Genomic DNA, 72,089 nt, shown 5'->3' with positions numbered 1-72,089 from the left:
TCAATTAATATTTATATTTATATTCTGTTCAGACTGCATTACTTCACTACTTCTTTGTTTCATTTAGACTCTTACTTTGAGGCTGTTTCTTCTCATTATATCACTGTAAATTAATTTCAAAAATGATATTCAAAATATTAATTTTTCCATTTACGATGAACATCTTCATGATTTATAATAGACATCTGAAATAGTTCTGGCAAGGAGTCTAAATGTCATATATGAACAAAAAGACCCATAGAAGAGTAAAGTAATCAAGACTGTATAACTCCAGATCAGTGAAAACCCATTTTAATAGATCTAAGTGACTCACAAAAATCACATTGCCATGACCATCTAGATGAATTATTTTCTCTCCAGCCTAGTTAGGACAGTTTTTACACTGTAATTCTTATAGGTTTCTTGTCCTTCCACTCTTACTTATGTTCCCCTACCTCAACTTTTTCCGTCACAACTCTAAATTTTCAGTGTACCCCTGAGAATATCTACAGTGAAGAATTTATGATGTGAAATTTTGGAGGAAATATAGTGAGTTGAGTGCAGCAGATCTTATTACTCTTAGTCTGCCTGGGCATTTGATACAGCTATTACTGCACAGCTGCATAATCTCCCATCCCTTCTTTGCTCAGGTTGGCTATACCTCTGCACACCACAATATGAAGAGTGCAAAATTCCAAAATGTTAAGAAAAAGAGTTCTACAGAGAAACATAAGATCATCAGATTTCCAATGAAAATATGATTCAAGACAATCATTCATTCTTTGTTTATTTTCTTACTTAATTACAAACACAAATTGTTTTGTGTAAAGTTGTTTCAGAACTGAAGTTTCAGTAGAGTAACTCCTGTACCAAACCAAAAATTGTGGCCTTTCACATTTGTTTTGGAATACAGGGGGTAAAAGAGTCACGTGTACGTATTGCAGGGGTTATTACTCTGAATGCTAAATGTTTTGTGGTTACCTTTGTGCTAGGGATGGGATTGAGACCTCCAACTCATTTTACAATAGACTATTGAATAGCCATCAGTTGAAGCAAATTTCAGTCAGTAGCAACCTGAAATGCAATTGAACTCAATGACCTAGAGGTGAAAGGCTCTGTATCTCATTACCACTTCCCTAAACCTTCCAGTCCCAGAGTATTTTCTTCAGTCTTTTGAAAAGAAACATCTATTGTGCAGATATAACTGCTATTGAGTATCTTAGTGATTTAACTTTAGATTGTTGAGTTTCATTATTGTTTATTCCTTTGTCTCAAGCTGAATCATTTTCTATGAATCAGAAAAAGCACTATAATTATGATATCATTTATGAAGGATGCATAATTGTAGCTTTTCTCACTAAATCACTGAAACAGTGCATTTTTTTCTTGTTATATATTACTTTATTTTCAGACATAGCTATTACATTATTCTGTTTATTTCTAAAGGAAATAGTTTTAAGGTAGAGATCCTATGTATTTCTCTGTACGTATCTGAAATACTTGTTAGTTTTAACCATAAAATAAAACTTTTGAGGGACACTTTACAAAATTACCTTCGCTGTTCTTTCAAGACGTGTCTATTTTAAAAATTATAATGGGAGAGATTCCATTTTCATTTTCTTTAGTTTACTTGAAAGAAAACATAAGGTGTGCTATAAATGTTAGGTACCTTTTAGTCCATCTTATCTAATAAATCAGTAGCCATCTGTTAGAAATTATTTAGACACAAATGAACTAAAGCATCAAATATATAGGAAAATTGTTTCCTTCTGAATAATCAGTTTGTATCTTGGAAATGGAAAGACAATGATCCAAATCATTACCAGTTATGAATCAAAATATTAACTTTTTCTTCTTTATGTAATCAGTGAAGCCTTGATTCAGTAGATCTACAGGTGAAGCCATGGAAGAATTTTTAATGATATACCATCTGCAGAGAGTTTTGTGTTTTGAGAGACTTTTTTTAAACTGCAGAAATGCAATATAAAAATGCAATATAAAATTCTTCATGAAATATGTTTAACGCTGAACAACGGTCTTACTGAAAGAACTATACCTTTGTTTGTAATTCTAGCAGAGATGTCAAGAATTTAACGTGCCTTGGTAATTCACTGCTCTCTCATCCCTGAAAGTTAGCCCCTGTAGACAAAGTGGAGATCTGAGAATAAAATAGCATAGGGAAACTATGGAGATATTATCTGCATTGTAGCTACTTTGTTGATTATTTGAAAACTATAGTCTCAACCAGACCTGTTAATCTAGAGTGTTCCTCATGCATTAAATACAATTTCTTTTTTCTTAAACCACTCATATTAGGTTTATAAAAAGGCTCAACTGTTTTTGAAGTTGCAATAAAAATAGCAGGCACCACTAAATGGAAAATGAAAAAGGAAATATATCCCACCCAAAAGAAGAATTTCTTATAATGGGAGCTCAATGAAATAAACATTAGAGGAATTTCAACGCAAGCAGCTTTAATTTGCCATGAGTTTTAAAGATCAAGGCTTGTTAACAGGTATGGCTGTGGGAAAAGGAGGTCACCATCCATAACTTACTTGAAGGATAAAAGCAGTTTCACATCCATATGCATGGGAAGTTCTGTTTTCGTATTTTTCCCTTCATCATTGCCATTATTTATTTTTTTAATATTAAGTACCACGTTCATAAAAAAAATTGGGACAGCATGCACAATATCTGTTCTAGATCTCTCAGTTTGTGTAGGACTTGTTTTGTATATTATCTCTGTATTCTGGCTGTTCTCACTTTATTCCTTCCATGTCACCATCATTCCATATTGCCTTACCCTTTTTTCCAGGAAGGAAGACAGATAAGCCTTCCAATCCTTATCAGTTCTTTTCTTCCTCTTGATTTATACCAGACCACTTCTATGTCCCATGTTACAACTGCTGTCATAGAGGTCAAGGAGCACTTGAACGGATGCTTGCTGGAACTCAGAAAAATAGAAATGATTTGTCCAAAGCATCACTGTAAACTGTAGAGAAATGTATGAAAATCTTGAACAAATCCTCTGCTTGTGATGAAGAAGTGCTGCTTTTTTCAGAACTGATTATTCAGAGTGTGTTTAATTTTAATTTTGTTATATAAAAAAAAAAAAAAAAAAAAAAAAAAAAAAAAAAAAAAAGTTACCTGAATTCATAGAAAACACAGGAGCCTTCAGAGTATTTTAAAATGTAAAATAATTTTCACATAGGAACATTTGCAGAGAGTTGTGTGAGGTTAAGTCTGTGGCAAAGTTTAAGGTAGATGTAATAACAGAAACTGGATATAAGAATACAAAGTTAAAAGGGAAGATTTGGGTATTAGGGTAAGAAATAAAAGAGTACTAAGAAGACAGAAAGAGAAAGGATGGCACTTCCTACCTGTAACTACCTTTTCATTTTCATTGCTTTTAGAGAGATGAGAATGGAGATATCCCTGGTCTCACGTGGTGCAAGGATTGTGTTTGAATTTGGAGTGATTGAATGTAATGACTGAAGGTAATGACTGAAGGTAATTATTGAAAGCAATGTTGAAAATCACCTGACCCAAATGTTCCTGAAACACCACTCTCAGCTTCCTTCTAGTATTTCTTAAGAAATTCTTGTAAATTTTCTGTAAATTTTGTTACTTATGTGCAAGCACATGACTCTGGAATCAAACAAGAAGTATTTAAAGCATCCTCATTACAGAGACAGCCCTTCAAGCAAGACGCAAACTCATGTCATCTGAAGAGATAATATGTAATCTTATTTCTTTTATTTAATAGATACTTTTTTAAAAGGTAACCTTTGTGTTGATATGACTATACTAAAAAATGCTACCATGGTATTTTGTTTTTACAGTGCCAAGTATATATATTCTTTGCAGCATTTTGGTATGGCTTCCACTACTTTTTTCATACTTCTAACATGTACAGCTGAAGAAGATATTTACATGAAACAGTTGTATTTGTGATAATCATCATCACAATAATCAGCTAACATTTCAGAAGTCACTTATTTCTCTCTTTCAGGTGTAACATCAATTAACTAAGAGGTAGTTCTAACTGCAGTCTACCAATATTTCTCTAACATGGTGGGCTTCTGCTATCAACAAAGCAATCGTTTGAGGAGTAGAGCTATTAAAAACATTTGAATTCTCTTTCTTAAGATTTTACTTGATTTAATCTAAGGACCTGTAATGGGTTTAGATGGACAGCCTTTGGTCTCTGGAAGGCTGCAGGGAAGCATCTTCTAAAGAGAGACCAAGGTTGTACCATATTAGATATAGCCATTTCCAGCTGGTTCCAACAGCCCCACTGCAGGATGCTGCTGAGCATGGTACTTGCCATCAGTCACACAGAAACAAAATGTAATGTAATTTTGGAAGGAAGGTACAGCATCTCTCGCCATAGCACCATCATCTGCCTCTGATCTCATAGGTGTCAACAGTTAAAAAAAACATAACAGTGGGTCAACATAATAAAATAGGAGGTATTAATTAGTAGCCCTCTTATTTTTTAGTTATTAAGAAAGACATAACAATTTTAATAAATAGCATTTTGTTAACGATGCTTTGTTACTTATACACTTGCCATTTTAAATAAATCAGTTTTATAACTTCAGAAATCATTCCATATTTGTAGGAAGTGCTCATAGACATACAGCTTTCAGCCAGCCTTTATGTTAAAATCACCTAAGAATTTCTCTAATTAACTTTAAAGAGTTTCCTGCCTGGATTGTTAGTACTCTTTAGGATTTTTCAGTATGTTTGCTATACCATTGTCTTGTCTTTGCTCCTGAAAAGAACTATCAGCAGTTTGGTTATTAGATAAACAGACATTTCTTTTCATTTCAGACATTTTTTTCATTTCTTATTGATGATGAAAAGAACTGATGAGTTTCTACCTTTTTGAATAGGAAGTTGAAAGAACGTCATACATGTTGAAATTTCATATGACGCGCTAGTATTTTGTATGTTATTTAGTCAAAATTTCATTAGGTTTGAACTGTTTGTGATATAAATTATAAACCATATTTTCAATTTCTTCTTAATGAAGCCTTCTTAGTGATCTACAACTTCTAAAATACAAATTAATTTCCAGACTGAAAAAATGAAGACAATGTAATTCACTTCACTGATTTTTCCATTGACTTACATAAGTTGGCACTGTTCTACTTTAGCTGTGTGCACCTCATTCAGTCTAGCAGTTACTTTGGTGTTTTGGTTCTACAATGCACAATCAATAATTGTTTTCTTATTATTATTGTAAGAGTTATTATGCCATTTAAACATATAAAAAGGATGGTTCAAAAGGCTTTTTTTTTTTTTTTTTTTCAATAAAGAGTAAAAATATATCTCAAGGTTTTCATTATATTATTCACAAAATGTCCATAACATTCAGAAGACAACTCTATAACCTTTGAACTTGTTCTTTATTGTGATGATATACTGTATCATAATTTTCTTGGCATTATTTTATTGGATTTTAAAATATCATTATGCTTTGTCGTTGTCTGATCCATTACCTCAAATAGCATAAGCCACATTGCTTTCAGTGGATTTTTGCAGTTTAATTAGTATGCTGCTGTGCTGTTTTTAGTGGCATGCTGCTATGGTACCCTTAATTGAAATCTTTCTCTTATGACTGTAATAATTATATCACCCTGATGCCTTTAATCTGGCACCATTATATAGCATGTGGTAGTGCCGCATTAACTTCTTGATGTTAATCATTTGGATTAGCACCAAGGGATAACCCAGAAGTAAAAAACACTGTCTCCTCACTTGGAGTATTTTATCATTTCTAAGCTATCTGGAAGGCCCATAGTATCCTCAGAGATACCAGAGTAAGCATCCTTATGCCACAGACATGCTTTTAAAAATCCTGGGATACATGCATCTTTTCCCAAACTTTGTAAATCACATGAGAAGTGGTTCATTAATTTTAATAAACTTTTCTTTTTGTTTGTCTATTTGTCTATTTCTATTTCTAGAAATTTGGTGCAAATTGCACTGCATCAGGTCTTTTTGTTATTTCACAAAATAAATATTCTGCACAAAAGATAATGAACCTTTCACATGTTCATAAATACTCTTCTACTTGTTTTAAAGTTTTATTTTAAAGTTTGAGCTATCTGGAGTACTAAAACAAACAAACAGAAAAAACACTTTTTTTTTTTTCTTTTTTATTTATTTTTTGTTCAGTAGCTGGAGATAGGGATCAATGCCATTTGGCACAGTAAAAATACATGCATTATTACAGATTAATGTAGTATATGTGAGGCTTCAGAAAGTAATGCCTCCTATTTTGTTATGTTGGACTACAACATCAGAGGCAGATGGATGCTGGTAGTACGGCATTAGAACTTGAACCTTCGTCACAGTATTCCATTACATTCTGTTCCCATTTGACAGTTGACAGCAGGGGGGCAGAATGGTTTCTGACACAGAACAAAGTATGAAGTGAGGAGATGACACAGAATTCCTTTATGTGGAAAAAATGGAACCTGTTGACATTCACTGATTCTTGCTGAACATTTATGGAGACCAAACAGTGGATGTGAGAATAATGTAAGGTACTGGGTAGTGTCATTCAGCAATGGTAACAGTAACAGTGGGTCATCTTCACCGGTACAGATTTCACAATCATAACATGCACAATTTTGTTAATCACTGGCAAAAAATGTATAGCTAATGGTGTTGACTATGTTGAAAATAATGTTTTGTAACAGAGAATTTGCTCTATCAAATAGTGTGACTGTGTGTTGTAGTTTCCACTGAAATAAACTGGAGGTATTACTTGCAGTGGGAAGCATGTATTTGACAAAGTCATCCTACTTATGAACACTGATGCATTGCCTTGTAACTTCGTCTTTGATCTATTTAGTACTGACAATTGCAATGGATATTGTCTGTAAGATGTACAGGAATTAATTAAATCCTGTTGCTTAAATGTATATCTTGATGAAACTGATGGTGATATCATGATCTTGGAGGATGCAAGGGGAAGATACAGCATTACTCCTTGCATTGCATTCTGAATTTTTTGGTTTTGTGATAAAAAAGACTAATCTGCAAATGAACACAAGGAAGCATTAGTAGCTTGGGTGGGGGGCAAATAATACATTATCAGGCTACTTCAAGACCCATCACAGGATCCATCAGCCAACCAAAAGCCCATTTCCACAAGCACACGGGCACAGGGAAAATTGTAGCAACCAAGGCAGAGGAGAGCATCTGCCTGACCCTGCTCCTGAGAAAACCTCTGTGATATGGGCCAGAGGGATGTCCAGCTCCATCAGTCAGCTGGAAGGCTGTACTGACCTTAATATGAGACACTGAGGGAAATTACCAAGGGCAGAGAAAGTGGGAGACAATAGTTGTTTGCCAATGAAAAAGCAGGCAGTTAGAAGTCTCTCTATTCAGTGCGTGTGGACCACAGGCCACAGGGATCTGTGTCTGGATGTCAACAGCTGTAGATGGTGACATTTCATGCATCAGTATGTGATCCTTAGTGAATATCAAGCTGAAAGTGCTACTGAGAGAAAAAAGAACCCTGGGAACTGCATCAGGTTCTGAGGCTAAGGCATTTGAAGGGGTTAACTTCCACAGGGATCAGGGCAAATGCCAAAGCGACCAAAGTGTCAGGGGTGGAAATGAAAGCCTTCCTTTACGCATGTATTTCTGTGTTTCTGTGTGTGTGTGTGTGTGTGTGAGGAAACTAGAGTGCAAGAGATCCAGGGACAAGTGACTGTGTCATATTGGTCTATGGACAGTTATTGGTGGGATCCATTGTGTGCAAGAAGCTTTTGTACCAGTAGCTGGAGTGGGACTGCAGCCTCAGAACTTGCATATTCTGGTGCCAGACACTGGAGAGGGGGCCCAAGGTAGCTACTGGGTAGACTGTGTATCTAAGCACAGCTGCTGAGGGATTCAAGTAATACTTATGTATATATATTTCCCACCAACAGTCTTTCATCCTGATCAGACAGTAAAGGGAACAGGATAATTCCTGCTGGTACTGTTTGTTTTTGTGTGAGTGCTGAGTGTTTGTGCTGACCTATGTGGCTAGATGTTTGTGCTCTACATGTGTGTCTGTTTTGGGAATACACACTCAGACTTGCTGGAATTAGGGATGCAAATCTATAGCAACCTCAACTCTATCAGATTTAGCAACCCCTAACAGTCCCTGTTCTCTCTTTGCTCTTCCCATATACATGTGAACAATTCAATCTAATTTAGCAGTGACTCTTTTCCTCTTGAAGGAATTAGTCAGAATGATTCATTATCTTCCACCAGTGGGAGAGATATAATGGACAGAAACAACAGAGTTCAGGCTAAAATTTCTTCCATCCTTCCAGTTGAAGCCTGCTCTATCACAGCTGACCTTGGACATGATCTCTGGAGGTCATCTGATCAAATCTTATGTTCAAGCAGTTGGAAAACTTAGAAGAAAAACATGTTTTAGAATATGGTTTTGCTATGCCAGCTAAATGCGGTCAAGGTAAGAGATCTGTACCATTTTATAGAATATGTTTTAGTTTAACACATTCTCTCAACGGTCCTCATTGTCACAGAGTATTTGAAGTAGTTCAGTGTTCCTTGTGTTCTAAAGTATCTTGGAAACAAGGTTTCAGTTAAGACTTTCGGACTTCCTAGATCTGTTGTTAAAACAAGTAAATGATGTCAAAACTAAATTTGAGCAAATGTAAACAGGAAGCTTACACATCAAATTAAACTCTGTGAGGGTGTGTCATTTTTTTTGTGTTTTTGTTTTTGTTTTTGTTTTTCCTATTTTGTCATTTCCTTCATTCCTCTTTAGAATATTTCTCTACCTTGAGAAGCAACAGTATGTTTTTATAGGTCTTCTAATTATTTTTTTTTCTAATTATTTTTTGATTGACTTTGTATTCTTTAGCTAGGGATCTGCTATTACAACTGTCTGGTTCTTTTAGTGCTAAGGTAGTGTTATGAGCAGTGCAAACATTTCATCCTAACAATAGTCTACTTATAGGAAACTCAGATACATTGAAAAATCTATTACACTACACTTGGTTTTAATAAAAGACATGACATAATTTATTCTGAAGGAGAAAGAGCATGTTTCTACCGCCTCAGAAGATTTTCTGTTGCCACTTCCTTTTTTTTTTTTTTTTTTTTTTTATCCTTACACATGGAGGTGCTCCCTTTGTCCTTTAGTTTAAATGACAGCAGGACAGCAGGTGAGGGGCTGAGGAAATCTTCACCATCTTAAAGTTCATCACCAGCTTTTATTACAAGGAGGGATTACTTTCACTGTGTAACAACTACATATGTGTAACTACACACGTAGTGTGCTATTTCTATTTCAATTGATAAATATACAATTATATTCATATGTTTGCATGGATGTACTTCTGGCTATATGAAAAGATAAATTTATATAAACAAATTTTTTGTAATATGGGTTTACATATAAATGTTTTATATTTCACTGTGTATGTATTTCTACATGGATATGTACATGTGCTTTGTGTATTTTCTCAACAGACGATGGTAAAACAACATTTCATACACTTGACTAAGTGCTAAAAAGAGGAAATGATTTACAAGTGCACTCCAAGCTACTGCCAGAAAAACCTTTCTACATCACATATTTCAATCTGTTTTATGCATGTTCCTGCATACAGATCTCATATACACCATATTGCTATCTCAGAACCAAGACTTTCTGAAACTGATTCCTCCTTCAGAATATATTCCTGACTAAAATATTCATTTTTATATATTTTATCAGATGCATTCCAGAAAGCTGTGGAGTTACTACAAAAGCCTAGTGTGTGAATGCTACTTGTGTAGATTTCTTTAAATATAAACTATTGACCCATCAGAAAAATAAAATAAAATAGAATAGAATAAAATAAAATAAAATATAACTAAGATCAGGAAGAAATTCTGTAGTCTGCTAGTCATTTTAAAGATAAGAGTATATGCTTTAAAAACTGAGTATATTACTAGTTTGTATTTTTGTTGGTGATCAACACAGAATTTGGAATCTGCTACCGAAAATAAGTCATCACTAGTCCTGATTATGAGATTGTGTCCAATCCAAGTTTACAAGAGTTAAATTTCTACTTTGAGATCCTATTTAGCTTGAAAAGACTCTGTTTAATCTCTTTCAGAACAATTACAGTAGAAATCCAATTGTTCCTCCAAATGCCTGTTATAAAATTCCAGCTACCTAAGCTAAACAAACACAGCTGAGAGCTGTTAGATGTGTTTACCCAGAGCTTTTCAAAGATCAAAGAGGAGTGGAAAAAAAATATCTGTATATTGAATCAAACTTTTTATATTACTTGAAAATAAAATAAAAGAAGTCATTATTTCTTCCTCATGAAGTTTTCCCCAGAGAGCACTGCTTTTAAAGTGTGCATATTCAATCTAAGGCACTTAGCCTTAGGAGGGACCGTCTCCTGCTATAGATGAAGAGATTGACACTAGGTCTTGTGTTAAGTAGAGGCATGTACCTCCTCTTCCCTTAGGTCTTGTTTTTTGTCCTGTCAATGTACTTTGGAACCCGGGGTATTCATGCCTATGCACTTTTCTTAAAATGTTACCACCTGTAGGTTACATTATTTCTTTTAAAATTCTGAAAATATGGAGTTAGTTTTGTTCAGTTTAGCTTTACTGGAGATGTGGGGCTTAACAACTGAGGAAGAGAGTGTTATTTTTTTCCCCCCCTTGTGATGCTATTATGACCATGTGCATCTTGACTAATTTTAAAAGCTTCACTTCACTAGAGCAAAAAATGCCCCTACCAGAATAACACATTTTATGTTTATGGTGCCCTTAAGGGAGTATTCTGTTGTAGCATACATTTTCTTCTGAGCTCTGTAGGAGACTGCAGAGAGTCTCAAAGTTTTGCTCTGAGTACAGCTTTTATCTCTATGTTTAGTGCAGAGACAGAGATGGTTCAGATTCCTCAACTGTCCAATCTTCTACAGACTAGAAGCAGTTGAATAAAACTGAAATATCTCTTGTATTTAGTATACGTATCATAATCAAAGATTTTGGTGCCTAAGCAACTGATATTTACTTGACATTTGTTAACTCCTTTTTAACAACAAGGAGAGTAAGCAAGATTTCTAGGTATACAAAGATTAATATGTTCTCTAAATGAATTATTGTTATGTATTTTGATTGGTAAGCAAATGTCTGGGGATAATATCAGTATAAAAAAAAAAAAAAAAAAAAAAGGATCAACTTGTCTAGTCTTACTGAAGAAACATGATATTACTTTATTTTTTCAATATATACATATAGTAATTTGCATCATATTCCATACTACTTAAGTAGCTGAACATTTGCTTTCTCTGTAAAACTAGAATTTCTTCTTAGATATGGATATCTTTTGATCATAGGAGGAAACTTTGCTCACTTTTGTAGTCTATTAAAACATATCAGAGGAAGTCATAGTACAATAATGAATACCACAAACTTAAGCAAAGACAAATATAGGAATTCAGAAATCTTTACAGATATTAATCTGCTTTGCTCCTTCATTTTAAGTGGTCAATTTTGTATACACATTCTTTAAAACTCTGTTTATGACTCTATAATATGGTCATCATTTTTAGTCATGAAAAAAATGTAGTAAAAAAAAAAAAAAAAAAAAAAAAAAAAAAAAAGTAATTATATTTAATTCCTTCTCAGGTAAATCCAGAAAGAACTTGTCAAATAAATTTGGGTGGACTAAACTGTGAAATAGGCAAGCTGTTTAGAATGTATGATAGATGGGATTAAACCAATACAAAATTTACTCCTATTTGCAGTTGCTCTGCACTAAGTCCTTCAAAGCACATTGCCTACTTGGAATAAGATGGTACAGATGACCCTTCTACACCCCTAATTTCTTTCACAGCATTCAGAAACTTGCCATTAGGGCTGATTGCTGATTTGAATCCTCAAGCACTACCAGCATGTTTCTACAATGCTGTTTCCAACTGCAAACCAAGTTAAAGAACCAGAAAGTATTTTCTCCTAGGTTGCAACTACAGTTATGTTAAGAATTAAGGAGAATTTTAACTTTTCTGAAGAAATCTATTGCTTAAATTGTAATTACAATTGTATTAATTGTAATAACTTATAACTACGTGAAGAAGTGCTTTGAAAATACTTTCTTCAAGACATAAAAATGATGGGAAGAGCAATCTTTAAGTATAAATTTGAATGATAACATGAATAAAAAGATATCTGAGCCATTCTGACAGTGTCTCGAGGTAGCAAGATGCTAAATTTAGATGTTTAAGCTGAAATTATTTCTTCAAGGATATGTTAGTTTAAAGCAGCTATACAACTTCTGTACTTTATCTGATTTCCATTGAAATACCTAGAAATCACAGAAGAGAATGCTGGTAAATTCTACTTCCTTAAACAGAAATTGAAGTAGTATATAAATAAAAAGACATATCCAAGTACTATAAAACTAACTATGAACTCAGGAAAACAGTATAGCTTGCAGAAGTTCTTTCATGATTCCTCATAACCTGCAGCTTGAAAGGAGTAGAAAAATAGGTTGAAGAGAATTAGTCCGGTTTTCTGACATTTATTCTTTACATCCTCCACTGAATGTGATAAAAAAGATTAGCTCTGAGCTGAGAAGTGGTTATCTACTGTTTCAGTGAAAGTCAATAAATTTGCAAGTTATGTTTTGAAACACTCTTTATGTATATTTTTTACTTCAGAGACTTGCCGTCACCAAGTGTCATAAAGTTTATTAGTCCATCAGTTACATTTTTCCTTCTGTTCTTCCATTTACTTTGACATTATGTTACATTTAATTTACCAAATAATTGTGTTAATGATATTACACTGACTATATCATTTGTCCTTTACAGTTAGGACAATGTTTATACTTTCTATTATTTATTTATTTGTTTGAGCTATAAAATCTTTTACCATTACTACTTCTCTGGTAGATTTGTTGTTGACATTATAATTACATTGCTTGATAAAATTCCATTTAACCATTTCAGGCATGGAACAGGTATTTAGTGCTTGATTAAAAAGACACTATATCTTTCAATCTATTTCATTTTAAAATTCAGCTAAAATATTGGACGACAGGAGTTATTTTTGCAAGCTTTTTTTTTTTTTTTTTTTTTTTTTTTTCCTATAATTTATTTTTCATTTTCATGGTTTCTGGGGGAGGGGAGTGTTCTGTCTCTTATTCCCTTGTCAAATGTTCATACAACAAAAGAAACACCACCTGATTGCCCGTGTGAGAGAAATTGTGAAATACCATATGCCAAAAGCTGTTAGTAGCACAAAGTGAACAGACAGAGAGAAAGAAAAAAACAACAACACAATATCTATGCTCTGTAATCTTTGGGTATAATAACCTGATGTGTTACTTTTAACAACTGTGGAAACGTTTGTGATTTTTTCCTGATAAAGTGTGACTTATAAATTGAATCTGTCTGTCTTTAAGTGGAGAGAGAAAGCTCCTTCCTAAAAGTCATTGGACAACTTACAGATTTCATATATCTGTAGAAGTTTGATTCAGGAGCTTGATCCAGAAGTATTTTCTATAGATATCGGAGAATATCAAACAATATATGAATAACAAGTTACTTCCTTCAAGGATTAAAAGGTTTATCATTAATGGTCAAAAATTTACATGTTCTATTTTGATTACTTGCATTATAATAGTCAATGATTCTTTTATGCAATTAATTTTTATCTTGGAGAAGAGAACGCTCTGGGGAGACCTCATTGTGGCCTTCCAGTACTTGAAGGGAGCATATAAACAGAAGTGGGAATGACTGTGTACAAGGGTGGATAGTGATAGGACGTGGAGCAATGGTTTTAAACTACGACAAGTGAGGTTTAGATTGGATATCAGGAGGAAGTTTTTTTCACACAGAGGGTGGTGACGCACTGGAACAGGTTGGCCAAGGATGCCCCCATCCCTTGGTCAGGCTAGATGTGGCTCTGGGCAGTGGTCTGCTCTAGTGGTTGGTGATCCTGCCAGTGGCAGAGAGGTTGAAATTAGAAAGTCTTTGAGGTCCTTTTCAACTCAGGCCATTCTATGATGATTCTATGACTTATTTCAATTTCTCTTTCTATCTAGCATGCAAATTTTTTTGCTCTCAAAAAATGTTATGCTCAAAGACACCAAGGATATGCAAGAAAATATCCCAGCCCAAATATTTTCTTTATTTTAAGAGCTGATGATTCACAGGACTTTGATCATTTGAGTATGTTCAGGCCTGTTTCATTATCTCACTAAACAAGGTTGAACATTTCCCTCATTATTCCCTATATACAACCAGGAACTATACCCACTACAATCACTATGCTAAACCATAAAGGCAGCCCATGTTCAACAAGATACTTACCATTATTCTTATCTTTTAGCTTGTCATTGTATTCCAAACGTAACCCTCCAGTCCTATGAGTTTACTTCTTTTGTTGTTCCTAGATGTATGACTGTACATTTGTCTGCTATAAAATGTTTGCTGTTTGAATTACATCAATTACACAAGGAATCTATACCACTCAGTAAAACTAATGTGTCCACATCCTTAGAACTTTGGCAATTCTAGCATGGCCTGTAAGATCTGCCATTCAAAATGTAGTGTGTTGCCAGATTATTAATGAAAATGCTGAATAGCAGTCAATAAAATTGTCTCTCAGAACACAGGTTCCTGAGAAATTTAATGTTGAATATTTATTTTACTAGTTTTATAATAGCATGGCTTATTTTAGAATGAAGACCTAACTTGGGAAAAGTAAAATCCTAATTTCAAATATGCCGGTCATATAGTTTCTGTGTCCTCTACCTCAAACATAAATAAATGAAATTGAATTGTAATGGCTACTTCAAAATAGACATTCTTGTATGATGTAATTCTTTTATGTAAATAAACCCTGTCTTGACTGTCTATAAGTTGGAATTAGGTTCCTTAATCTTGTAGGTGACAAAAGATATTTGTTTAAAAACATGAAATTTGATGTATGAAGTAGTCTTAATCTCATGTGTGCATCTTAGTGGCTAAGTAAAATTGGTGTTGATGTGTGAGCTGGGGCAAGAGTTTACATGAATTCATGGTGAATTCTGTAATTGATGTCATAACTGTCTGCTTTAAATTCTTTGTGGTTCTCTTCATGTGTGTGTAGCTCAGCAAAAACACACTGGGAATTCTGACTAGGTGCAAGTCCACTGAGGGTAAAACAGTCCAAAGCTGTCATACTGTTTCTCTCTCTCTCTTTTTTTTTTTTTAATTTTTTATTATTTATTTATTTATTTATTTGTGTGTACAGTAGGTGGAATGCAAATGCAAGAAAGTGATATTTGAAACGTATACACTGAATAACACTTTCTATCTCACTAATTATATATATGCATATATAAAGCCAAATGCATAAAAATTACAATGAACCAAAAATTCTAATGTTTACCAGCCAGTAAAATATTTTGGAATTTTGGTATTTTTCAATTTGTCTTCAAAAGATTTTCAGTATATTTGCTACTCCCTACCCTCAGAGTTAAGTGAAATATGGAACAATGAGAATCAATTCAAGTCAGGAAATTGTGCTAAACTTACAAATGCAGAATGAACTCTGTTTCCCAGTCTGTACATGCTTCAATCATTTATATTTTAGACTTTTGTCACCCATTTATTTTCAGACCAAATCCAAACCATGCAAATACACAGTGGGAAGAGGTTCACTGTGTAGACCATGAAGCAGACTATGAACAGTCTGAATGAGCTAGGGTCCTCTTGAAAGTGAATTGTGATGCGACAGAGGCCATGGATTAAGACCACACTGTCTGGATTCTGCACCTACTTTTTCTTCACTTGAAACATTACTACCGAGCTCAATTCTGTCATTGTAAATATTCATTCAAGAATTTTACTGAAGTGTTCTGAGAATAAATTCATTATTTCTTATGAAGCACTCTCATATTACAGTGATGACACAGATAGATGACTATGAAGAAAAATAAAATGTTATTTGCTTTAGGGCTTAGATGCTCTGTAGTAAATAAAATGTGTAACACAAGAATGCTGAACACAAGAATAAAAAGAAATATCCAGGTGTTTCTTAGTACTTAGTGCCCCATATTAATTAGAGGCCCAGGGGAGGGGACCAGAGCAGAGTAAAAATTAGTCTGCTTTCCCTTTTTTAACAGGAGTTCTGATAGAAAACTTGAGGATGGTGCACACAGAGCACAGGAGTGAGTTGATGTTAGAGATATTATTAACCGATCTTTGGTCATATATACTATGAAATTAATTTGAACCAAATTAAATTGTTCTTTACACATAAACCTGTTGAATGGACCTCTTTAGGGTACAAGGGCTTATCTGGTGCACGGAGGTGTCAATTTATAATGCCTTAGCCCAGCAATAATTGATTTGTTCCTGTATATATCATATAAGCATAAATATGCTTGAAAATAGTTTTCAATTTATCATGAATATTCTTCATAAGTGAGTAAATATTTTCAAATATCACAGGTCCTTACAAAGACTTTAAGGGTTTGTGATGTTTTAAGCTATTTTCTCCCTTTTTGATAGTAGCTGAAATAAAGAAAATGGCTTACAGATTTAGCTGTGTATATAGTTTGAATGTAACAACTGAAAAATGATGTTCATAATCTGAATTGCAATGAAACCAATTATCTGTACCATGGTGTTTCACTTGGGAATACTCTGAAAGGTTTAGTATTTCTTAAAAGAAATTAAAAACAGCTGTAAAAATACCATAAAACAAAAATAGCAGCTGCAAAAGAGATTAACATTCCTAAATTTCATTTGAACCTGATATGTTATTTTTCCAACAGCAACATACATATATACTGATTTTTTAAATCTATTCTTTATGAAACTGAATCCTTTTAAGAAAAAGATGTTGGCTGATGTTTTTTTTTTTTTTTTCTTTTTTCTTTTTTTTTTCTTTTCTTTTCTTTCTTTTCTTTTCTTCTCTTTTCCTTTCCTCTTTTTCTTTTTCCTTCTCTTCCCTTCCCTTCTCTTTCTTCTTTCCTTTCTCCTTTCCTTTCCTTTCCTTTCCTTTCCTTTCCTTTCCTTTCCTTTCCTTTCCTTTCCTTTCCTTTCCTTTCCTTTCCTTTCCTTTCCTTTCCTTTCCTTTCCTTTCCTTTCCTTTCCTTTCCTTTCCTTTCCTTTCCTTTCCTTTCCTTTCCTTTCCTTTCCTTTCCTTTCTCTTCTCTTTCACCACTCTTTAATATTACCCATTAATTTCATGATCATTCTTACCCAGCCCAGTGAATTTCATGTTGTTTTCTTCTGTAATTATTGCAAAAGATAAACTACAATTGTTGAATATTTAAGAACATTTTAAATACTACTGTTTAAAAATTAAAGGTCTGCCTAATAAGAAATTTATAGCAATTCTTGCACTCTTTTTACTTACAGCTGTCAAATAGCTTTCAAACTGAGCCCCATTCACCCTGTGTCTGTTTTAAAATTTTATATGGCGTCTGTTTCCCAATTAAGTGGCCAGTCATAGATGAAACCTTTCCTAATCTTTCTCATATATATAATAAAACGGAATGCAATTTATAAAACAGAACTGGAGGTAGTGACAGTATAAAACAGTTTATTTTGCAGTCTTGGTCAAAACATATGGCAGCAACTTTTTTAGACTTCAGCCAGATGGCAACCCTTAATCGATTTTGTCTGTTGTGTTGTATGCTAATTCTCTGTGAAAAGTGTTTATTCAAACTCAATTAAAAAAATAATGACTTTCATTTTCTTTCCAAATAACTACTGCTAAAACTGACATAAAGATAGGTCTATATAAGTTTCTAATGTTTTTGAAAATCCCAAGATATTTACACAACAGGTAAAATTGATTCTAATGGCCTTGGAAGTTGTGATTGTTATTCTTCAGCATGTGTATCATTTCAGGCCAATTTGAATAACCTTACATTTATGATATTCTTTATCTCTCATTTCTATTCTTCTTGTGACGTTTTTAACTACTGAGAAGAGTGTTTCCTTTTGCAAGTTAGGGTAATGTTAAGGACCAAAAGCCCCAAGTAATATCTCAAATAATCCACACTAGACTCCTTACTCTAAATGCATTAACCTAGAAGATTAATGTATTTATCTATACATTTTAGTAAATATTACAATATAGTAACTAACTATTATAAAGCACGGATCAACACATTTCTATGTTTCCTACATCTTTCATACTAAAATACTATATATATATGTTTATGTCAATTCTATATTTAATAAACACTTTACTAAGATCTGTCTCTAAAGTTATTTTAATAGGCAATTTTTGTACTGATAAGCATGAAATTCTCTCTCTACCTAATAAATAAGGAGGTACAAATTTTTGATAAATGTTCTTCCTAGTGGATAAACATAGGGGACAAAAAAAAACCCATTACATTCTACAAAGACTCTTACAGTTATACTTTCTGTATGTTTAGGTGAATATGTTAATAATGTGGATGCTTTAATGGATGAATTTTTTAAGATCTGCAGGGTGATGGGAAATATAATATGTCTTTATACATTTTGGTCTACTTTTATTACTGTTGTTCCTTTGTTACACATATTATTTGTGACACAGGCTTAGATTTTGAACTAAAATAAGATGTGTGCATAACAGAAATCAAATGAAAGAAACCAGTCCCTAGAGAAATATGTAGTCCTTTTGTAGAACCTAGCTTTAATGTAGACCAGTACTTAACATATTCACAACTTATAAGGTATGAAATGGGTGTATATTGAAACAAAATATCAACCAGATCTATTCTCTTTAGCATGTTTATTTTATGACTACTGTATTTTGAAATAGAGCAGGAGTATGGTAATGTGTGCACAGATTAAATAGGTTGTGTTTTCTTGAGCAATAAACTCACACAAGTACAAGGCAGAATCATTGTGTTTTTCCAATATAATCCAGCAAGGGCAAATGACAGCCTTACCTGATTGCTGATATCTTTTATCGTACAGCTATGACATATTTTATGCATCACAAAGTATGATCAAACATGTCTCTAGAGCCTTTCTGTCATGGAATGTGGTCCCATACCCCATGTATGCCTTTACATTAAGGTACAATACAGCTAAACTACAATTAGGTATCTGTTTCTGAGTGGGGATTGTTTGGGAATCAAAATGGACTTAGGAATAGTGTAATAATTTGATTTTTCATGACTTTCAATAATTCATTTTATTTACTATATTTGATGATTGTGTGGAACATTATTTGAGACAAACAGTGGATGCTTAATGAATTCATTACTGTAGATAATTAAATAATTGAAAATTGAACATATGCTTGTATTTTACAAAAGATAATGGTGTATGGCTTACTAAAAAGATGTATGCAAGGGCATTTAAGAATACTCAATATTTTGAAGATTCCCACAGTATTATGTTGATATACTTACTTAAGACAGGGGAATTTTAGTTTAGAGATTGGGAGAAAGTTTTCCACACAGAGGGTGGTGGCACACTGGAACAGGTTGTCCAGGGAAGTTGTGGATGCTCCATCCCTGTAGGCATTCAAGGCTGCATATGGTGTGGGGGGGTTAAAACTAGATGATCGTTATGGTTAATTTCAACCTATGATTCTGTGATTCATTACTAAGCAATTAAATATAGGTATCTTGCTAATATGTAATTAAACTTTGCTTAGTTAAATTAGTAGTTAAATGTGCTCTGAGTTCTTCACAATGTTATATATATTTAAGACAAGACACAAAAACATTTAGCATTTGTTCCAGTATGTTGTCACAAGTAAGGACTGTGGTCTTTGCTGATCATCCAGATCTTTGCTCAGTTCCCCACACATAGGCTTCCAGTGTGATTTGAGAAATCTATAGTACCCAATATCAGGGACCGTAAAAATGAAATAAACTTTGCCTCTATGGATGGAGAATGAAAGGCCAAGAGGGCATGCACTATGGCAGCTTAAAGGGGACTGATATTTATATTTAGCAACTAATTCAAGCCCTCGATGCAGGGCAAATTATACACCACATGGGCTGTTTGATAAGGAAGTCTGCTATTCAGATTAACTTTTTTTTTGAAGTGAACTTGTCTGATATAACATGGATCCAATTATGCTTGAAAGTGAGCACACACACAGTAACCTTTAAAGTCTTTGTGCTCCAGTTATGAAGGAATATAGACTGTGATTTTCAGCTATAACACACAGTCAGGACCAAGCTAGGTGATAATCACAATCAGGACCACTTCTCCCTGAAGGTCTGGTACTAACTCATGTGCTGAAACAACTTTCATACTTTTATCCAACACAGAATAGTGGTGGCCTTTTTAAAGTAAAACAGCTTCTGTATCATGTTGCCTGAAGTTTTAACTCTTCTGATGGAGCCGATGTGTACTGTGCCTCCTTCAGTGGAGGAATGAAGGAATGAACTTGGTATCTTTTTTACCAGGAGGCAGATGCCGGACGGGCAATGTCAGTATGTGAGAAGGCAAGTGTTATTATCACAGTGACGTTCATCCTGGCAGAGCTTAGGAGAACCCCTCAGTTTTTTTTTGTTTTGTTTTTTTTCCCCCTAAATTAAATTTAAGCTGTTTTTGAGATATTCTGAGCTAGGACTCAAATTATTTTACACCTGGTTGATGTACTTTGGACACTACAAAAGTTCTGCTAAGAAGATGGAAAGAATGGAAATGAATTAGAATTGACATGGCACAAGACTACTTTGTGGATAAAAAAAGGAACAAAACACTTCTTCTGAGTGGAAAGTTATAATTAATTTTTGAGATCCCTTCTCCTTCCTTTCATAATAAATTGTACAAGAGTAGAGCAGCGAAAAATCATCTTCTGCTTTGCAGAAGGGCATGTAAAAAAAGTCCAAGAAGACAGACAGGAACTCAAGAAAAACAAACAAACAAACAAACAAAAAAAGATATGTTGTCAAAGATAGATCCAAACCTTTGAACCTTTGAGATGTCAACAGGAAGACTTTTATTGACTTCTGTGCATTTTCTTATTTCTTTGTGAAGTGTGAGGTAGGAGGAGAGAATCAAAGTAAAACAGAATGAAGAAGTCCATAGGCTTCAGGTCTCAGGAAGGAAGGACACTGAAACTCCTTTTTTCTGCACAGGCTGTAGCTTGCACCACTGAACTCCATTTAATTTTTATTTTTATTTTATTTTTTTTTTTTCTTTCTGAAATGAAAGGGGAAAGCTTACCTGACATTGTCTAAGGAAATGTTTAACATCGTGGACAACTTCTGAAAGATAAAATGAATATAAAAGGGAGAGTAAGGAGACTGGGATAGATCCACACCTCAGAATGCATTCAAGCACATAAATTCTTCTGGAAAATTAATTGACTCAACTCAACTATTCTCGGAGAGTGTTTAGTGTATTGGAGTGGAGGTTTCAGAGGCTACAGGTGACAAAGTTATATCCACTTTTCAAGTGACATTTATATCACGATGCATTTTTTTAAATCAGATTTTTTTTTATGTAGCTATTTTTATTTGAGAAAAGGCTTATAACAGATGTACTTATAGAATTCAATGAAAATGATCTAATCTTAGAAACAGTTTCATATACAGTGTGCTAGCTTGAGGAAGAAGACCTTATTGCTAGTCAGTGATGGTCTAAAAATAGAGTGCTGCTAATTTAGTTATCAAATATATCTGTAGATATATTATTTTATTTTATTTTACACAGAAAATATAAACTACTATGTCTACATTTTACTAGTGTTGAGTCCATATGTTTTCTGGGAAAAAAAAAAAAAAATCTCACAGAAACTGAGCAATCACATTTTCTGGATATGGTATAGTAAGTACTAGCCTGTGTGTATGAGGTCCTATTATAGAGATGTCAGTTTTAGTTTGAAACATAAACATATTTTTATTTATACATTAGTTCTTATGGTGATCAATGACCATGTGTGTAGTATATTAGAATTTGGTTTTGATCAGTAGAAAGCAATTATTCATAAAACTCAAAACAGAAGGCAAAGTTGTGAAAGAAAGGAAAAGAATTATGTCTTTCTTACAGGGAAGGTAATTTTAATATAGACGAGATTGGTCCAAGTCCTGCAGTTTGGATTGATAGATTATCTAGCAAAACTATCATTTCAATAATCTCAATGACAGTGCGGCATTGGATACTTGGTACAATATTATAAATTAAATTTACTGCAAATGTCATTGCAGAGAATATGGAAAGAGATCAGTCATTTGTGTTTGTAGAAGTTAAGATAGGGAAAAATTGAGGATTCTTTGACAAAAAAAAAAGTACAAAAATTATCTGCATTATGTAGCTATACTACAAGTTGTCTAAAAGCCTTTTTTTCATCATTATTTCTTCATTAGGATACTTGAATTATAACAATATATGTTTGACAAGAGAGGAATAATGGTCTTTTAAATAAAGATATAGTCTTCACAAAAATGCTTCCAGGATTTAGGCATATTTAATGTCCAGAAACATTTTGTTGTTTCTGTCTAATGTGAAACTGATTAAGCCAAACTGTGAATTAGTAAATTAGTTTTTACCTCCATATGCAATCATACTGATGTGAAGATAATGTTGGTAACATTGATACGAGGACAGAAATGTAAAAAACCAAAAACCAAAAAACAGGAATATAGGAGATTTATTTTATTTTATTTTATTTTATTTTATTTTATTTTATTTTATTTTATTTTATTTTATTTTATTTTTTGTAGCCCTATTTTATTACTTTCTTTGCTATCATAGTGTCATAACTTAAGTAAGAACTTTATGCAAAATTACAAAGGAGCGTAATTTTCAGGCACCTGGAAATCAATTGTAACTGACTGGACTTGAACTCTTTTCAAAGTTAGAATTTGTAAATTGAGATGAAATTTACTACTTAAGGGACTTCCTTAGAAATAAAAATAAATAAATAAAATAAAAGAAAATAAAAATAAAAATAAAAGAAAAGAAAAATAAATCAATGAAAAGAATGTTATTCACTGAAATAAACTAAATGCAAATATAAATGAACTATATTGCAATTTAACATTCAATATGCCATATATTTATATCTGAACATATATATTTGTTGCTCCAAAAGTAGTGCCTCCAATTTATTTCTGGACTTCTACAAAGCACCTGACACAGTCCTGCATGACATCCTGGTAGCAAAATTGGAGAACAATTGATTTGATGGCTTGATCACTCTCTACATAAGGAACTGGCTGGATGGCCATACTCAAGGACTTGCGGTCAATGGTTCAGTTTCCAAGTGGAGACCAGTTCCTCAGGGATCAGTGCTGGGACTGGTTTTATTTAATATCTTTCTAGGACACATGGACAGTGGGATCAAGTGCACCCTCAGGAACTTTGCAGCAACACCAAGTTGAGAGGTACAATTGACCTGCTAGAGGAAAGGGGTGCTATCCAGAGGGATCTGGACAGGCTTGAGATGTGAGCCTATGCCAACGTCATGGAGTTCATCAAGGACAAGTGCAAGGTCCTGCATCTAGGTTGGGGCAATCCCAAGCACATATGCAGGTTTGACAGAGAATGGCTTGAGAGCAGCCCTGAGGAGAAGGATTTGGGGTTGTCTGTTGATTAACGATTCAACATAAGCCAGAACTGTGTGCCTCTAGCCCAGAAGACCAATCGTATCCTGGGTTACATCAAGACAAGTATGACCAGCAGGTCAAGTGAGGTGATTCTGCCCCTCTACTCTGCTCTCATGAGACCTCACCTGGAGTACTGCCTTCAGTTCTGGAGTCACCAGCACAAGAAGGACATTGAGTTTTGTAGGAGGTCCACAGGAGGCCCGTGAAGATGATGACAGGACTGGAGCAACTTCCCTATGAGGACAGGCTGAGTGAGTTAGGGCTCTTCAGACTAAAGAAGAGAGAGCCCCAGGGGAACTTTATAGTGGCCTTCCAGTAATTGAAAAGAGCCTACAGGAAAGCTTAGATCCTTTTATAAAGGCATGCAACGACTGGGCATGGAGAAATGGCTTTAAACTGAAAGATGGTTGATTTAGACTAGATTTTAGAAAGAAATTACTTTCTGTGAGGATGGTGAGATACTGAAACAGGTTGCCCAGGGAGGCTGTGGATGCCTCCTGCCAGGAAGGATTCAAGGCCAGGCTGGATGGGGCTTTAAGCAACCCGGTCTAGTGGAAGGTGTCCCTATCTGTAGCAGATGATTTGGAACTAGATGATCTTAAATGTCCTAACCAAAACCATTCTATGATTCTAAGATTCTTTGATTTCTGTGGAAACTATAAGTTATGGAGAGCACAATAACACTATTTAATACAACAAATGCTCATTTACAAAGCATCTTTCAACATAGTCATCACCATTTGTTATGCATTTTTGCCAGCAATGAACAAGAGCCTGCATTTTGCAATCATAAAAATTTGCACCAGTGGAGGTGACCCACTGCTGCTATCACCATCCACTACCTTAATAGTGTTGACATCTACAGAAGTATTTTATTAAAATGTGAAATGATACTTAACATTCAGTTTAGTATGAGCTTTATTATAGTGACCTGCTTATTTTTTACATTACTCATACTGTCATCATAAGCACTTGCATAGCTTAAAAATGTCCTCCCATATTTCACAAGACCAGGAAGTGAAAGGAAAAGAAAAAGAAAAAGAAAAAGAAAAAGAAAAAGAAAAAGAAAAAGAAAAAGAAAAAGAAAAAGAAAAAGAAAAAGAAAAAGAAAAAGAAAAAGAAAAAGAAAAAGAAAAAGAAAAAGAAAAAGAAAAAGAAAAAGAAAAAGAAAAAGAAAAAGAAAAGGAAAAAGAAAAAGAAAAGGAAAAAAGAAAAAGAAAAAGAAAAAGAAAAAGAAAAAGAAAAAAAAGAGGGGAGGAGAGGAGAGGAGAGGAGAGGAGAGGAGAGGAGAGGAGAGGAGAGGAGAGGAGAGGAGAGGAGAGGAGAGGAGAGGAGAGGAGAGGAGAGGAGAGGAGAGGAGAGGAGAGGAGAGGAGAGGAGAGGAGAGGAGAGGAGAGGAGAGGAGAGGAGAGGAGAGGAGAGGAGAGGGATTCTCCATTCAATCATTGCAACAGTGACTTTTTTCCTGATCTGTTTCCTCAAAACAACCTTTTTTTTTTTTCATAGAATCATAGAATCACAAGGTTGGAAAGGACCTGTAAGATCATCTAGTCTAACTGCCCTCCCTTTACCATACCTACAGAAAACCCCTAAACCTTATCTCCTAGCTCCCTATCCAGATGCTTCTTGAACACTGCCAGTGACGGTGACTCCACCACTTCCATGGGCAGGCTATTCCAGTGCCTAACCACTCTCTGAGAAAGAAAAAATTCCTTCCTTTTTAACCTAAAAATTTTCTGCAAATTTGATTACACCAGTACAACAATGCTGCTTATTAATGGTATGATATTTTGTGCTGTTTGAACTTTTTCTATTATATATATGCCTTTTCGGTGGTCAAGAAATTGCTAAGACTTCCTTTGTCATTAAAGTGTATGTAGCCTAGTTTCATATATCCATAAGACTGAAATTAATGTGACAAGGTGGAGGAGAAAGTCTGTCAGGACCATAAGGGTGTGTAGGAAGAAAAGTCAAGACAACTTGAAATTGCTCCTATTTCAGGCAAAGGTTATCTTTACTACTATAAAAATACAGATAATTAACATTACACTAGATTTTGTTTCCTGCAATTTCTTGGAAGCGTTCCTTAATAAAAGTAGTTTTGGAAGTTCATTTATTAAATATTTTAATTTATAAAGATGCAAATATTTTTAGAATAGCAACATTAAATGTATGATAATCAGACTTAACAACCTTTTTTCTTTTTCTAATATACAGCCAAGTAAAATTTAAAAAAACAAACAACAACAACAAAAACCTAAATGAGGCTTCTTTGAAACAACTGTAATTTTAGAACTAATGATAGTGTACAACTGAACAGTTACGTCATGCTCTAATCTGCCTATGCAGCCAAAGCAAAATTCAAAGACATCAAAAAATGTAGCACCCCATCATACACAAAGTGAGGCTAAAGACTCTATTACCATAAAAGGAGCAGTTTAAAAACTCGTCTGTATATGACTTTGCTTCAGCACAGCTGTTTACATTTTTTTGTTCTTAGTTATTAGAGCAAAATATTGCTATGTCAATTGTAGCAAGAATTTGCTTTGAAAAACAAAATAAAATAAAATAATTAAAAAATAAAAATAAAAAATGAACACATTTCACTATGATGCATTATGAAATAGCCATGATTTATTGCAAAGAGTTATTTCCAGCTGTTACAGTGTTATTGGAACTCCAACTTGCTCAGCTGGAGGGAGGAACTTTCTTGCAGGATACTGTAGAGTAAGTACAGACTTTAAGTGTCCTACTTTTAGTTACAACTGCAGTAATATGCAGAACGTATGTGCATATTAAATCAAATCACAAATGGAGATATGGCTAATGAGTTAAATTTCCTGTGGTATCCAGACTCCATATGGCAGGTATTGTATTTATCACACCACATGATTGAAACCAAGAGAATGTACAAGAGTACATTCTGTAAACATGCTTGTGGCACCTTTCCATTGATTCAAGGAGTGGCATTCAGAAATTGTTTCAAGCTTCTGCCAAAATGGAATAGCTGGAAGGAAGTCACAAAAGTATTAACAGAAGTTTCCCCAGCAGGAATTTTTGTCCTAGGGAGGCCTCAGTATCAATATCTTAGTATCCAGACAGACTGTTAAATCTAAAATATTTATTTCACATTATTTCACTATGGTGTATATCCTATTTTTTTTTTTTTTTTCCTAAAAATTTTACTATCAGATTAATGCTTCACTATTTCATATGCTATCTTATGGCAGTTTTTATTTTCCTACTTCTGACACTGAAAATATTTCACTGATAGATAATGGATTTGAAGGGTTTTTGACAGCATGAAAGCAAACCATATTCCTCTAGTGCATCATGTGTTCTAAAATAATTCCTTCTTTGACCTGATGACAAGCTCTAGGAGTCACCCTAGGATCTACTATTGCTTTATTATATATAAGACAGGGCAGATATTAGTCCCTTATATTATTTATATTATCTTATATTATTGTTAATATACTACTTATTAAAATCTGATGTCATTTATTGTTGTAATTTTGATTTTGTTTTGTTTTTCTCTTTGGTATAGATTTTTTTTGTTGGGGTTTAAGAATTGATATCATTTACAAATATATATTTATATATTTTATTAAAGACTCTGTTGTATCTGTAGTCAGCCACATCTAAGAACATACAATTACTGTGGTGGAATAGAAAAATATCATCTAATCCAGTGTCATATCTCATGCCAGCTGTTGATGCTTGGGGAAGAATATAAAAATAATAATAAGAAAAATCATATTATTATAGTTTTTTAAGATAACCTCTGATTCTCCAGCTCTGCGACTGAATGAGCAAGAGTTGGTGTGATTTATTTATTTTGCTTTATGTTTTTGTGATTTTCACTATTTCTATATAGCTTTTGTCTATTTCTTTCTTTTTTACTCATTATTTTCCCTACAGCATGATGCAGAAGAAAGGTGCTAGTATTAAGATTCCAGTTATCAGTGGTCATCTAGTAAATACAGTCAGAAAGTGCTGAAAGCATAGTTTGGCTAATTCTAACATAGTTATCTACTGATCAGTTAGTTGTGCTGATGTTTATTAACATTTTGATTGACTAAATATCCATTTATCATACCAGAAGCTTTGATACCTGATCAAACTGGAGGCATTTAAGAGCACATATGATCTGAAACTGAAACTCACTTTTGATGGGGATTCAGTTGAAAAAGCACAAAATCCTACTGCCATTAACATCAAAGATTTTCAAGGCATCTTCATGGGGCTTTCCCATAAAACACGGTACCTGCTGAAGTCTGGTCCCGTGCAAGATGCTGCAGTTGGGTCAGGTCAGTTTCAGGTATGTATGAAGACAGTCTCGCCCCATGGAGAAGGACTTCAGGATAATGTCAGATGAAAAGCTTGTCATGAGCTAGCAGTGTGCACTTCCAACCAAGAAGACCAAATGTATCCTGGGCTGCATCAAAGAAGTGGTAGCCAACAAGGAGAGGGGAGTGATTATACCCCTTCTCTCTGTTTTTGGGAGAACCTATCTGGAGTACTATGTTCAGGTCTGGGTCCCCCAGCATGAGAAAGATGTAGAGCTGTTTGAATGGGTCCAGAGAAGGAGCGCTAAGGTGATCAGAGAGCTGGAGCACCTCTCCTGTGAAGAAATATTGAGGGAACTGGGTTTTTTCTGCCTGGAGAAGAGAAGGTTCAGAGGAGAACTCACCGTAGCCTTCTAGTACTAAAAGGGAGCTTATGAACAGGAGGAAGAATGACTTTTTAAGACAAGGACTTAAAGAGTGTAGATTTAAATTACAAATCAGGAGGAAGTTATTTACATAGAGGTACTGGAACAATCTAATTAGGGAAGTTGTGGATGTCCCATCCCTGGAGATATTCAAGGCCAGGTTGAGTAGTAACCCGGGCAGCATGAAAAGTAGGTGACAAATCTGCCCATGGCAGGGGATTTAGTGGAAGATGATTTTTGAGGTTCCTTCCAACCCAAGCCATCATATGACTGTTTACATAACAGTCACTCAGTTAGGTCTATGTTATGATTTAACCTGGTAGGCCAGTGTACATCACACATCCTTTTACTCATGTCCCCAGCAAGTGGGATGAGAGAGAGAACTAGGAACAAAATAGAACTCAGGTTGAGGAAATAAAAAACAAACAAACAAAAAACAGTTACTAAGAAAAAAAAAACAAAAACAAAAAACAAACAGTAAAATGGAAGCAAAATGCCATTCTATAAAATCTACATTTATAGATGCAATGCAATTACTGCCACCGGGTAACCAGTGCCCAGCTAACAATACAGCTGCAAGCCAACCAACAGCCCACTGGGAATGCAAGGTCTCACCACCCGCTCAGTGACACCCAGAAACTCTTTGCAGCTTTATAGCCTTTTCCTTGATGTTACATGGTATGGAATAACCTTTTGCATAATTTAAGTCAGTTGTTCTGACTCTGCCCCCTGCTTCCTGCTGCCATGCCATAAAGCAGTGTCAAGCAGCCTGGCTTTTCTTGCTTCAATAAGAAAACAGAACAACAACAAATAACACGAAGATAATGTTGAAATCAAACTGTCATTCAGTTTTATACTAGTCTACCTTTAAGTAAAATTTGGTGGTGGAATTATTTTAGTTATTGATTAATGATTTTTATTCCTAGATCAGAGTCAAAAACAAAATACAAAATGAGTTAATTTCATGGAAGAGAGTTAATTTCATGTCAGAAATAACTGATATTTACAAGGATTACAGTGAGGTGTGACTTTTGTTTATTATTTGTTGTTGAGTTGTTTTCCTTTGTGTTATCCAAAACTTATGTCACTAGGTATAAGCATAAGTTTGTGTCATGGTTTTGCAATTTTGTAATTTTGCTATCAGTATTCCACATCATAACATCATGTTAAGCATAGATAATTTTGACGAATCTGCTGCTCACAGAAGGAAGACTGAATGTCCCAGGGAACACCACAGTCAGTCATATGACCAGGACTATATAATCTCACTTCAGTGCTGGACTCGCTCTCTTGGATCCTGCCAGCCAGGGGGAGAGCCGTGTGGGAGCGTTCCAGCCGTTTCGCCTAGAGTTACAGTAGGCCTCTCGGTTTCGGGACTCACTCTCTCTTATTTTACTTGATTCGTTAGCTTTAATTCCAATTATATTGTATTATATTGTGTTATTCTGTATTCTGATATAGTATTTAGTAAATAAGTGTGCCTCCTTAGATCATTGCTGCTGTATTTATTTCCTTTTCCCTGTTTTTTTCCTTTTCCTTCTGGGCCAGCGGCCTGCGGGCCGACTGCCCCCTTTCATGGGTGCAGGTAGATTTTAGGGTAACCTGTGACAGTTTGATAAAAATTAGCAGTCATTTCTGAAAAAGATGTTCTGATCACTGACTAGGTATTACCAACACAGAAATTAAAGACCACATGGTCACAGACCTACAGAGCCTACAGCAAAGAGTCTCAGCTTGCTAGAGAGTAGGGTAATGTTAGAAAAGTATGTCAGAAACACCTGAAGGAATACCTTCTGTTTTACCAGTTTGAACTTCAAAGTTTTCTTTAACAAATTAGAAAAATATTTTTCACTTCTGGCCTTTGGAAAATTAGACATCTGTTTGGGTATTTTCACTAATCAGGCAGTGAGTAAGAGAGTCTTCACAGCGTATTCACCAGAAGCATAGAGTAAATCACCCTTGCAGTGTGCATATCTCATCCATTGGACATAGCAGGAAACTTCTTAGCTGGTGAAAGTGAGCTGATAGAAAGACTGCCTCTAGGAAAAGAACTATGAAGAACATTAAGAGTTTATCAGAAGGTAAATGTTATTCAAGCTGAAAAGGGAAAAATAAAACTGAGGGAATAAAGGCATGAGAAAGAGAACAGGAATTAGGTATCAAAAAAGAAAGAAGAAGGTATGAAATAGCATATGAAAAGAAGAAAAAGAGATACCAAACTGAAAAAAAAAAATAAATAAAAAATACACTCTAAATGGTGTTAAGTATCACAGAAAGTTAATCTAAAAGAAACAGGCCCTTAGAAAATCTTAAACTGTAAATCAAAGTGCAAGGAGTGGACTTTAGATAAGAAACAGACAAAGGTGTGGAGATAGATTTGGTTTTGTTTCATGTCTGTATTTAAAGTTAGCCTGATTTATTTTTTTTTTTTTAATCCACTGGGTTTGACACTGACTTCAAAAAGGGCACAAAACCAAGATTTTTCATTTTCTGCATTGTTGTAATAAAAACAAGCATGTATAATAAGTAGCTAAATTTTTTTTAAAACAAATTATGATATTGCTTAAACAGAAAAAAATAAAATAAAAAAAATGGAATGCTCCAACACTTCAGTATATCTTTTCAAACCATTTCACTGGCAGTAAAAGTAATGCAATGGGTTTATAGCAGTTGCCAACTTTTCTATTATGTGTGGCATTAACTAAGCATATGGAGTAAGTTAACAAAGTGGAAAATTTCATTGCTTTTGTTGGTTTAAACCAGACCTTTAACTTCGCTGCTTTACATTTAATAAAATACATTACCAAAAAGAAGCATGACATCTCCTTATAGAAAAATATTTTATCTACGTAAAGGCAAATTGAAGAGTAAGTGGTGGATTTAAGAGAACTTTGTCAGCTATCATTCTTTAACACTGAATGAAATATTCTCACTATTGGTTAGAGACTATCACAAAGAATAAAATCTAGGATAAGTGAATAACACTTCCTAAAAGTCATATTTACTTATGCAGCAAAAGCTTTTGTTACAGTGCATCTCAGATGGGATGAAGTCCTGTAATAGGGAGAAAGCAGATATGTTTTAAGTCTGATCATACAGAAAAATTTGAAAATTATATATAGACTGGCAACTTTAACCTCATTAGAATTTCTGTTCAACAGCTTCAGTTTTTATCCAACCATAGACTGCAAGAAGGTAAATTCACCCTAAGTAAATAAAACTGTACTATATTTCAAGTACACTATCTGGAACATAATCAACATAAAAGATATAAGAATCTTAAAATAAAATAAAAAAAAAAAAAAAACATTATTATAATTTTTAAATTTTAATAAATGTCAGTTTGTATTTAGGATGAGCTGCAAATTAACAATTTCTTACACATCAAAATGCAACGTAACAATTAAAACCAAATAGTTATTTTTAATATAACTCTCAGAGGTCCATATGGCCTACAATTCAGGTTTTAAAATTATCTCATCATGTGAAGATTCAGAGACAAACCTAATGGAATCTTCAAAAACACCCAAGTGCCAAACTCCCATTGATATAACTGGGGATGAAGGACCAGAATAAAATGCTGAAACATAAGCCATGAGAGAATTCCTTTCAGGTTCTCTTACATAATTGTCATATCCTGGAGAACAGGGAACTAGATAGTACTTGAAAAATTGAATGTTTTAGTTAATTTTATTATGTACTAACTGTAATGTCGCTTAGCTACCACAGTTAAGTACCTCTGAAAATTCCGCTTCAGGGAGCTTCATCTTATTTTCTTATGAAGCAACAAACATGAAGTGCGCTGCAAACCTCGATTGTATGATCTCATTTCAGCAATCTGCTTTTACTATTTTCTACTATTCAATATTTTCTGTGATTTGCAGTCAGAGTACTAATACTGACTTCTATTTTGATTCTCTTAATTCTCTTTGACTGAATTGTATTTGGGGGAATATTCTATTCTGGTGCCTCTGTGAGGCACATGACTCAAGAGAAAACAAGTACTGCATATTACAGAAAGATTTGTCTGCCCTCATTAACTAAATACAAGGGAGTGCTTGAACTACAGACACCAGAGCATAGCAAAACACACATCTCATTCCAAGACAAGTCAGGCAGAAGATACCACAGAGGAGCAATCAACAGTGCCCCTAAAAGCTTCAGCCAGCATCACCTGAGCAAATGCTGGGTGAATATATTAACAAGGAATCTCAGAGAAAAACCTGTAAACATACATTGTTGCAAATGTTTAGGAAATTGTATTTCATGATTATGAGATTGCTTTCACATGTGTGTTTCACTGCCAAGATTTCTCTGCTATAAAAGCAGAGACAGCCCACTGGAACAGGTGGACAGGGGAGATGTGTAACTCACCAAATTCCTTCAGTGATTTACTTTTACTTGTACTGGGAGCTCTGGTTAGTAACTTTGTAATGGAGATAAAGTGAAGCATTTCAAAATTAAAGAGAAATCTGACTTGAAGAATATTACTTTGTTCACTTAAAGAAGGAATGAACATCAGTTTCAACATTAATACGTGCATTTTACACAGTGCGCGTTTATCGGTTTATCATTTATCTGTTACAATTGTCTAGCCTACAGAATCCAAGCACACATAGAAGAAACCAAACAAAAAAACAGTACCTGTACTAGTACTTTGAATATTCCAGTGTTATCTGTTTGTAAGTAAAATAGTAAGTTAGATTACCTACAAAGAATTCTATTCCAAGATGTCAGAATGTCCATTCAAATTTATCTTTTACCATATTTTTAACTTTCTGAAACTGTAGGTTCACTCTCTGCCCGACATTTTTAAGGTTGAAATTTCTTTTTTCTCATTTTAAAAATAAAATCTAAAAATAAAAAACTAATAATTGTACAAATGTTTTAATGTTTTGAGTTATTGTGGTTGTGGGGTTTTTTTGTTGTTGTTGTTCTTGTTGTTGTTGGGTTTTTTTTTGAAGAATGAAGAAGAATTATGAGAGGAGCGAGGCCCCAAAATTATAAGTGATACAAGAATGTTATGCATTACCTCCACAATGGCAGTAAAAAGTCAGACTAAGGCAAAGATTCTGCAGGTCTCTCAAAACCTGTAAACAGCAAACATGGGTTTTTGTTTAGAAATTTGCTTAGATGTTACACCCCAGTGAACTGAAAAAGACAGAAACTCCATCTTGGAGATTTGATCATCCAATACAAGGCCGTAATGTTTATTATTATTAACAGTCTTCAGAAGTCACAAGTCCCAGAGCAATTCAGAGTTCTTGAATTTTCCTTCTTTCCACTCTTCCTCCTGACAAAAGGAGCTGTAAATGATGAACCTCACTCTTCTTCAAGGTCCTTTCTAAGTCAGATATTTTCTGTTCACATTCTATAATGCAGACTTTTTCTGAGAATTTTGTATTATGAACTCCTCCCTCCAAACCCATAAATAATCACTTGCACAAGTGAAAACAATTTCACCTTTTAATTGTTAGTTGAGAAAATTTATTGCAAGCTATTAATTTTTATCTCCTATCTCCAGGACAAGAGAGAGTGAACAAGTAACTGGCAGATGAGTATAGCAGGATAATAGGGAGAAGGGAAAGACTTTCTCTCTTAACAGCAGGAATTTTAAGAGATCAAATCCCTCAAAGATTCTCATTTTCTATGTCAAAATTTGAATTTAGCAATTGATCAATGCAGTGAAATTCATTAATGAAACAGTGGTATCATTCACTATTGGAAAATGCATTCCACTGCTTGGTTGAGTAAAGAAGAAAAACTCACTAATGAGCTCTAGCATTATATCCCAAACTGAACAGCAATCAAAGATGCCCAGCTATATTTGGAATTGCTATTAATTTGTACCATAGGCCTATGGTATTGTTACATATGCCTTTGTGGATGAAAATATACTTTTCATACAATATTCATCCTCTGGTCCTCTGTTCTTGTCCTCTGTCAGCAGGCCACATCTGCACAAATGAGTATAGAAAAGCCACAACAAAATACTAAGGAAAGTAGCAGGGGTTTCCCTTTCCCTTTATCCTTGCATGGACAACAAAATCATAAAATCATTGAATCACTGAATCATAGAATAATTTAGTCACTGAATCATAGAATTATTGAATCATAGAATGGTTTGGGTTAGAAGGGACCTCAAAGATCACCTAGTTTCAATTCCTCTGCTTTTTGCAGGGATGCCACTGAGTAGAGCAGGCTGCCCAGAGCCCCATCCAGTCTGGCCTTGAACAACTCTATGGAGCACTGCCATCCACAACTTCTCTAGGCAACCTGTTCCAGTGCCTCACCACCCTCTGGGTAAAGGATTTCTGCCTAAAATCTAACCAAGATACTTCAGCCTCTCCTCATACATCTTCCTCTCTAGGCAATTAACTATCTTAGTAGTTCTCCTTTGTATGGCCTCCAGTTTGGCCCCCCAGATCTCCATTGTTTCATCCTCCAGTCTGTATAGCCAGGGCTGCCTCTTCCCAGGTGCAGAATATAGCACTTGCTTTGGCTAAACTTAACGCAGTTGGTGGTTTCCCAGCTCTCTAATTTTTTCAGATCTTTCTGCAAGGTCTCTCCCCCCCTGAAAAGTCAACAGATTCTCCCAATTCAATATAATCAGCAAACTTGATCGAAATTACTTGTAGTGCTACATCCAATCTGTATACAGAAACATTAAAAAAAAAAAAAAAAAAAAAAAAAAAAGGTTTTAATATGGTGTCCTTGAGAAACCCATTAGTCACAGGCTGCCAACCTGGTGGAACACCATTTACTCAACCCATCAGCCAACCGTTCACCTATCACACTGTAATTTTGTTTAGTTGTATGCTGACCATTCAGTTTATCTCTTAATTTTCATTGGAGCTATTTAGCCTAATTAAGTTGAAGCTACAGTGTCCTCTGCAAACCAATAGATGGATGAAAAAAGCAGAATTCAGAAGTAATGTTGTACTTGAAAATACCTGTAAGATTTTTTATTGTATCATAATTTTATGGTGAGGAAAATATCCAAACGTAAATGATTCAAAGCTTGGATGAAACAATCCAAGTCTTGCAAACTTATCTGGAAAGTGAAAATTGAGCCCTTAATGCACAGCTGGGTTAGAGATAGCAAGAGTCTCAAACATTCTTGAGTGGAGAGTCAGTGAGGAAAACTGCATTAATATAAAGCATCAACAAACCATTTAAAAGAACCAGAATTAGATTTTCATATTTTTCATAGTTTTTCTCTAGACTAACTAAATACCTATTACCTTAACTTGTGCTTTATGCATCATGTTCTTTTCAGCACTTCAAGACTTTCATAGAATATGCATTTACTGAGATTTAAGTACCAACTGCTTCAAATTGTTCTTCTGCTAATTGTAAACATTTTGAAGACATCTTTTTCTTCCCTTTGCAATTTATACCCTACTTTAATGGCCATTTCTCCTCATGATTGCATTTTGGTTTACACCCAAACCTTGTTTTTTCTCATGTTCTCAAACTTGGACTTCCTTAATTTCTCCAACTCTGATTGCCTCAGCTTCTTTATTCCTTCCTCAGTCTTGTTCCTTCCTTAGCTCTAGTTTTCAGATCCTCTGTGCAATGTGAGTCAAGAAGCTCCATAGTCAATGTGTGATCCCAATTGTTCTTAAGGTCAGGAAGACAGTCATTTGTTTTTTATAAACTATACTAATTATATTTGCAGAACCAAATTTCTGTTCTATTTTTCCTTTTCCTTGATCTCTCTGGGCAAACCCCAGATCTATATTATATGCATACCTTTACAATATGGTTCAGATTGCAAGAACCTGTGACCAGATTGTCAAATTTAAAATCTTTGGGTTGTCTACACATAAGCTAGAGGGACTGTTGATTGCAGCACTGTGTAGATATGCCTGAGTTAGCTTTAATCTAAGTAATTCAGATAACAATAGCAAATGTGAGAACATGGACTTCAACACCTAAAGGTAAAAGCACACAAAGAATCCCTTTATATTTACCCAAAGGACTGAATCCTGTGCTTAATCTTCAGGGCAATTATAGCCAAAACCATCTAGATTAAAGCCAGAGAAGGTAGCTCCTGAAATTACACCTTAGAATTACAAATCAGGCATAGCCTTAGAGAGAGAATTATATATTGTTATTATATCAAAGTCACAGTCAATAAACATGCATGCTTCATTATGACAGCAAGAAAGCAGACTAAATGTATAGAACAGGAAATGTATTCCAGGATGGTAAGCATGTGCATATAAGTCACATAAAACTACGTTCAATTATTGTATTATTTGAGAAATAGCATGTGGTTGTTGAATTACTTCTACGAAGAGACAGAATTAAGATTGCTCATGCAGACTCTACTTTGGCACTTCCTGACAAGGATTTTTAACCATCTATTTTCAAGATTCTCTGAAGGCAGAGATCAGATATTCGTTTGTTCCTTTTTCCTCTCTCTTTTTTCTCTCTCTTTCTTTCACTCTCCTATTCTTTTCAGATATTTTTCCAGACACAAAGAATCTATTTTTAAAAAGGATTTTAAACATGTTTATATAATGAAAGACCAAGCAAACTCTAAACAGAAAGCTGTTCAGGACTTCGCACCACACAGAAGTCTGGAAGGATTTTACCCTGCCCCAAATGGTAAAATTTGTATCAATGCTGTTTCAGTGATCATTATCAAAGAATATCAGAAAACATGATGAACAATATTATTTGTTACATTATTAAAGTAATTTGAATTTTTATATAGTGCCAATAATGTTTGGTATTTTCTACTCATATAGAAATAAATCTCTCAGACTGAATATTAATTTTAAATTATAGGACAAAAGCTAGCCCTTGTTTTGTTGTCAAGATAGGATTTGACAGTCACTGACAGCTCTTAGTTTCTGCTGCTTTAGTATTTGATTCCATAACATTAAACACTTCTATCAGTGAAGAAGACAAAAGGACACTCAATACGCCAATGTATGCAGCAATGTTTAGAAACAAGCTGTTAATTTTTAAAAATAATTCACAGTAGAGCAAATTGATAATAAATGTGACCTCCGGATACTATATAGAGTCAGTGGCTGCTGTATAAAAAAGCCATTTTCATTTCTCCTGTTTCTGATAATATACTTCACACACTTCTTTACACTTCCCAGGAATGAAAAAACTCATATTCAGATATTTGCAGATATATATTCCTCTACAGCTTAGTAAAAGAACCTTCCAAGTGGTTTCTCAAGCCCTTTTCCCATTTTTCAGGTTGTTTCCATACTTTACTCAGACTAACAAAGATTAAGAAATATTAAGAAAGAGGACTATCCACTGTCACTGAATGAAACAGGCTTGTCTCTAATCATAATCTAGTCCTTGAATCCTATCATGACTGGGGGACTTTGACTCACTTTGAACATTTCAAATTTTCACTGGAAGAATGCAGAGATTGATATTCTGCTTCCTATGATATCTCTACGAAGTTTCTGAGTGTCTTCAATTCTATTTAATGCCAACAAATCAGGCCAGGTTATCTCATATTTTAAGTCTAGTTGAACTGCAGTGTATGAGGAAAAGGACGTGCAAAAATACCATCATCCTCAGTAAGAGGAAACAGAAAGCTTCATCTTTGTTGCAAAGCTTCATCTCTGTTGCAGTGATCGAGGGATCATTCTCAGCTGTTACTTGTCCTGTCTCTGATGAAACACGTGACAAAGAAGCAATAAAATTAAGACTGACCAAAAAACAGGTTTCCGGTTAGGCTATCAGTTTTTTTCTGAACAGGCTCTGCATGGCAATCTCTTTCAAATGCCGTTAAACTCTGCTGTTTCAAGACTTCTTAGGAACACATATCTGAGTTACAAATTCCTCCTTCTGATATCTCCAAAAGCCTATTCCTAATCTCATAATCTATCATATATGCTGAATTAAGAACACAGAGACAAAATAAGTAATCAAATTAAAAATGCATTAATAACAACATTTTCACAGTGCCATATGGTCTACCCAAGGTTCCATCTATGAAGACAGTCACAAATCTGCACAGTATCATAGAATCATGGAATGGCTTGGGTTGTAAAAGGCCCCAAGGATCATCAAGTCCCAACCCCTGCCACAGGCAGGGCCACCAGTCTCTAGGTCTGGCACTAGACCAAGTTGCACAAGGCCCCATCCCACCTGATCTTGAACACTTCCAAGGAAGGGGCATCCATAGCCTCTCTGGGCAGCCTGTTCCAGCACCTTTCCACTCTCTCTGTAAAGAACTTTCCCCCTGACATCTAACCTAAACCTTCCCTCATGAGCTTAAAACCATTCCCCCTTGTCCTATCACTGCCTATCATTGTAAAAAGTTGGTTCCCCTGCTGTTTATAATCCCCTTTTAAAAACTGGAAAGCTGCAATAAGGTCTCCTCACAGCCTTCTCTTCTCCAGACTGAACAAGCCCATCTCCCTCAGCCTGTCTTTGTAGAGGCGATGCACCAGACCTTGGATCATCCTTGTGGCCCTCTTCTGGACCCTCTTCAACAGCTCCACAGTTTTCCTGTACCTAGGGCCCCAGACCTGTACGCAGTACTCCAGATGGGGCCTCACGAGTGCACAGAGAAGTTCAATCACTTCCCTGTGCCTGTTGACCTCCCCTCTTCTTATGGAGCCCAGAATACCATTTCCCTTCCAAGCTGTAAGAGCACACTGCTGGCTCATGTTCAGTTTTTCATCCACCAGGACCTCCAGACAATTCTCCAGAGGGCTACTCTCAAGGAGTTATTCTCCCAGTCTGCGTATGCATCTGGGAATAGTCCAACTCAAGTGCATTGTTGTAAGATTTTACACTAAATGAGTCTAGGAGGTGCCTTTGTAGAAGTGACATACCAGAGGGAAATATTCCTTACTTTTAGGAGTTTAATTCCTTGCTCTATTAATCTTTAATGGTGGTGACAGTCTATTTTGGCTACTTTGTCTCTTAGCATTAATTCAAAGTATGTAAGGATGACTGCAGGCTCTGATTAGGAAAAAAAGGAGGAACAGGATCAGTGTTGATCTAGCAACATCACTTGGTTTATGAATAGTGCAACACAAAGTGGAATAATTCTGTCATTCTTCCCATGTCTACATTCCTGTAGATGAGTAGTTTTAACACACTGTAGGGAAAACAGATGGCAGAGGATCTGATTGATGGTGTGATTTAACTTTCACAAATGTTTTTTTGTTTTTTGTTTTTTTAAGTTTATCTTTGGTAAGCAATTAAATTAGATTATGGATTACACGGCTTGTTAAAATGTGTTTGATCCCTGGAGTAAAAAGGTATGCAGATTTGTACTGCTGTAATATTTTCTTTTTTAACAAATGACCATATACACCATTTTCCTGGTCAGTGACAGAATTTCACAGGGGCCTTGTAGATTCTTTCTACAATCACAATTACACAAGTTCCCCTCATTTTCTACTGTTTGTTTTTTTTTTTTTTTTTCTTTTTTTCCTTAATGTTCTATATAGAGTTTCCTGTAGAAATTCATAAATATTTGTATTTTACGTATTTGTTTTTCCCCCCCTCTTTACTAATCATAGAAATACATGGACAGGAATAACAGCTCTTCATAACAGACTGCACATTCAAGTCCTGGTGGGAACTTTGAGGCTTGCTCTCCTCTCTTTCTCACCTGGTGAGGCTGCTTTAGATTTTTTTATTCTCTTGGAAGCCATTTTCCTTTTATTTGATGTTTGATTTTAAACAGTCAATTCAGTTTCATTCATCAGAATCTGTCAGGAATCTATGCAGTCAGCTCTGTAGTTCATATAAGCCAAAAAAATGTTACCAGGAGAGGTAATACATAGATATTTGACTGTAGATACCTTGTGTATACATACCATTGTGTGTGAAGAGGTATAATGCTGTGAATATTGCAGCTCTACAAATTGTTTACCCACAGACATTTTTTTCCTTACAAATACACTTTCACATTTTAATTTTAAAATGTAAAATTATTCATTGGTAATGTACAAAATGTCAAAACACAAACTTACCTCAAAAGAATTTTTCTTCTCCATTTCATTTTTCTTTAGCAGATCCCCACAGCTGAAATAATTTCAGAGGACCTCGTATGCTTGTTTATATATCTACCACCAAAGTAATCAGTCTAAGTCCCATTCAAAATCTAAGTTATAAACACAGTTATTATTTAGACAGTATGATTCTATAGGCTAGGGTTTTATGCACTTTGGATTTATTAAGCATTCAAAGAAATTGTAAATTCATATATTCAGATTTCTTAAATCCTTAATTTCACATTTTCATCCAAGTGTTGTGTAAATTCCTAAAATCAATTCACTTTCAGTCAAATTAAGAGACATAACAAAAATCCTGTCTAGACACATAAGTATACTGGTCACCTAAATTTTCTCTTTAAAATCATGCTTATGTCCCCACAGATGAAATTCTACAATATATTTAAAAGCTGCATCATGTTGCTGAGCAAGGTGGCTGAAATGTTGATTTCCAGATAAGGCTGGATAGAATCACAGAATCATAGAATCACCAAGGTCGGAAAATACCTAAAAGATCATCCAGTCCAACCATCCAACTAAACCATGTCCCTCAACACAACACCCAATAAGAGCTGACTTACACAGAAGAACAAGCAGCATAGCACAGTTATGGCCTCAACTTTATTTGGTGCATAGCATATTCATCAGCAGACCTTAAAGATACCATATGAATCTGCTCAGACAGAAGAGCGATCAGAAGACAGAAGGCTGCCAACATTCTTTAGCAGAGAACTAGACACAATGTTATAACATAAGAAGAAGGCAGAATGTCTTTTCTGGCTTAAGAGGAAAACATCATGCCATTTGTCACCAAAGAAAAGATAAAAATTAATGCAACAAAGCATACTTATAGCTTACACAGGTGTCTATCACAGAGAGCCATTAAAGTCTGAGAAGGAGAAAACTTATTAAATTTCTATTCCTTAGCTGATTCTTAAGTGACCTCTTAATTCATTCATTAATTGCTGGCTGGCTCAGAGCTGTACTGCCATAAATTCTAGGATGCTGAACACTTCCTTATAACTTTTGGTTACCATGCTAGTGCCAAAGTTCTATTGTATAGTTCTTCCTGTTGTGGGCCATGACTTAGAGAGCACTGAAGTAATCACTCACTGACCATTGATAACAAAACATAATTTAGCACAAAACATATTTTAGCTTTAATTTCAGCAGAAGCTGTATCAGAAAATGAAACAAAACAAACAAACAAAACGACAACAAAAAAACAAAACAAAACAAAACACAAAAAACTTGCATTTTCTCTCTTTCTTTCTTTCTTTCTTTCTTTCTTTCTTTCTTTCTTTCTTTCTTTCTTTCTTTCTTTCTTTCTTTCTTTCTTTCTTTCTTTCTTTCTTTTTATCAGTGTAATTAACTATTACAGTTGAAAAAAACACTATTAGTATCAGGAAGCAATTCTGAAATTCTCTCGGGTTCACTGTGGAAAAAGCAATGAATATTTCCTCTCTCTTGTTCTCCTTAACTCCCACTGGGCTTTACAGTGATAATGGCTTTGCATGGCAGTGCCTAAAAACTACAAAGGCAGCAATCCACACATTGGACAGTTTTAAAAGGCCAAAGCCTTTTCTTAAACAGGCAGGGAAAGAAAAAATAATAATAATAATAATAATAATAATAAATTAAGAAAAATGTGAGAAAAGACAAGCAATCAGGCAGACTATGGCTTAACTGGAAGGGCTTCAAGATCATAAATTATTCTTACAAGTCTTAGTATAAGGATATGATTTCTTTCTGAAAGAAGAAGGTGGCTTTTCTTTTTCAAACATACTCTTCAGAAGGACTGCCTGACGTCACTAAACATAGTACAGGGGATGGGAAAGGGTGGTAGAATGAACTTCCATTCTATGTTCTAAAACTATTCAAAGCATTTTTTTTTCCCCTAGCTTTTCCATAATGTGGCACAGGTTGCTATTGGGAGATTGTTCTCAGGACAACCTATTTTACTATTTTTAATCATACAGTTTATTCATTAAAATTATGGGAACTATAAATCACAGAATCACAGAACCGTAGGAGTTGGAAGTGCTTTTTGGAGATCATGTAGTTCAATACCCCGACTAAAGCAGGTTCCCTATAGTAGGTTACGCAGGAAAGTGTTCAGACAGATCTTTAATATCTCCAGAGAACAAGACTCCACAAACTCTCTGAGCAGCCAGACTGTTCCAGTGTGCTGCAATGAAGAAAGATAAAGTAGATAATGAATTGTAAGCATGGAAGATTAAAAAAAGTTAGATACTTTTGTATAACTTTGGCAGCTATTTTTTAAGCAGACTAAATTTAGTTTAGTTTAACTAAAGTTCATCAATATCAAAACTTTTTATTGTTTTATTTTGTTTTGTTTTACTTTTATATGCTGTTTGAACATAAACACCTGCCAAGAAACCATGAAAACCTAAAAAAAGACCTACAATAACTCTGCAACCTTTAAATTCCAACAGCCTCTTGATCCAAAATATTTAACCTTGCCAACTCAAGAAGGGCACACTGGGAAATTGTTTTCCTCAAGATACTAAATTTCCATATCAAGCTCCAAGATTTTAAGATTTAAATTTTTCATTGTTATGTAAAGAGAAAGTTGTAGCTACTTCAAGAATGTCTCTCAGCTATCTGAGATTTAATTAGAGAAGAAAAGATCCACCTGCAAAGAGGAAAAAAACTTTTCAGTGTCAAGTTGTTATAATCTTTTCCACATAGTTTATTTTGATCTGGGATTTCGAACAGTAAGTCGTTTCAGAAATGAATAAATGAATGAGAGAGGCCAGGTGAGCTCTTTCAAATTGCAAGGGAAAGTTATTCAAGAGCCATACAGTTATTGCATGAAGACAAATGGAGACTGCATAATAAATCAATGGTCAATTTGTAGATGAATAATTTTCAAAGAGTATATTTATAAATTACTGTTTACATATTTAACAGAAATGAGGCTCGTTTTATTTTCATTCTAAAAATCTTTATTTGCTAATATTTGATAACACTGAAATGCTAGCTCTGAGAAAGATTAGTCATACATACATAAAATACATACATACACATACAGAATTGAAAATGTATAAACATAGTTTTCTGAAGAGCATCTTCTCAGCGATGAGCTGCAGAATTAGAATTTGGCTTGGCTTTCATTGGAGTATTCCACTGTTCCCAGGAAATCTGGATTCATCTTACTACACATACTAGATTTTCATGAAAATCTCATGCATATGCACGGAAATTTCTGTAAAATAGTTATACTGTGTTTCTGAGAATTCAAACCACCAGTGTAATTGATAAGCCAGACCTGCACAATATCTTGTGGTAAAATTTCTAAGTGCTGATCTCTCAACAAAATCTAAGTCAATGTCAAACAAGCAAATCTTAAGAGAAATGAACTCAATGTTGTTAATAATTAGTATATTCTATAAAGACAGAAGTATGTGAGAAGTTCTTGAAGAGTGATTATATTTCAAAAGTTAAGAATATCTTCTTAGCAAGGAAGATACAAACCAAGACTCAAGGGGACATTTCAGCACAAGCACTTTCTGTACAACTGAAACAGATCAATAAAGAATAGCACTGTACTCTGTTGGATGTACATTTTCTGACAAAACAATATTGTAATTTCTTTGCTCAGGAAAGTACAGAAATTATTTCCTAGAAACTTCAAGACATACTACTATGTTAAATTCATTTTTATAGAGACCATGTCCTTCTAGTGCCCAAACTAGTTATTTAATTAATTTCACTGTATTCATCTGTTTAAATACCTGATTTGTGAACCTCTGACATTCTCATGATTATAAAGCCAATATCAGGTAAGATAAAAAAACAAAAACAAAAAACAGAGTAAATCAGTTCTGATGTAGAACAACACAGCAGGAGAACAGAGCCTAGTGTAGTTGAGGTCCAGGAAAACTGTGACATCAGCATAAGAAAGTCTGATTTATACTGCAAATAATACTGCTTTTTACTATTTCTGAAGAGTCATCGAATTTTATTTGGGTTGTTCCTCCTTTCTGATCTTTGTTCTGTCCCTTTTTTTCTGTCGTCAGAAGTCCAAGCACACACACACAAGCAGACGTGCACACACAGACAGACACACACAATCCATTAGGAAAAGGATTGAGGATTTCCCAATCCAGTGAGCCAGGTATCTTAAGTTAGATGGGTTTCATTCATTAGTGTTCTTGCTGGTCTCACTCATGCATGTATTTTTAATGTAAGGTCTAAAATTTATATGTACATCAAGAAGGGGTAATGATTCCATTTTTTTACACTAATAAAGCAGTTGTCTACTGATGCACTAAACGTGCAGTATTAAAGGTATTTTGTGATATAAATGTCTCTGAGGATTTTGACCTACTGTAGTCAAGGTCTATTGTTAGACAATTATTTTTTTTTTTCTTTTCCTCTTTACTATAAAAGGAAGCTGGGAAATAAGCCTGTCATTTTGGTCTTCATTATTTCCAACTATTTAAGCAAGTCCAGTCACATAACAGGAATGTAAATCTTGGGAAAGGAATGAAGTGGTAGTAATTAATGAGCTTGAAGTTTCTTTCACTCAGAAAAAAATACATACAATAGTCAGTAGGGAGTATGTTCCCTGATACTACTTTCATGAAGAGATGTATTTTAAAAATGTTACATATATTTGATCTTTTGTTTTGCAGTTTTTACCAAAAAATAAAAAGGAAATAGCTGATTGTTTCTGCATTAGGAATGCACAGGAAACTCTTGACAGAGAAGCTATCAGCTATGGATAATGCACAAACTAAATTAAAGAACAACACTGAATCAGTCTATTTATTAAAACAACAGATAAAAATAGTGAGGACAGCAGAGTAGATTATGCTAGAAATTCATAATCTATTTACCAGACTATATTAGAATAATATTAAATATTAGTGGACGTATATAAGTAAAAAAAAAAAAGCAGTTTGTTGAGTCAAAAGAGTCTGATATTGATATTTTTTTTTCTATTCCCTAGAAATAGTTCACAAAAGAATCAAAAGAAATAACAGAATTTACAACTTAACTACAAAGCACTCTTTGTATTTTCTTATAGCAATGATTTAAAGTACTTCAGCAAGCCTCACAGTGAAAGTTATCATTTCTTCTTACAAACTTTTAAATACCATATTCCCAGCTGTTGGGATCAAAAGAATAACTTGAATTTCTAATCTTAATATTTTATATTTAAAAACACGGATTCCCTTAAGACTACTTAAATGAATAACAAAGAGTATAGTATAGTGTAATATCTTTTACCACTGCAGATCATGTCAGCTTAAATACTCACAAATGAAACAAAATTTGGAAATACATAGGAATATATATATATATATATATGTAATCCTAGACAAAGCACTTTTTTTGTTGTTGTATGGAACCACTATCTTTCTTTGTCTAGGAAAAAAAAAAAAAAAAAAAAAAAAAAAAAAGATGATAGAAGCAACCACTGATAGTGACTGATCATGAAAAGAATCCCCAGGAGCATAGACACACTATAAAAAGATCTAGGAGGAAGTCATTATGCTGTTGAGGGAATAAGAAATTTAAGTCAGAGAGTTGTGAAATGTTCTCATTATAGGTCATCTCAGTAATTATCTGACATCTACAGATGGAGTCACTTCTTAATCAAAAGAATGAATCATTACTGATATTGATTCAAACCAAGATGTTTGAAATAATGAGTCCAGTAACTCAAGTATAAATTTAGACGTAATTTCAGCAACTTCTCTGCTAAAGTTTCAGACTAAATAATAATGAAATATCTTATTAAATTGCATGATAATGATAAGAAAATGACCAGAAGAGTGTGAAAGAAATTGCCCCATCATAATCTGCATGTTAGAATTTAAACAAAAGAAAGAAAGAAAGAAAGAAAGGGAGAAAGAAAAAAAGAAAAAAAAAAAAAAAAAAAAAAAGAGGTCACTAATGTTTACTATACCATGGACACTATAGCTTAATTAGTATCTACCAGAACAGAAGACTGCTTTCTCTTGAGTACAATAACTGTAACTAGCACTGTCATTAGATTTAAGAATCTGTAAGTATTTCCTTCAGAAAGGTTTTTTTCAGTGGTTCATAATTTGACTGAAAATCGCTCTGGATAACTAGCATTTCTTGGAGAAGGAACAACTATAAAAAGAATTCGTTACACAAGTACACTTTGACAAATATCTAGAATAGAAATAAAAACTGAAAAATGCAAAACAGGGAACTGTACTTGCTGACAGGTATACATTTTTAAACAAACACTTTGTTTCAAAAATCCAGCTCATTGAGGGATGCTGATTTATTGCAATTGGAGCAGCAATGCCAAAATCATTGTGAATGGGCAAGAAGGGTGAAACAGCCTCTCATCCCCAGAGATGACTGGATTTCATTCTGTTTAGAGTGTGTTGGCAGTTGCCCATAACATCATCCTGTGAATTAATACAAAATCCTTCTTTGTCTAACATCTTTTGTGAGCAAAGAACTGACATTGGATTAAATTTATCCTGATCAGTTGGGGGCAGTCCAAGGCCTAGAAGGTAGGTACTAGGTCATCAGATCCATTGCCTGACTAGCAGTGGGTGTCTATCATTGTCAGCCATCAGAATCAACACATTTCTTTCCCATGTGAGTTCTAGTTATGAGTCCTCATATGACTATGAAGTTCAATATCTGTGAGAAATGCCTCCCTATGCAGAAGAAAATTCCCTCATGAGTAGTTTCAAACATAATTAGACCATCATAACTCTTTTTCTAATTTATTTTTTTTCCCTATCATCAAGTACCTATGGATGTACCATATATTTTAGGGCGCCCTTCTTTATTATTTAAGCTGAATTCTTTAGGACCAAGTTCTTTCTTACACAGGGCATTTTGAGCCAGGAGCCAACCTAACTTGACCTTTTGTGAAGTTTGCTCCCACTGCTTTGATCTGTGACATTTTTGCTCCATTGCTACTATGTCAGGCTTGTCAGTTTCAACCCTAAAAGCAGTACTGTCACAACCTTGATGATCCTAATGCTAAATATTCAGTTTTCAGGAAGTAAAATAGTACCCATTTCTAATATACATGTATAACCTTTTCTGTCTGATATCAGTTTTTGTTCTTATGACTGCATTGTCTGTTAGCATAAGCTTCTATTCTAACTCCAGTATTTTTTCATTCTCAACAGAACAATCTTATCTCCTTTTAGACACAATTTTGCTTGACTAAGTCAGGTAAGCACTTCTAGTCCCATCACAGGAGAGCTCTTATTTCTCCAAATTAGGCCCTATTTGTTCTATAGTACAGGAATATTATGATTTAATATGCAGTTTACAATTTCACTTCAATTGTCTACAATTTATAATATTCAAGAAAAGAGAGGGGGCAAGACTGAAATAGTCATACAAATATCGTGTCATCTGTACTTTTAATATCATGTGTTGTATTTGTAAATAAAGAAAACGAATATATCAATTTAAGATACCAAAGTTAGGTGATATATCCATACACTGAATATTTTTATAATACATCATCCATACAATATGCTAAGAAATACAGTGACCTGCAAGAACTGCTAAATTTGAAGGAATTTATGAATTCCAAGCAGAATAGAATTCTCTTACTGTTCTCATTTTGTAGTCTGAAACCCAGGAAAAAAAACACCTGTTAATAGTAGGAAGAGGGGTCAAGGTCACCAAAGACTTGTTGTGGAAGCAGAGAGCTGTATTGTTTCTGTCAAAAACCTACTGGATAAACTCCAAGGCCAGATTTCTAAGAGCAAGGAAAGGTCCCACCTTGAATAAAGCCAAGAGGGAAGCTGTCATGCCAGAAAGGGTAAACTCAAAGAAAGCTGCTATCTTGCCTCCACCCTGCTGCATGATCACTGAAGGATAATCTTCAGTGTGTTGTTTTTCCAATACAAGAAAAATACTAGAAGTAACTCATTAGGAGAGGCTGGAAGGGACAGGATGTGGCTGCAGTGCCTTACTACAACTATTAAGTACTGCAAAGAAATATTAAGCACTCTACAAGAAAGCAGATTGTAATCAGGTATGCTCTGAATTTGTACTTTCTTGTTTTCTTCACATTCGTTTCCAGTTTCATGGTTATATAAATTTTAAATATCACATGATCAATATACAATGGCTGCTCTGAATATAATGCCTCCTATTTTATGATGTCGGCTCATGATGTCAGAGGCATACAGTGATGGTATGACAGTAGAAGTTGAACCTTTGCATCAGTATTCCACGATGTGTTGCTCCAACCACAATGTCCCACTCTCAATTTCCATATGCTGTGGGAGAGGGGTAGAGATGAGAGAAGGAGTGAAAATGAGGCTGGGAAAAGAAGGGCAAAGGTAAGAGGTTTGTGATTTTTTCTCACTATTCAAGTCTATTTTAATTGGCAAGTGATTAATTTTCTCCAGGCTGAGGCAGAGGTATTTACTAAGCAAACTCCTTAAAACAAGCTTACTTGTTCCTGTTTTCCCATTTTTCCCCCTATCCCACTGAGAGGAGAGTATGAAGGAGCAGCGGGCCAGAGTTTGTGTGTTAGTCAGACTGGCTAAATGATGGGCCTCTTTCACAGCCTGCTACTGTAGTATAGCTCTTTACATAGCATAATAAAAAATCATTGGAACAGAGACAGAAGAGTGAAGATACAGCCTAATAAAAGGCTATTTACTGAAATGAAGAAGCAGAGAACTGTCCTTATCTCATATTGCCTCATGACTGCAGCACTGACCTGGGATCAGATTCCTCAGAAAGGCGAGATAGTTGAAAGCATCCTATTTCACAGTTGTGTTTTTGCATCAGTAAAATACCAGGCAAGAATGTCAGTTTTTGCAGCTCTAACTCCTTGATGACTAAGAACTCATAGAATATCCATTTCACAGCCTATCACTATGTGGCTATTCATAACAAGTATGAGATAAACCATTTCCTGCTCCTTGCCTTCTGTAATGGTCAGTTTGATCTATCCTAAGGATCAACCATACAGCTTGACATGTGCGTGATATGATGGGTGAAAAATTGGCTGCTGGGTCAGGCTCAAAGGGATATAGGAAATTGGGCTACATCAGGCTGGAGGAAAGACATTAGGTTTCTCAGGTCTCCACTTCAGGGCCAGTTCTACTATTTTCTTAAATGATCTGGACACAGGAATCCAATACATAGTAACTAACTTTGTGGATGTTATTAAATCAGGAGTTGCTGACTTCCACAGCAGTAGAGACGTCTTGCAGAGATCTTTATAGCTGAGTGCCAGAAAATCTCATGAACCAGTACAATAGGTATCTTTAGAGTATGAGGGAATTTAGTGATAATTGTCACTTCATATTGCCTACTCCGTGGGATAAAGTCATGTGTCTTTGTCAGGCTCAACTGCCAAACATTTTAAAAATTCTCTTGAAAGTCTGATACAAAGTTTTGTTTGTTTGTTTGTTTGTTTGTTTGTTTGTTTTTGTTTTGTTTTGTTTTGTTTTAGTTTTGATCTTTTTTTCAAACAGTTGGTTCAGCCTTTCAGAAAGGAACTTGTGGATGTCACTGATCCATGCATGTTTTATCATGTTTTCATTGTGATATTGTGATGATTTCGTTTAGATCCCTAGCATTTAGGAAGTGCTGTAGTGTCTAAATAATAATAATAATAATAATAATAATAATAATAATAATAATAATAATAATAATAATAATAATAATAATAATGATTCCTCAGTCAGAATTTGGTCTACTGGGGTGGGTTTTCAGAGAGCCCAAGTCCTTGTAGTTTAACACTTGCCTTTTAGAAACAGTGGAGTAACAAACGGATATGTCAGACATAGCAGAGGAACTCATTGTCAGGAAAAAGGACATTTTTGTGATCTTTAGAGGAAGATGAAAATAACGACCCTTTATGACCAAATAATAAGTAGACCATTTATTTGGGTCTTACTTGGAGTGTAGTCCAAGTAAGCATTGCTGTCAAGTTGTTTTTTTTCTTATCATTCTCTATTACTATTTTTGAATGTTTTAGGTTTGAGTATTTTTCAAAGGTACTTTTAACTTTTTTCTGCCACATGGAACAGTAGGGATATATTCACTCATCTTAGAAATATTTTTAAAGTAGAAATACTAGTGTTTAAAAGAAAGTAAAAGTACTATTAGCTAATGCATAATAAATCTACAAACTATTATGTTGTCTCTTCTTCATGGCCGTTTAATTTTGCATGCACATAACCAGTGTTTTACTAACAGTACCAAGGGTTTCATATGTAAGACATTATTCACAGTATGTTTCCTGTTATTTTGCATAGCATTATTCTTTGTGAAAATAATGTTTTGGCCTCAGGAGAAATATTGCAATTGAATGCACAGCAATATGTTTTTGGTATGGGGCCATAGTACTGCAATTTAACCTTTTTTTTTTTTTTTTTTTTTTTTTTTTTTTTGAATTACCTTGGCAATCATCAAGACAATAGAGCCAGGATACAAAATGTAAAAAGGTGGTAAAATAAGGATGTTATTTCAATTTTTAATTTGCAAATAAAATGTGCTAAGTGAAATGGGAAAGGAAACTACCCCTTTCTGACCAGCATGGTTATATACCACATACTATAAATGCTTCTTGAAATGTGATTACGTAGTTTTAATATGCACTTTTATTTTTGGAAAAAAGGTGGGTTGAGCCAAAATTATTACTGTTAAGTTGATTGAAATGTTGAGGATTAGCACAAGGAATAAAATTAAACTAAATTAAACTATATGCTTTATTTTTTGCCAACAGACTATGTCATGTAATTGCAAAGGTGTGATTCATCATGTTCTATTCCAGTTTCCTCGTGTACCGAAATGGAAGATAATTAGCACTAATGACAGTGTTAAATCCAGTAATTTGAGTGGCTGTTAATAAAAAGTATACAAGAAATCTATACCATTACCATTTAAAGATTATAGATATTAGGCTCATAATATAATGTGAGCAAACAAGTAGTTTCACCATAAATTGAGCTCAAAAAGAGACGTGTCAGGTAAATCATGACACTTTTTTTTTTTTTTTTTTTTTTTTTTTTTAATTTAAGCCATCTGTATGCAGTATTCCAGCTGAAAGTGATAAAAGCATCTTTTGTGGAACACCAGGTATCCCAAATAATTGTATATATACCTCCTCACAATCCCATCCTTGATGCTTGTGCATACCATCTCGTTGTTACTTCCATTATGGAAACCACATTCTTCTTTCAGACAAGCAGTTATCATAACCAGTAAAGCTGATGGGACTATTCAAGTGTCAGCATTGGTTATGAGGCAAGCTAAATATGTTCATGTTTTAGACCATCATTCTGCTAATGTTAATACATTCCTAAAATATTCTGAATATGGATTTTTTTTTTTTTTTTTTAACAACATATACATTCCTGTTTAGAGTATGCTTTATGGTTTGTATGCTTTTGATTTTCCTGTTTGTTTGTTTTTAATTTATTTACTACTTGGGAAGGAAGTCAAGTTTATACCTCTCGTGGCCACAAACTTCTGCTACCTTAAATAATTAATGTAGTAGAGGAAGCAGAAATTGTGGTTTCTACAGCTCCTCTCATACAGTTAGTAAAGGAACAACTGCATTCTGGAAAGCCCACTCAAATTTGCAGAGTCATTTAATCACAAGACCTTCTTGCTCAAAATGCCATTTAGTAGTAGCTGCATTGTTATGGACTCTCTGAGGTGTTCACATCTTCACTAGGAAGTATGCTGAGAACAATGCTAATTTCACTTATACCTCAGAAAGCTGCTTGGTAGGATAAATTTTTGAGTACAGTTAATTTACGTTGATTTGGAAGAAAAAGCTCTGTATCCTATTACAAATCTTAAAAACCAAGCAGTTCCATGTTTTGGAGGTTTCTGCAGTCAGATTTTGTGTTCAGTTTTTCCTTGATATGGAAAAGTTCTCTGCAATGTTTTCCCCCCAAAAAGCTATGTGCTGGACTTTGGAGAATTCTGAAATTGTCTGCAGAGCTTATGATACATTGTTGTATCTCATTCTTGATAAAACATACGTATCTCATAAGTAAAATCATTTTATGCTGCAGTTGTGAAACAACGCATCAGAGATTTCCAGAGTAGACTGGAAGCTACAATAATCAACATTCAGTTCCTTTTGCTAAATAATAAATAAATGTCAAGCATTTGGGAGTTGTGCAAATATGTCTTCATGTATCTTTGTATGAAAATATGAATGAGATTCCCATGAAAACATTTCTGAAATTGTTATTTTTGAGATGAAAAAGTAAGGAATAGTATATGGTCACCTGCCACACACTGCATCAGGTTTTAGTATATGGGAAAAATAGTATATATTTATTTAATTATAATAATTATATTTATTTAATATATCTAAATGATATTATATCACAGTGGATATGACTGTAAACCATGAAAGCGTTTTGTTAGGGCATAATTTTCCTCTCTCAGACAGTTATATCTGCCTTTTTGCTTGGTAAGTCAATTGTGCATGAAAATATAAGTAATCATATGCTTAGAAGCTGACTGCATGAGTCACTGAAAACTGCTTCACCTTAACTTGGTTGACTAGGGATGCTTCATATTTCAAAAAATCAAGTTTATATATAATGGGATCTGCAACCCTTCATTTCAAAATTGCTTCTTGAAGAATAACAGCTGGGTTAATGCATACATGCAGCTTGAATCCTGTATCACTTCCAGTATGAATGGTGTTTCTTCTCATGCGATTCTGAAGGAATATATGGTGTCAGGTATGTCAAATACATGTCACTTTCTGTATACACCTCTAAACACTGAATAACTTGCATGAACATAATTTCAAACTCAAAATTAGCACCAACAGAATGCAACTAGTTCAAATCAGATCATATGCTAAAGCAGTACAAATTAAAACAATGGCAAGAGGATTTTAATTTACTCAAGACCTTGGTTTCTCATCCCAACTTTGTCACATATCTTCCATTTATGCAATGGACAGGAAGCTTCCTCAGAGGGAAAAACTGAACTTCTAATAAAGAAGAATGTAGGATGAGTGATAAATAAACCAGACTGGAAAACAGATTGGTGAAACTCACACACAGCTAGAGGATAGCAGCATTTATTGAAAAGTAAAAATGAATGAGTTTACATATTAAATGTAACACACAGATTAAACAAAAAACGGGAGATGGTTTGGCAAAGGCAGTAAATTCAAGAAGAAAGTTTTGTTTTCCTTTGCTTTTTTCCTGCTTTACTAGTCTTTGGTTTCTAGTTAATCCATTTGGTATTAAGTTCCTACATTATTGCCTTGTACTTCTTTAATACCAAAGAATAAAAGTACATTAGAGACTTTTCTACATCCCATATCATACTCCTTAAGTATTTTTTCAAGAAATATCTAAAAAAACATTGAAATGACCAAAATGAATCCCATATGCTTTGTTTAAATACACTAAATTTTTTTATTATTATTTATTTATTTATTGTTGTTAACCTAGGACAACATCTGTACTTCATAATTTTGTATGTGTGTGTGTGTTATCAGGCTGTTTTTCATACAATTTTTTTAGTCCAGCACTACATTATATATTCTTTAACTGTAGTTGTGCATTTCAAATTATTTTGTTGAAATTAGTTTAAAGCTGATGGCTTTCTTTTTATGTTTTTGCTTAATTTTTTCCAATAATACTTGAAGATCAGCATGCATTAATAGCTGCAGGGCATAAAGAGACCAGAGGAAATTAGCTGTCACCCACAGCCAGTGATTCTGTGTTCTTATAAACATAAAGGACTAAATTGTCTTTTATGTTGACCGTGCATGCAGATCATGTCATTTTCATTAAAAATTAGACATCATACGTACATAGTACAATTGTTGATGGAGATGTTTGAATTAATGTGATTTTAATGCAAAGACTAAATTCCTTTTGTTTTTGTGCTAATCAAGTTTGGATTTTATTACAGAAATATGCAGTTGAATATGAATCCTAAATTGAATATCAAGAATTCTTTTTTTTTTTTTTCATATATTTTCCATACTTCTGCAAATATTTTATTGTTCCGTGTTCATAGCTTGCAGTAAGTAGTTTATAAATTGATGCAAACTAGTTTTAATTACTTTCTGTTATTTTTATTTATCTTAAGCTTGTTTGCTACTATCAGAATTTTGGCCTTGACATTAATACTTTACTGTAATCAACCATTATTAAGTTTTCAAATAAGTACAATACGATTATTTTGCTTTGTATCAAATTGGAGCTTGATGATATCTTTGTATTCGCATCACTAGCAGAATGACAAAATGTAACAGAGAATGTCCTCCAGCTCTGCTGTCTTCTGCTGATATTGTTGCTTTACCTTGTGTCATTCCTCCCCCAGTGTTTTCTCTGCCCAGCAGCTGATTACTTTGCTGGTAGTTGGTCTTTAGAAACATCTTGTCCAAATTATCATCCTTCTTCTCTTGTGTCTGTCTAAAAAGCATCTTTTACACCTCAAGGCATTAAAACATGCTATCACTAATCAAACATTCTTACCACAGGAAAAGGAACTCTATGTTAGCTGGATTTAAAAAAAAAAAAAAAAAAAAAAAAAAAAAAAAAAAAAAAAAAGATGAAGAAAAAAAGAAAAATACACACAGCTTTCAGTGCTGACCTTTTTGTTTTAGTGTCCATCTTTTGCACTGTTATTTAACTACAGATCTTATGTAAATCCAATTGAAGCCTTAGTTTTAATAACTACAGAACTGCTCCAACATTGCCAAGACTCATAAATGATTAAGCCATTCTGTTGCATACAGAGCTCTGCAATATTCTTGATTACATCCTGCCTTGAGGTTTTGTCAGTCACCACTCAAGCTATATTGATATGCATTTATGGAACTATTTTGGGAGCAGGGAGTGATTTGAAGCTTATATGGCAATGTATTTACTCACATCATTGCATTTGTTGTACACTTCCTTTCCAAACTGCACCATGCATCTCCTTGTTCTTAATGCTTTAGCAGATGATAGGATAATCTTTCATTAAATATGGTTACAGTTAGTGCAAAGTGCACTTTAAAGATACACATTTTTTGCATATATGACCTCTGCCTCTAATAGCTAGTTAAATGCAGTTTGGAGTATTTGTTAATGCTTTCTAAGGCAAAAGCTGTCCGTTTCTACCCTAGCAGTTTTAGCTTTTAGATTCCCAATAGGGTTTAATCAATGTCTATCATCCTTAGAAGTGGTACTTCAAGCAGCTGTTGACTTCTTTTCAGTAGCATGGAGGTCACCAGACAGCCTAAGGAACTCTCCACCTAACGTCTGTTTTCTGACTGCTTTCTAGAGGCCGAAGTTGACATACTGGCTGTCTTTATCAAAGCGAAATTACTAAATCCTGCTTGGCTCTATCAGTTGCCTTGGCAAAAGTTACTGTATAGAAAGAAACAATTACATACATTAGCATAGTAACGAGATACCTTAACATAAAATGTTTAGCATAATAATGAACGTAAACCATTATTTTTCATTCTATATAAAACTTAAATATATATATATATATATATATATATTAGCTCTTGCTATAAATAAGGACTGACACATTTCACAGTTCATATGTAACAAAAAGGCATCCAGATTACTAGCTTTCATGACTAGAGAGGATAGCATACTGTCTGAATAAGTGTTACTGGCCGGCTTTGCTATCTTTCCTGGCATTTAAGAACAATCTGCTAATCTTTGCAAATATATTGGCTTAATTTCCTGTAGTACTATTTATGTGTATTCAGGAGTTGGATGGCAATCAACTAATAATTTATTTGCTGCATATAAAGCTAACTAACTCTTAAGCTAAAACCCTTGCTTCTTCCTAGAAGTGAGGTGAGTGGGTAGGTACAAAATATTCTGTCACATATCAGTACTCAAGTTGAAAATTCTAGTAACAGAGTAGAGTTCAAATAACTGTTCTGTGGTTAAAGTACTGGCAATAGTCATATGTAATTCAGACAGAAATCCTAGTAGAGTTCCACAGTTACATTTTTGAGATGTACAAGTTCTGTTATCTTTATTAAATGGCTAGTGTTCATTAAACAGTCAATCCACAAAATGAGACATTGCAGCCAATAAAGAAACATTCCAGTATTTGCAGATGTTTCATAGTGAGTTTAACATTTTAATATCATTTTTACATATTAATTACTTTATGTGTGAAAATTGGAGGTGTGACACAATTCTAATTAAATTAGTACCTAATGAATGCTCTGAAATAAAATTATATTTGGCAGTTTGGAGAAACCTGTTAGAAAAGATTCTGATAAGGTGATCTGCACACAAACAGACACTCACCACATTTTAATTAACAAAGTAAAGTGAGAAAGGAAATTTTTAATATGTCAAATGATTTTATTTTCTCTGGAATATCTGAGAAGTTCTGAAAACAGTGAAGAAAACTGAAATGTGTGTGAAAAAAAAAAAAAATGTATCTGATTAAAAACTATGCTCTTAGTGAGACATATTCCATTGTAATATTGGAAGATATTTGCACTGGGAACTGAAGGTACCATATGTCTGAGTCTAGTCAAAGGTAATCAGAACAGTGAAATGCAAACATTCCTTTACCGTGAAATTGCAATTGTTAATATCTGGCATATCTCAAACACAGGTAGGAGAATTGCCAGCAAAAGTACTTAAAGGCACATAGTCTAAATATAGAATCCATTTAATCTCCATTGATGGTAAGCAATGTATACGTAATTTCTTTTACTTTCTCATTTCAGAAAAAGAAAAAGTCAATATCCCTTTTAAAATTAACAATCAGATAAAAATTGATGCTTTGCCTCTGAGTAATCCCAGTCTCTACAATTATATCTTTCTTGTCATTGGACTTGACCAGTTATGAACTAGTTATGAATATGATCAGGAAGAGAGATAAACAGCCACTGAACTTGAGTGTTTTTCTCAAAATACTTTGTGCAGCATTCATTATCTGAGGTCTTTGACCATATAATGGATTGCTTTCAATACAAAAGTTTCTATGCTTGTAAAAATATTCCAGAAATGATGGAATTTTAATGCATTTTCAGTAAATACTTCAGAATATAAGTAACAATACAAACCTTGGAAAAACACTTGGAATCACAAAGAACTCAGTCTGAAAGTGATGATACTGAGTAACACAGTGAGGAAATCTGCAATTACTGTTATTTAGGAGGCCTACTGTAAGGATTTGCATGCCAGTATGATTTCCAGGTAGGTACCCTTATCAGTCTCACACTGATTTTATATAACTTTAATAGTTCTGGTACTTCTGAAGAGTATGTTATTTTATTATTTGTTATCTGTATTTACTTAAAGAAATTTCTGTTTTGATGGTTGTGTTTTTGTTGTTGTTTTGTTTTGTTTTGCTTTAGCCTCCAGACATCTCACTTGATAGGAAAGTACTATTGTACAGAAAATATAAATATTACTGTCTTTAGATAAATAACCCCAAGTTTTAAAAATGCACAAGTATCTGAAAAATAAATATTCACTGTCTTGCATGAAAAAGTAGATAAAAACAAATGTTAACACGTGGCAGATAGTGGAGTGTGTATTTGTGAGGGCAGATAATGCCCAAAATTGAACACTTTTCACTTTTGCAGCTTTACACTTGCTATTTGCAACTATTAGGGACTGACTATAAACTTTAATAAAAGCTCAACTTGGTCAGCAAAACCAGCATATTATGAATTATCCAATTAATAAAAAAATAAAAAATAAAAACATGGAAATCCAAACCACCCATTAGGAGACTGATAATCCGCTGCATCTCTGGTCATATATGGACTATTTAGATCACAAAACCCTTGGGCTGGAAATCAGAAAGAAGTACCCAGGAGGAAGAGCTGGTCTCAGTTCTTGTTTCTGTGGGGAAGGGAAGTCAAGACCGTGAGAACGTAATGGAGGCAGACTGAGCACATGAATGTGTGTGATTATCAAATGGTATATAGTATCTTTGATCTTCTTCATTCTTGTTCATACCCCAGTATGCAGATCAAGTTGTTTTCTCTGTCTGTTTTGTGTAATGTTAGTCAAGCTAATGAAACCATGCTTTCAAAATGTTATGTAAAGCAATGTCCTCATCATTTTGTGAGTGAAAACCCTTAATATCTTGTAATCTACAACACTTATCATCAGGTAGGCTCGGAGGCATGAAGATCAACATGCTAATGAAGGGTCCCAAAAATCAGATTCTGAAGTCTCAAATCACACTTCTAAAATTAGTGTATATTTCTAACTTTTATTTCTCTAGTGGAGATTTTCAGAGCCTTTAATATAACTATCTTCAACTGTAATATATAAGCCATGCTGAACCAAATTTTTGTAATAGTTAAAGAGGCTATTGCTTCTGATCACTGGAAACACAGTAGCCAAAGTTTTGTATCACATATATATACAGTAACGAGCAGACACATAAGAATTTCTCACTGTTCTCTTATTAAATGTTAGATCCTTTCATTTCTGGGTAATTGTCTATTTACTGATACCTCTGTGCCAGATCAGGCAAGTTATAAACTTAGCAAGTGTTTCTGGAGCTGCTATATCTTACCACTCATTGTTCTGATCACTTGGCTGTTCTTAAAATAGTTTTCTAATCCATTTGAACAAAAATGATCTAGGTTAACTAAGTCCTTCATCGAATTTAACCAGCTGAATTTTGGCTAAAATTGGTGAAGAAGGAAGTATGTGAATATCTCAATGGGTAGTTTTGTCTGAGAGAGCAGGAAGGATGGTAAGGGAGTCAGGCAGGCCTGAAATCAGGACAGAGAAGCAGCTCCTGGTGACAAAGCAGCAGCAGAAAGTTTGTCTTTTGTGTACAGACTTACCCTGTGCCTACAGACTTGGAGTAAAATTAAACTAAATTTCAACTTCTTCACTGGGAAGAACTTCCAAATGATTTCCAAGCATTGAGAATCCTAATCTAAAAACTGCTGAGCATGACCCCCACACTTCATTTCTTTTTCCTGCTTCTGGACAATATCTTTCAATAATGTAAAGAGTCTTTTGTATAGTTTGGTTTACAGATCCAACATGGCAGATCCTCTTTTGATAGACACATCACTAGGTAAGAAGTCTCTTCAGAGTTTTAGAGAAAGGAACACATAAGAAGGGATCAGCAACTGGCAGTGCTCAGAGACACATGGGAAGTACTTAATAACCGCAAGTTATTAATTACAAATCAAGTTATTAAGGAAGAATTCCAGGGGTTGCAAAGCTTTGGCAAATTCCTAGTTAGTGTTTGTTTGATCAGAATAACATAGCATCACTCTCTGAGTACACGAGACTTAACCTGATTATCAGATCCCACTGAGCTGTACTTCTAAGGAGAAACAAGATGCCATGATAGAAACTCAGAATCACGATTCCAAATATCTGGACTGTTATAATGTAAGCTTACATTTTGGTGTTCCTGCCAATCTCCACCTTTATCAACCTTTTAAAATCAGTTTTAAATGTTTGCAGTACTTGGACTTGTGGACTAAAAGTTCAAAAATACAATCAATATTATACCTTAGTTTTAAAAATTTCCCATATATCTAAGTGCTAAGGAGAAGTAATCAACCTATATGATTTTCACAGCTAATCTTTCTCAATTCTGTCTTGAGGTCCTTCCTTGCTTTTCATTTCCTCTATCCAATTACAGAAACAATTATTGCTGTCCTCCCTTAGGACATCTGTCCATGTGAAACTGTTGCTAAAAGATCACTGATCTTCTATGTTCAGACAGAGTAAAGAGAGCTGATCCATTAAACTAAAATGTGCAGGTAAAGTTTGACACGTATTTTTTCAGGTGAGTTGGAAGACTGTTATAAGTTCTCAGGCAGGAACTCCAAGACTTCTGTCTTTTTAACTATGATATAAACAAAAACAAATACGGAAACAGAATCAGGGAAAAAACAAAAACAAAAACAGGAAAAAAAAAAAAACAACACCAAAACAAAACAAACAAAGAAACAAAACCCCACCACCTAATAAATAAATAAATAAAATATCACCTCAAAGCTGTAAGAATCTGGAAACTTTTTCAAACTAAAGGACTCACTTGGAGGAATATTCTCCAAAAGAAAAAAAAAGGAAAAACAGTGTTCTTTCACATTCTTTCATGTTATCCTTAGCCTTCCCTACTAAGACTTCTACTATAGTGTCTGCTATCATCCTTTGTAATAGTAGTACTTATAACACGTCACTAAGCAGAGGGTAATTATTCCTATATACACATGATAGACCTGAACTGTCAGTCATGACATGAAATTCTCTATCTTGTTTCACCAGTGCCCCACCCAGTTCTTACTACAACTGAAATTGGAGTTATGCATAAAGTTCACTATAATTTTTTGTATCTTCTGCAATCATTGGGAATCTGTTTGTAACCATTTGCTTCAAGGGCATGTCACTAAGCAGTGATTATTTTCATCAAATAAGTTTATATTGCTCATCTCCTCAGGTGTAAGCTGTAGCATGCTCTTAGGACTAACTGTCCTGATGACATTGATAATTACAATTCTGAACTATTTCAGACTTCTTTTAACTACTTGAAGTCTATTTACATACTATCTCTGTTAATCTGCACCAAATAGAATGATTTTTGGTGTAATACATCAGATCACACAGCACAAAAGACATTTCAGACTGTACTACTGGTTCCTACAGGAGTATTCTTTGAAAATTATAACAAGAAATCTATTTCTCTAAAATATAATTATTTCTATGTGGAATTCAACATAACTTCTCTCTCTTTCACCCATTATTTGGCAGGATGATGATTCTGTTTTCTGTAGCACTTTTAAAACAAACACAGCATATTTGAAACTAAAATTGCAAGTTGGCATACTTCTTTTCCTGTACCTCTTTATGGAAATTATAGCTAATGAAACTGCTGTGCTTATTGGGTTCTTTTTTTAATTCTTAACTTGTGTGGTCTGCTGGAAAATAAGAGTTTATATTACTCCAAAAATATCTTTCCACTGTTCTGGTTGGTTCAGATTTATCACATATTTTTCCAGAGGTAATAACAAAATTCAGTCCAAAAAAATGTTAATAAGTGCAGTAATAACAACAACAACAAAAAAAGAAAACAGCTTTAATTCAGCATTAAAATTCATCTTCAGCTGCTTTGTTCTGTAATAACTAGGTCATCAGTTTAGGTGCTCCTGCTTAAAATGCATTTAGCATCCATATGTATTCCCTAACCTAGAGGCTTGATATTTTTAATGAGATTATATCAAGGAATGTGAAGACTGGAGAGTGGTAACATCATTTTAGTGTGTAATTCCCAGAACTCTGATCCATTTCAGGGAGGCAATTAAGACTGCTGACTACAATAAATGATACTAAGAGATTATAGAGGTGTTTTTTTTTTTTCTTTTTTTTTTTTTTTTTTCGCCCCCCCCTCCCCTCCCCCCGCATGAATGGTTTTAAAATAATTTAGGTTTATTTAACATAAAAAATACCTCTAGAGGGGGGATTTTTTTTTTTTCTATTTCAGTGATTTTATACAATATAGTTTTCATCATTTGTCTGCAAGGATTTGTTTTATATGCTTGTAATAAGGATAACTTTGAGACGTTTTGATGAAATAGGTGTATGTTAATTGGAAGTAATTTCCTTTGTGTTGCTCATTTCAGAATGTCCACTAAGGAGTGGAACAATTGAGTGGTATGTGATGTGCATATGGTGTGGGGGCTGTTTATTTGAGGGTTTGGTGCTTTTCTCTCTCTTTTATTTTTTTTCTCCTCTGTCAAAATCCAATAATCTGAAGTAGCATTTAGATCAAAAAGCTTCATGGGGATTAACCCTTGTCTTGTTGCTGCTGACCACAGAAACTACATACACAAGAATATAGAAGAATTGCTAAAAACAAATGTACTGGAATCAAAAGTTTGTTTTCTTGAAGAGTTAATTCTGGCAGAGAGGTGACCTTTATCCCTACGTACTCACTCATTTATTTTTTTTTTTTTTTTTTATCAAACCTCTCCAAAGGGACTCATCATATGCAGGGCTCTATGAAGAGAAAAAGAAGAGCATTGTCCTTATCACCTCCTTCCAGAAAGTGGCAGAGTAATAGGACTTTGTAAGGCGAAATGAAGCCCAGTCTGATGGCTGCTGATTAAAAATTGACTCTGCCACATCAAAGAAGAGTTGAAGGTGAAAATGATGATCACTTCCCTCTCCCAGGGACCCTGCACCATTTCTTTTATTCAACCTTGAAAGGTTCTTTCTGAATAAGATAATATCCCTTGAGTCCATTCTGGCTAGGCGGCATGGGAAAATGTAGATCAGTATGCCTATTCTCTATGAAAAAATGGGATTTTGTTAATGACATAGCACTCTAAAGTGATGGCTTGTATGTGGTAAATGCTGAGAAATTAATTATAAAATGCCTCTTAGACTACAGATCAAATTAATTGGTAGTATACATCTACTAAAAAGACCACTGTAACCCCAAACTGCATTTCCTGTTTCTTTGCTGGAGATTTCTGTGTTTCTGTAACTTGTTCTTCCCTTTCTGTTATCATCACCTTCACAGAATTTTTTTAGTTGCAGTGGCGTCTGTGACACAATATCAATGAAATATAAAATTGTATGATAGGACTGAATCATATCAATATGTATTTTGTGATAGATAAAGATACACAGAAAAACAGAGAGTCAGACATCCAAGTCTATAAACTATGAAGAGAGAATGTAGACAGAAAGAATTGAAAATCACAGGTATATGGACATACAAATATTCAGACAGATATACTTCTTTGATATTGTGTGTTATACCATATTTCCACTAGCTACTGTGTATGACAGTCAGAGACAGAAAACTTACAGAGAAGCTGTTCTAGCTTTTGGTTATATATTTTGCTTATATCAGCAATTATGAAACATAATGCAAATCTTTTATTTAAATATACCACTTTTTCTGCTTAAGTAGACCGCAGAACAGCATCTCAAAATATATAGCTTGGTTAACGACAGCAAGAAATTACTTACATGAAAAAGAGCCTTTTCAAAAGAACAATTTTAAACATGTGCCTTCCCCTCTTCCCCCCCCAACAGACACTCTTCCAATAGATCCTCTGCTCCTGAGGATCTTGCGCATCCATAGCAAACAACTAGAAGAAATGATTCAATTTGAAAATTGTATGTTAAATCCTCTATAAAATTAGGATAATGTGGTTCACCTGATGGCTGATAACGACTGGCAAAAGCTGCAGTCTGTATGTGTACTTAATTATCTACATAGATTTTTACTTGTCTTGATATATACATTTTTAAATTTTTTAAAATTACAATAATGTATATATTTGTATGCTATAGCGTGTAAAAGCTTTAATCATATGTATGTTTGAAGTGTATGAATTACACAGTAAAACATAAGTTATTTATTCATACTGATGAATGACATAAATATCATCCTGTTGAAACTGGTGCAATTAGAACAAACAAGTGATTATGTCAGAACAATGGAAATAACATGGTAATGACATCAAAACAGTGAGAATAACAATAACACCCTCCTCTCATCAATGTCATCTGTCTTCTGTTATTTCTTAGAAAAAAGGATTTTACTAAAACATTGTTTGCGCAGTATTTCTTTTTATTTTTCCCTGCTGTAACTGTTCTGTTATGTATTGAACACGCGGTGTAAGGTACAGAAAGGAAGGTCTAAAGCATTTCCTTTCATTTCCCAGTTTGTTACAGAAGGCAACTAATTTGAACAATGCAGGGAATGAAGTACAGTGGAGAGATTTAATGATCAAGAGCTTGTTTATTACAAATTAAATTTGCTGTACAAAAGATAATGATTTTTACCTTAGTGAGTTCTCAATGTCTTAATAATCTTTACTGTAATGAATATGAGATCATAGTCTTAAAAATATCTTCTCCCCCTTCCTAATTTAATCAACATTTTAAAACAGTCAGATGTCCCAATCACCTAAGGCTACGTTATTAACATGGTACTTACTTTAAAGAGCTTCTGAGAATGATTGAAGAAAACAATTCATACAAGTGCTACCTTTAATAAGAATAGAAAAACAAGCACTGCATGTTTGCTTCATTAAGGCTAACTTGTGATCTTCAAGTTTTATAAATAGAATGTACACCACACTGTTTAGCAGAGTCTCTGCTATACACGTGAGTCCTACTGATGCTAGTGGCTCTGTTGCATGCATTTTACGGATGAAGTGAAAAAAGTGAGTTATTTATAAAATCAGCAGATATTTAATAAGACATATGTTAGATCAAGAAAGAAGCAAAATCTTTTGTCACGTTATTTTGTTTCTGTTATATGCTATCTACAATATCTGCACAATGTGGTTTCTTAAATGAGTCTGCTTGTATGTGTGAGTTCTCTGATAAAGCTTGGGTTATAAAATGCTTGGATTTAAAAGAATGCTCTGATACAACTGTAAGGTATGCAACTTTTTGTTTGTTTGTTTTGTTTTATTGTTGGTTTTTGTTTTGTTTTGTTTTGTTTTGGTGTGTCATTAGGAATATTGAGTTATAATAGGGAGGGAGTACTGTAAAACGTTATGCCCAGTTGACAAGATGAAATTCAAGATTATTTGGAATATGGGCTGTAAAGCAATCTTCACACTGCTGGAATATTTTGAATGTCTGAGATTATTCTACTTCTGGGCTGGTGAGGTAGACAATGTCATTTTACTTTGGGTTTCTTTTCTTGTTGGAAACTGTTCCTTTTGAAAATCAGAACAAACTGCAAACACTCCCAGACTTTTTACTTTTAGGATGCAATAAAAATGCAGTTATGAAATTTTGATAGAACTTCACTGTGAAGACTACTGGTTTCAGTGGTCTTTGGACTGGCTACAAGAAGGGCAGACTGAGTATTCCTTTTAGAAGAAGGGAACCAAAAAATTCTGTCAGTCTCCCTGTAAGCAGTAAATGATAGAATAAATTTGCCCCTCCAATGATTTACTCCTTACAGTGTTAAACAAGATCCTTTAATCTTTCAGTAATTGATGAAGAGGGACTTTTTTTTTTTTTCAATAAATTAAGTTTTTTAATTGATTTTATTTCAGTTGCCTTCTCTGTTTTAAGATTCCACTGCAATTCATCCTATTATATTACATTCATCCTAAACTGCCCACTGTATTCATTCCTCTTTTTTATCTCTTCCTTTGCCCCAGAGTATGCAGGAGTCAGAAATTAGAAGTGACTCAAGCTGGGCCTATGTCTAAGATGTTAAACAGAAGTTATTTAATGAGACAGCAAAACATAGGAGAGAATATTTTTTTACACATCTGTAAGGGTTCTCTGTGTTGTTTGTTCTGTCTGATCACTGAACTGCCACAGACTGTGGGCAGCGTATTTTACTTACCCAATACATCTATGGCCATTCATGGAGTAGATTCACATTGGGCATGGGGCACAGTTAGGCCACGTGCTCTTGAAACCTACTTGGTGTCATAATATTCACTCTTGAATAAATATTTAAGAATGGATATTCAGAAACATGCTGAGAATACACTTTTATTTTCAAGCAATATCAGAATTTTCTGAATCCCACTGTGATTGGTTCACATGATGGTAAGTTGTATTAATAGCAAGCTCAATACAGTCACAGCAAGATATCAATGCCCTGGCAATTATAAACAAAATGACTCTTTATTCATACAACTTCTGAGTAACTTATTATATTTATTTGATAATCATAAGGTAGTTCTTTTCCATGAAGGTCAGCTATATGCACTCCTATATCATTTTCTTTGTTTTGGATATACTTTTTATAGCACTATTACAAGAGCTTTGATGACAAAATACATATAACCTGTATGTGCTAATATGAGAAAGGGAATGTAAAGAATATTATGGAAGGTATGGGCAAAAATATATTAGAGGAAAAGCTTGTGAAACAATAGAGAATAGCTTCAGAAGCTTGCATGGATTGTGTGTGTTAGGAATTAGTAAGAAACAGACAGAAGTGAATCAGAAATTTAAATATTTTTATCTAATAGAAAAAGGAACTAAGAAGATTTACATTTTTTTTTGTTTGTTTGTTTGCTTGTTTTTTTCCCTATCTGTCCTTTTATAATGTTATCTTAGAAGATATCATTAAATTGAATATATCTGAATCACAGAATCACAGAATCACAGAATCACAGAATGGCCTGGGTTGGAAGGGACATCAAGGATCATGAAGCTCCAATCCCCTGCCTGGCAGGGCCACCAAACGTTCATGTTTACTAGATCAGGTTGCCCAGGGCCCCATCCAACCTGGCCTTGAACACCTCCAGGTACATGGGCATCCACAACCTCCCTGGGCAGTCTGCTCCAGGACCTCACCACTCTCCTAGTAAATAACTTCTCCCTAACATCCAACCTAAATTAGCATCTGGATTAGAAAATTATAACCAATATTGTGTGAAATATAATTGGAAATATATGTTCAATAAGAATGATTGTGGGCTGGTAAATTCAGTTTATGAATGACACTATACTATACACAACTCTTAATGAAAGCTATACCAGTGGGATTTGGGTTTGTTTTTTTCTCCACTTTAAATGGATGAGAAGTTAACTGTGTCTTTATAGCTAGCAAGAGGCCTTCTACTATACACAGAACTTTTTCAGTGACCAGATTTAATATAGTTTGACATTCAAGTGCTGAGTGTGGACTAGGCAAAAGCTCAAGTTCAAGACTCATCTTTCTAAGACAGTATTGTATAAACAACCTGGAAAACTGTGAAGGTCTATGATAGTGCAGAGCATGCAGATACAACACAGCTGTCCCACAGCATGGTTAGAATGCTTCTGTCTGACAGTAGGGATCAGTTGTCACCATCTCTCCAAAACATAATTACAATCATCCAATGGTGAGGACTGTGCTGTGTTACAGATGTCTCAGCTGTCTTCATTAGAAGCTGGAAGTGTTTCTCAGGGAAGTCGTAGAATAGCCACATTACAAAAAAAGAGTTGCCTCTTCTCTTTCTTGTCTCACACAGATTGCATACAATGGAAATTGTTTCACATGTAGTTGCCCTCCAGTCAGTCAACCCACAGACTATTCTAAAAATCTGTAGCACTTTGGAAAAATAAATAAATAAATAAATGTTTTCTTGTTTGTTTGTAGATTATTTGTTGCTTTTTTGTTGTTTTTTTTTTTTTTTTTTTTTTTTTTTGGGGGGGGGGGGGGGGGGGGGATAAGGGGTGGAGGAGATTGTCCCTTGCATTTCCAATTACAAATTACAATTATGAAACCAGTCTTGAATTAATCACTCAATTTCCAAAACCAGCTTCTAATTTCGTGGTGAGACAGATAATCTTTGCTGTAACGAAGTGCTTTGAAAGTATAAAAAGATTGTGAAAATAAATTTTATATACCCATCTTTTTTACCATAAATTACATTCTATAATAAATAATTTACTGTCATGTGATTTCACCCTTACACAACAAATTTGTCAGCAAGGACCCCATGCCAGGCAGACACAGCCATAAAAGCTGTGTCTAAACTTGTCTGCATTGTGTTTTCCAGCTTGGTTCCACTGTTCACCCAGGCAGCCTGCAAAGCACTGAATAGTGTGAATGCATTTAATTACAGTCTGACATGTGTATTCCTGAGAAACAAAAGGCTGTGCACTGAGGGTGATGATTAACTGTTCTACCAGATAATTGCTTAAACTACTACTTATATTATGCTGCATTATCTCTTTTGAACAAAGTGATTATTGGCCCTTTGTGCAGCGATTATACAATGTAAGTGCAATCTTGCTGTTCTAAATGTTAGAGTTTATGTTTAATGTACTTTTATTTGTAATGAGGGGTGCAACTTTAGAATTTCTTTAAAGGTTTATTCCTACAACTGGAAGAAAAGAACTAAAAAAAAGAAGGCAAGTCTCTGTTTCTCGCACTGATTCAAATGCAACATTTCTTTAAGGGACAGGAAAGCATGACATCCTTGGTTTCTGGAGAAGTCCACTGATAAGGATCTACTGTAAAGTACCAGAGACCTTCCAGTAAAATAGGTAGTGCATGCAATTTCACAGCGAAGAGGAAAAAGGAGATCCAGGTTATTAAGAATACTTGATATAGAGAAGATAGACAATAACAGTGCATTAACCACATGTTCTGGCCTCTGAAGTAAATTTAATTGAAATAAAAGATGAAAATGTATTGTATTACTTGCAAAACACTTTATGAGGGGGAAAAAAAAGCAACAAAAAACAACCAACAACAAAACAAAGAAAAAAAAAACAAAAACAGCACCAAAAACAGACTTAAAAACAGACTTTAAGAAGGACCTGCACCTGCATGAGGTACTATAGAAGTGAACACCTTCCCAGCTTGAAGCTACCTGCATTGAGAAAGGATACAAGGAAACCATTAAAGAAGCGAGCAGCAACACTGACCACAGAATTTGCTCAGCGTACCGGTATTCTTACTTTTGCTGGAAGGAAGCAAGTTATTGTCTTTACAAACTCACAAGAATGAAGAAAAGATCATCCTGAACCTGTAAGGACTGTAGTTCTAGGACATACATCAATTAGCATAGCCCTTCTCTCTTACTTATTTTCTTTTTGGAAAAACCAACACATTACTTCTTCATTTTCTGAGAATAGAGGTTCCTGTCATATCCGTACAAGGTCTTTGTACTCTGAGATCCACACAATCATTCTCAAGACTGCATGCATGAAAGGCTAAGTGCATTGCCTACCAAAGCAAAATGTTAAGATGGATATCAGTATGGAATTAATGAATCAGAATGTATCTTCCCACAGCAAGCAAGAATGAGAGCAGCCACAGGTGTCATTTCTTACAGATATGTATAGCATTTTAAGGAGGGTAGAAGCATTTCTTAATGCTGAACCAGCACACTTTAAAACAGTGATACCAAGTTCTGGGAAGCCAGGTAGTATAATGTATTTCAGAGAGCACTGCTCTAGAGATGCCAATTGAATAGTCAGTATGGGTGCTTCTGAAGCTATGCTGACAATAGAAACTAGGCCCTGAGGGAAAGAACATGCACTGGAGACATGAAATCATTATTTAACCGAGGCCAGTGTTAGAAGACACTGGACTCTTCCTCCTCTCACCTTTTCCACTCTTAACCCCTTTAACTTGAAAACTCACATGAACAATGCCAGTTTAACTCCAGTTCACACAGTCCTAACTTTTTCTTCACATTTCATACAGACACTGTTTATGGTTCCCCTCCACCTAAGCTGTACCTGTTGTGCACACACATGTAACTACTTCTTCTTAAACTATTCCCTTTCTGTTCATCATGTAGCACATGACAGAGGAAAACTTATCTTCTCCTACACTACACCTGATGCTGATACTCCCCAGCTCATCATACTCCCTTGCAAACCTAGAAGCCGTTCTGTTTCCTGATTAGCACAAAATGAGTACTACATGTTCAGAGGAAACACACTGTGTACTGTGCTCTAAGGACATATTATTGCAATAGAAAGTCAAAGGCTGAAGACATTATTTTACAATCAAGATACCCTTCCAGTCCCAAGGGCAGCATGATTACTCAGCTACGCACTGGTAGAAAAATCAAACCCTACTCATTAATTTTATTACACTTTTCCATTATATTTTTCTTAAAATGAGCTGTGTAAATCTTACTTGTCTGTGCTATATCCTGCCTTGTAGTTTACCACTGAGATACCTATTAATATTTGTTAACACATTAAACAGCAGTAATGAGTACTTCTAGAAAGCACATAGTAAAGGGAAAGAAGATCAGCAAGAGGATTAGAAGCGAGAAAGTCAAAAAAGAAAAAGAGAGTAATGACTGCAGGTATAACCTGCCCATGACCTTAAACTCTCCAGTTTTCAGGTTCTTTTGAGCCTTCAAATTGTGTAACAGTCTGTGGCAGTTTTTATTCTATGGATGAAAATCCAGATGTGTGCTGTTAGTTGTATGCATTTATCATTATTGAATGTCTGTAAGGCCAATCTGAAACCACTTGTATTCACAGCCAATAGTGTTTTCACAAAAATACAGACATATACTTGTACAGTTAGTGAAACCTTGGTTTTCCAGATGCATGGTGGTTTTTGCTTTGTTCATATCTTCTTGGATATTCCATCCATATTTCATCTCCCAAACAGCATCAAAGCTGTGATAAAATAGAGACAAGTAACCTCACATTCCTCTCTGGTTAATTCCTTATCTTCTTTGTATACAGCTTTCCAGAAAGTAGATTCAGCCAGAGTCAAGAAATTTAAAGTTAGAATGAGGATGGTTTCCTTATTCATTGTTAGGCATTTATGGTCAGTTTTCTGGAGTCTGTTCAATTAAAAATAAATAAATTAATTAAAGCATATGTATATTTGGCTTCGTTTTTGCCTCCACTAATGTACATAGTACTGTTGTTCCTGTGTTGCATGTAAATTCCACTCTCTAATGAAATGATTAATTAAAAATAATAGAGAATGTAAATATTATTTTTGTGCTTCCCAGTGTGAGGGGGCATAACCCTAGGGATATCACATAAAGCACAGTCAGGGAACAGACAGACTTTTAAATTGTTCTTCAGAGTCTCTGTTTTCCTTTAAATAATTAATTCCCTAGCTGTGATGATTGTGAGGCAAATATACCAAATAAGAATTTGGTGGAATCAAGGCAGCAATAAATGCTATAGTTTGCCAAATACCTGAAAACAACAGTTATGAAGTGTGACATGTCCTCTTGCAAGACTTGAACAGATGCAGGAAAGGTCCCCATCACTGTGCAAAGACCTATTAGTAAGAGGCACGGATAGAATTTGATTGATTTTATTTTCCTAAAAGAGAGGTTGGCTTCAGAAAGTTTTGAAAATAATGTTGGTTAAAGAGACCAAATATTTGCTCATGCATACTCAGTAGAGGAGAAATTGCAGAGAGGGAAAGCTAACAGGAAAATAAATTTAATGGCTCTCAGACACTACATTCCAAGTAATGTAATATCTGAGCATGGTCTCTTACCAGCTGTGCTGGACTGACAAAAGGACCTGAGTGATCAGTGACAAAAAGATTTTTCAAAAAAAAAAAAAAAAAAAAAAAAAAGAACCTTTCCCTTTGCAGATTATACAAAAGTGACTTACCTAGCATTGTTTGTGTGATGTGCAAACCTGGATACATGAACCAAAGCTCCAAAGCTGAAAGTTTTCATTTTCATTTTACTATGGACTTTTTCAAGTTTCCTGAAAGTTATGGATAGGTGTACAGGATTTTTTTTCCTTTCTTTATATATATATATATATATATAACCACCAAAACAGAAAAGAACATTATAACTGACAAGAAACTGGTGGTGATGTTTGTCAAAGGTGTGCTCCTTTATATGAGCATGAAAAGAATTTTTAACTGACAGATCTGAATAATTTGTAGATGTTGAAGGCTTAATGACAGCTAGCCGTTCTTCCTTCCATCCTTCTGGAGATTACTACTTTGCAACACAAGCAGTGACAAAGACAGCAGGTATTTGTATGTACCTAAATATAGAAGAGACAAGTATTAATCTCTGGTCAAAAGAATAGCGCAAGAGTCTATGTGGGTCTATATGGAAGCAATTCACTGTAGATATCTCTCCAGGCTTCCTGTAATGTCCTTGTAGTCCTACATTCAAACCAAGTTTTCTCTCACTGTAAAAACTGTATGCTTGTGTGTGTGTTTATGTATGACTATTAGTTTAAAATATGTCAGATATACTGGTGTCTCAAGACATCAAAATGGTAGTTTAGACTGGATGAAACTGGTTGTAAATGTTTTGCTACTGGGAGCGTCACATGAAGCATGCAGGAATTTTGAAGAGTACAAAGCCTGTTCAATCATCGTGTTGAAGAAACACAGAGGGTAAAGGAAAAAAAATAATCTTATTCATACTGCTTACTGGGAGTGATCTTTGTTGCTTGTTATG

The sequence above is a fragment of the Excalfactoria chinensis genome, chromosome 2 (genome assembly GCF_039878825.1).
Source record: "Excalfactoria chinensis isolate bCotChi1 chromosome 2, bCotChi1.hap2, whole genome shotgun sequence".
NCBI classification, from domain to species: domain Eukaryota; kingdom Metazoa; phylum Chordata; class Aves; order Galliformes; family Phasianidae; genus Excalfactoria; species Excalfactoria chinensis.
Note: the sequence above shows the minus strand (reverse complement) of the source record.